Source organism: Syngnathus typhle, linkage group LG10 (genome assembly GCF_033458585.1).
Source record: "Syngnathus typhle isolate RoL2023-S1 ecotype Sweden linkage group LG10, RoL_Styp_1.0, whole genome shotgun sequence".
NCBI lineage: Eukaryota > Metazoa > Chordata > Actinopteri > Syngnathiformes > Syngnathidae > Syngnathus > Syngnathus typhle.
Window position 1 is genome coordinate 14,866,816 of NC_083747.1, and position 70,280 is coordinate 14,937,095.

The 70,280-nt window shown below is 45.7% G+C and overlaps 4 protein-coding genes across 9 annotated transcripts; 3 read left to right on the top strand and 1 right to left on the bottom strand.

Moving 5' to 3' along the window:
• Positions 1–16,242: 16,242 nt before the first annotated feature.
• LOC133161246 (rho guanine nucleotide exchange factor 2-like) lies at positions 16,243–39,756 on the top strand. Of its 3 annotated transcripts, XM_061289596.1 has the most exons (22): positions 16,246–16,545; positions 18,392–18,539; positions 18,647–18,714; positions 19,062–19,125; positions 19,315–19,447; positions 19,534–19,637; positions 19,707–19,850; positions 26,750–27,000; positions 27,093–27,218; positions 27,668–27,785; positions 33,153–33,401; positions 33,481–33,557; positions 33,636–33,808; positions 35,917–35,984; positions 36,047–36,268; positions 36,336–36,413; positions 36,490–36,539; positions 36,827–36,868; positions 36,934–36,984; positions 37,054–37,329; positions 37,793–37,952; positions 38,777–39,756. In XM_061289596.1, the coding sequence occupies exons 1-22, from the start codon at positions 16,489–16,491 to the stop codon at positions 38,824–38,826; spliced, it is 2,709 nt and encodes a 902-aa protein (XP_061145580.1). In that variant the 5' UTR covers positions 16,246–16,488; the 3' UTR covers positions 38,827–39,756. The 3 variants fall into 3 exon arrangements, with proteins under 3 accessions (XP_061145581.1, XP_061145580.1, XP_061145582.1); XM_061289597.1 differs by lacking the exon at positions 37,793–37,952 and having other exon boundaries at positions 16,243–16,545; XM_061289598.1 differs by lacking the exons at positions 26,750–27,000; positions 27,093–27,218; positions 27,668–27,785.
• Positions 39,503–45,987, top strand: LOC133161248 (tropomyosin alpha-4 chain-like). Of its 2 annotated transcripts, none has more exons than XM_061289603.1 (9): positions 39,503–39,644; positions 40,197–40,337; positions 40,404–40,537; positions 40,606–40,723; positions 44,850–44,920; positions 45,127–45,202; positions 45,268–45,330; positions 45,428–45,497; positions 45,573–45,987. In XM_061289603.1, exons 2-9 carry the CDS (start codon positions 40,206–40,208, stop codon positions 45,653–45,655), a joined length of 747 nt encoding a protein of 248 aa, XP_061145587.1. In that variant the 5' UTR covers positions 39,503–39,644; positions 40,197–40,205; the 3' UTR covers positions 45,656–45,987. The 2 variants fall into 2 exon arrangements, with proteins under 2 accessions (XP_061145587.1, XP_061145586.1); XM_061289602.1 differs by having other exon boundaries at positions 39,550–39,756.
• Positions 45,983–49,091, bottom strand: LOC133161250 (phosphomevalonate kinase-like). Its single transcript, XM_061289604.1, has 5 exons — positions 48,956–49,091; positions 48,799–48,862; positions 47,200–47,352; positions 46,999–47,128; positions 45,983–46,923 (listed from the first exon to the last, which is right to left on the bottom strand). The coding sequence occupies exons 1-5, from the start codon at positions 49,048–49,050 to the stop codon at positions 46,781–46,783; spliced, it is 585 nt and encodes a 194-aa protein (XP_061145588.1). The 5' UTR covers positions 49,051–49,091; the 3' UTR covers positions 45,983–46,780.
• LOC133161247 (2,4-dienoyl-CoA reductase [(3E)-enoyl-CoA-producing], mitochondrial-like) lies at positions 48,831–54,282 on the top strand. Of its 3 annotated transcripts, XM_061289599.1 has the most exons (11): positions 49,112–49,236; positions 49,326–49,423; positions 52,247–52,449; positions 52,613–52,670; positions 52,757–52,843; positions 53,123–53,270; positions 53,345–53,444; positions 53,648–53,720; positions 53,802–53,948; positions 54,014–54,076; positions 54,147–54,282. In XM_061289599.1, the coding sequence occupies exons 2-11, from the start codon at positions 49,376–49,378 to the stop codon at positions 54,204–54,206; spliced, it is 987 nt and encodes a 328-aa protein (XP_061145583.1). In that variant the 5' UTR covers positions 49,112–49,236; positions 49,326–49,375; the 3' UTR covers positions 54,207–54,282. The 3 variants fall into 3 exon arrangements, with proteins under 3 accessions (XP_061145584.1, XP_061145585.1, XP_061145583.1); XM_061289600.1 differs by lacking the exons at positions 49,112–49,236; positions 49,326–49,423 and adding an exon at positions 48,831–48,944; XM_061289601.1 differs by lacking the exon at positions 52,247–52,449 and having other exon boundaries at positions 49,106–49,236.
• The last annotated feature ends 15,998 nt before the right edge of the window (positions 54,283–70,280 follow it).

Genomic DNA, 70,280 nt, shown 5'->3' on the forward strand with positions numbered 1-70,280 from the left:
GATATGCGCAAATCGAGAAAGAGTTACTTGCCATAGTGTTTGCTGCTAAAAGGTTTCACCAGTATGTTTACGGAAGAACAGTAACAGTGCAGTCTGATCACAAACCTTTGGAGGTCATTGTGCGCAAACCACTGAGCAAAGCGCCAGCACGGCTGCAAGGGATGCTTCTACAACTACAGAGGTATGATTTGAATGTGACATATACACCAGGCAAACACATGTACATCGCGGACACGCTCTCACGCGCCACAGCGTGCAATGACAGTGGCAATCTCAATGAGAACCCTTGTGATGAGAGAGTTGTGTATGCCTTGGAAGCCACAGACGCGTTGAGTAACGAAACACTTAGCCAGCTGAAATCAGCAACGGCAGCAGATGGCGTGTTACAAGCTGTATGTGAGAGACACTTGAAGGGTTGGCCCATGAAAAAGAAAAGTCTGGACAGTAAACTACACAGTTACTGGCCAATGAGGGACAATATCAGCATCGTGAATGACATTGTGATGGTCGGAGACAAAATCATAATACCCGAGTGCTTCAAGAGAGTGATTTTGGAGAAGCTGCACCTTGCACACCAAGGCGTGCAGCGTACTAAAGCTAAAGCGAGAAAAGTCCTTTACTGGCCTGGCATGACACGAGACATAGAGACAATGGTGGAAAAATGTGTGCAGTGCCAGCAGCTACAGCCCAGACACCAGGCTGAGCCACTCATTCCACACCAGGTTCCTGAACTGCCATGGATGAAAGTTGGAGCTGACATCTTCGAGCTGCATGGTCAGTCATACCTGCTGTTGGTGGATTACCTGACAAAATATCCAGAAGTGCTCAACCTGACTGATAAAACAGCTCGCACGGTGATTCAGAAGATGAAGTCTGTCTTTGCCAGACATGGGATACCTAAGGAGGTAGTGAGTGATCATGTCCCATTCGCCAGCTATGAGATGCAGTCATTTGCAGCTTCATGGGAGTTCAAGCTCACACACTCCAGCCCAGGTTTTCCCTCTTCAAATGGAATGGCGGAGCGGGCCATAAAGACGGTAAAACACGCGCTGAAGAAAGCAGTGCAGACTGGCACTGACCCACATCTAGTGTTGCTGTCGCTGAGAAACACACCGGTGACAGGACTAAACCTGACACCTGCACAAATGTTGATGGGTAGAGTCCTGCGCAGCACACTTCCATGTTCCAGTGCTGTGCTGAAACAGTCATCCCCACAGCATATTCTCGAAAGAATACAGGACTTGCAGTCCCGGCAAAAGCAACACTACGACCAGCGTGCAAAGCAACTGCCAGTGCTGACCCCAGGAGACACGGTGCACATGCAGACGCGACGCGGCTGGGAGCCAGCGGTTGTCATCAGGCAGCGAGATGAACCACGCTCCTACACTGTACAGACACCGGCAGGGAGGACACGCAGGAGGAACAGGCGACATCTGAGAAAGATACACCCAAGCCTGTTCAAAGACTCTCACCCTGATGAACATTTGGACTCTGAGTTTCAACATACTCAGGCTACTGCAACAGTGGACTCACCACCACTGGAACCGGTACCACGCAACCCTTGTCCTGTGCCTGTGGACAGTATGCCCACATGCTATACCAGGAGTGGCAGAGCAGTTAGGCGCCCTGCCAGGTACACTGAATGACAAAGTGATGTTGTTACTCAATGTTAAGAAAGAAAGTGATGGAGAAATTAAAGTGTGGATGTTTTGTGTTTATCGTGAAGTGTTATAAAATGTTATAGGTTCGGAAGGAAAAAAAAAAAAAGATTGTTGAAAGCCATTAGGGTTGTTGAAACATGATTTTTTGTAATTGATATATGCATGTCGAAATTGTGATCAATGTTGATACCAAAGAGTTAAGGTAACCAATACTAGATAAGCTACTTCTCAGTTGGAAAAGAGGGATGTGGTAGATTGGAATCGAGCACTCGGTGCTCGACTGTGTGGTCTGTCTGTATTGAGAGTCGGGGAGATGTTGACTGAGCGGGCAGTAAAAGATCGACTTGTACTGCATCCTTGCCTCCGTGTATTATTGGTGAAACAACCAGTAAGCAACCCACGGTTAGTGACAACACTACAACAGTGTATCAGGGCATAAAGCCACAACACAGGTGATCGAGCAAGCGTCTGATACGAGAGCATTGCGGTCGCATGGAGCGTGTTTGAAGTGAACAGCAGAGAAGAAAGGCAAAGTGTTGTGAAATAAAATGCACAGAACGGATGCGCAAGACACGTCAGCTATATAAAGAGCGAGAGTTGTTTTCTTCCTATTAGTTTCAATTCACAGTTTAATTAGCAGTTTCAATCAGCAAATAACAAAATGCGTATTACAGGTAATATTTTATTTCACAACACTTTGCCTTGTTCCTTTGGTCTCTGCTGTTCATCCTAAAACACAAAGGCGCTCTTTAAGCAATGCGACAGTGAGCGCCCGGCGCGCTGCGGTTGCGCGACCGCACCAAATTAAGCTCCCTGCGCAGTGCGCACTGAGGTCCACTTAAATTTTAGAAAGTACATCAGGACTTTAAAAATATCTTCTAAATTTCAGCGACGGCTCTGTCACAATAATCGAACAGCCCGGTGCAGTTGGGCGGTCGGCGGCGCGCTACGGTTGAGCGTTCTCTCGCACGCTCTATCTCTCGCTCTCTCTCGCACACACGCAAACCGGATATCATACGGAGGCCGCCATTACAGATGCGCAGAACGGATGAGGAAGACACGTCAGCTATATAAAGAGCGAGAGTTCAGTTCTCTACCTAAATCCGTATTACAGGTAATATTTTATTTCACAACACTTTGCCTTGTTCCTTTCTTCTCTGCTGTTCACTTGAAACACGCTCCATGCGCACGGAGCGCGGTGGTGCGTTTACGGGCAGTCGGAGAAATCAACGCCAACAAAAAAAATTACATCCAGCCCAGTTAAGACCATACCAAAGACTATAAAAATGGGACCCATTGCCTCCCTGCGTGTGTGACGATCATTGGGACTTAAAAAAAAAAAAAAAAAAAAATAATAATTAAAAAATTTTTTTAAAAAAATTCATAAAAATTGGGTGCGTATTATACATGGGTACAAGCTTTTTTCCAGCATCAGCATGCCATTTTTAGGGGTGCGTACTATACATGGGGGCGCACTATACACAGAAAAAAACGGTATATATATAAAACGGTATATGTATATATATATATATATATACCGTTTTTTCCGTGTATAGTGCGCCCCCATGTATAGTACGCACCCTAAGAATGGCATGCTGATGCTGGAAAAAAGCTTGTACCCATGTATAATACGCACCCAATTTTTATGAATTTTTTTAAAAAATATTTTTTAATTTTTTTTTTTTTTTTTTTTTAAGTCCCAATGATCGTCACACACGCAGGGAGGCAATGGGTCCCATTTTTATAGTCTTTGGTATGGTCTTAACTAGGCTGGATGTAATTTTTTTTGTTGGCGTTGATTTCTCCGACTGCCCCTAAACGCACCACCGCGCTCCGTGCGCGCATGGGCTGCGGACGTGAAAAAGGCGGATCTGTATGGGAGAGACGTTGAAGAGGAATAAAAACACCCTTGGAAACCAAAACTTGCCCCTCGTCGTGACTCGGAGCCGCAACAAATGTTTCGGATTTGTGTAGGGTACATTGTGACAGACAGCAAACTAGCAGGTGATCGAGCGAGCGTCTGATACGAGAGCATTGCGGTCGTATGGAGCGTGTTTGAAGTGAACAGCAGAGACGAAAGGAACAAGGCAAAGTGTTGTGAAATAAAATATTACCTGTAATACGCATTTTGTTATTTGCTGATTGTAACTGCTAATTAAACTGTGAATTGAAACTAATAGGAAGAAAACATATCTTGCTCTTAATATAGCTGACGTGTCTTGCGCATACGTTCTGCGCATCTGTAATGGCGGCCTCCGTATGACGTCCGGTCCGCAATGGAGATTAAAAACAAACAATATTTGACAATAACACACCATCGAGGATTGCACCATCGCATCAAACGATGTGTCGTCAATTATGGATTTTTTTGACTAAGTGTGTTGGGCAGGATGGCTGAATGCGATGCGCGATTGACAACAAACAAGAAGAAAGGTGAGTTTTATTTCGGGGGAGATTTGTCATGTCTCGTCCCCAGTTTTGCTGTGTCTAGGTTGCCATAGTTTCTGTTCGCGTCGCCCCTCTCTTCCTGTGTCACCTCAATCGATGTAACGTGTTTTGTATTTAAGTCCTGTCTGCCCCTCGCTCACCGTTGGATCATTGCATGTGTTACTGTCATTCTGTTCCTGTCTTTGGTAATGTCACCCTGTCTTTTTGTTCCACGACTTTGTCGGTCAGTCCTGTTGTTGGTTTTGTTGTACCATGACTTTCTTTAAAAAAAAAAAAAAAAATTAAAAAAAAATTTTTTTTGTACCCATGTATAATACGCACCCCAGATTTTAGGACAATAAATTAGTTAAATTTTGCGCACTATACACGGAAAAAAACGGTATGTGTATATATAAAAAAAAATATATATATATATATACACACACATATACGTATATATATCAGGGCTGTGGACTCGGTTCGGACTCGGTCAGTTTTGCCGGACTCGGACTCGGACTCAGTGCTGTTTTTGACCGAGTCCACCGAGTCCGACAATAAAAAAAAAAGAGGCAAGACGCAGCCAGAGAGTGTCACGTTACAGTCAGCGCGGTAGGAGTTGTAAGAAGCAGTAAAAACTCCACCAAACTCGCCGTAATGACCCGTGATGTATGTTATATCCTTACTATTTTCCAGGTTCTTAGATAGCAAGAATAGGTCGGACAACGACGTGAATGATAACTGCTTTATTCCTTACTCACAGTGCGTTCACAGGGCGTACCACAACAACACAGAATGCGGCCATCCCACTTCCGGGGTTTTTCTACTACGGAATTTGAGTTAGCCCCAAATACACAACACCTCTTTCTCTCTTACAATGATCGTACTATATGCACCTATAACTTGACATCTTCAAGATCTATCAATAACTACCATTAAACAAATATCATATATTGTCCAGACAATTATGACTATAATATTCCCATGAAACCTTAACTTTGGGTGCGTTTGGACTACGTCAAATTATACCGAATTATAGCGAAAAACCGATGTCGTACGGCGTCGTACGGCGTCAGCACTATGTTGTTTTCAAAAAAAAACATGAAGAACTCACGTTTGCGTCAGTCAATTTAAATTTTTATAAAGGATTATTCTCATTTGATGTCTTTAAATTCATCCGCGTTCTGTCATTGAAGCGGGGTGCATTCAAAAACCAGTCGTACAGACGGAAACGTTTTGTGATCAAATCTTTCATAACGAGAATGATTTGAGTGAATTGATTTGAATGAATAATTGAGACAAAATTTCAGTTCTGAAGGCTCCTTTTGTCCCAAGCAAAGTGACAGATGGTGGGGAGGGGGGATAAAAATTGTAAAATCAATTCACTCAAATCATTCTCGTTATGAAAGATTTGATCACAAAACGTGTGTGGCTTTTTCTTAAATGAACACGTTTGACATTGCTATCGTGTCAGCTTTTAATTATATTGCGCTGTCATGTTAAAGCAAATTAATAAATGCAACAATATTAATTTGCTTTGAAAATACCTGAGTAATAAAATGAAATGGATGGATGGATGAATGATGATCACAATTAAGTAGAAAATCTCCTTTGTAATATATACTCCTTGTAGCCTGTAGCCAAAAAGAGGAGTTTCTTTGCATCGATGTTTATGCAAAGAGCTCACGTAATTATATTGTTGCGTTTTGGTGAAGTGAATGAGTGTTCCGTCTGTACGACTGGTCTTTGAATGCACCCCGCTTCAATGGCAGAACGCGGATGGCATCAAATGAGAATAATCCTTATAAAAATTAAAATTGACTGACGCAAACGTGAGTTCATGTTTTTATTGAAAACAACATAGTGCTGACGCCGTACGACATGGGTTTTTCGCTTTCCAAATAAGGGGTCGTCACTAATTATTTGTGTTTAGATAAATGTCTGAGCTATAATGGTGTAATTAATGATTAAAACTTGAAAGTATCTGTTTATTGTATTCGTTTATATGTTTAATAAAGACAAAGCCATCACAAAACTGTTGTAATTATTTAGATTTTGATCTAGATTAGCCTTGAATAAAGACTAAGCAGTCACATGAATTAACAGAAAAAATGGACAGCCAGACTCGGACTCGGACTCATGGCCAAGAGGCCGGACTCGGACTCGGTGCAAAATTCCGACCGAGTCCACAGCCCTGATATATATATATATATATATATATATTAGAGATGCACCGATCCGATATCTGGATCGGATATCGGCCCCGATATCAACAAAATAGATGGATCGGGTATCGGAAAATACAGCCGATCTGTGAGCCGATACTTTCCTTAATCTATTGGGACGCGGGCTACGTCATACGTCAGCAGCACGTGTGCCGCATGCCACGAGAGTTTTCTAAACAAACGCAAACATGGAGCGAACGTTCGCTTCTCTTCCTCGGGTTGCCAAGCGGACGTCAAACCGTGCGCGTTCGCTTCTCTTCGGGTTGCTAATGGGACGTCAAAGGCTGCGTGTTCGCTTCTCTCCCGAATGGGGGGGCGGAGGCTAATCGGATGTCAAACGGTGCGTGTTCGCTTCTCTTCCGGGGGGGTGTTAATGGGACGTCAAACGCTTTGTGTGGCGGGCTCCATCTAGTGTGGAAACTGAGAAGCTGAGCTCAAGCTTCTTGTGCGGGCCATATTCAATTATGTTTTCAGAATTTGCTGCGGGCCAATAAAAACTGGACCGTTAGTTTGGACACCCCTAATTTAGAGCAAAGAACTGTGTAGTCTGCCTGATGCCATTGGCTTTGGTCTTTTCTGTTCCACATGTAGAGTTATGTAGCTTGTTAAGTCAACCATAATATCGGATCGGTATCGGGTATCGACCGATACGCAAAGCCACGGCATCGGTATCGGTATCGGAACTGAAAAAGTCGGATCGGTGCATCTCTAATATATATATATATATATATATATATATATATATAACATCGATTAATCGATATAATGCTCTACGATTTATTGGCATCGATGCTAAACGTAAACATCGATTTATATCGCCGTGTTTGACCTCGGACATTAGACGCAACTTTATTTTGAAACCCAGTTCATTGTTGCTTGCTTCCTCTTTCCGGGAGCAGTGCGCGCGGCGTTGTTGTGTTGTGAGCAGAGCAGGCACGTGAAAGGGGAGTCGACAACTAGTACGCGGCTCCTGGGCTGGTGCTATGGCTAGTGTCCAAAAAGACGAGGAAATTTGCTCCCCTTTAGGCTTCAAGTCATTCATTTGGAAGCACTTTGGATTCCAAAGAAAAGATGGCTCAACGGACAAGACACGTGCAGTTTGTAAATCCTGCCATGCGGTGATCAAATATTCAGGGACCACAAATCTCGCCGCACATTTAAAGAAAAAACACGACATCAGAGTTCAGTGTTAAAATAAGCACTTTGTATACTACAATACTCTTGTAATTTCCTAAATAAAGAGTTTGCAGTACCTTGTTGATTTTGCGTATGAATTGTTATAAATCAGGATATTGTTCTATATTTTTTATTAAAAAAAAAAAAATCGATCGTAGAGCACTATATCGTGATATATCGTGAATGAATCGCAGCAGGCTTTAAGATATCGGCAAATATCGTATCGTAGTTCTTTGTATCGATATGATATCGTATCGTGACAAAACCCGCGATTTACACCCCTAATATATATATTTCTTTTTATATATATAGGTATATATATATTTTTTTTTTTATGGTGTACAGTGTGTATCAGGGACGTGCAGTCAGAGGAGGCAAGCTACGCCTCCCCAGCCATCATGAAGAGGGGAAAAACAAATTAAATTGTTTTTATCTTAAAGTCATTTTCCTTATAATTTCGTATCATTTTTAACAAAAATCGTTAAATAGTTATTTTAAAACCGAAGACGATTCGCTCGGAGGAGCCAACGTCCAGTCTAGCCTCCTCTGAGGATTGCGTAATCACACGGCTGCCTATGATGACAGGCTATGCAGTTAGACCAGTGGTTCCCAAACTTTTGCAGGCTGGCGCCCCCTTTGGCTCCCCAGTGAATTCCTAGCGCCCCCCTCCTAAGCCCCCCACCCCCCCCCCCCCCGGCACATATGTAAAGAACACCTTTTTCTTGATATTTGGTTTGCTGCAATTTGAAAAGACAAAAGGTTAAAAACAAATGTGTATTTCACAAATAAAACCCAATTTAGTATTTAGTAAACAAATTTCATTTTTTAGCAGTTTTAACGGTTTCAGCAACATAGAACTGTAAATAAACATTCAACCAGTAACCTTCATTGTCTCACACGTAATATTAATGGGATGGATGTGCTTGGTGCAGGGACATAAGCTTCTCAACATCAGGCTGGAACTCACTGAGAAGAAGTCGTAGATCCCCGCGGTCAGTAATTTTCAGTCGGTTTCTTTGCTTGGAAAGAAGCAAGGTGACTGCACTGAAGCCCCGTTCTACTAAATATGATGTTGGGAAGGCAATGAAGTAGATCTTGACCTTGTTCCACAGCACTTGATAGCAGTCAGAGATTTTTTTTTGTAACCAAAAATCTTGATATGACTTTTTGAACTTTGGCCTTAGCTCAATGTCATTTTGAATTGAAATCAGTTCTTCCTCTGCCACTCCAGTTTCTTCACCGTCGACATTTAGGAATGGATTGATCACCCAGTCTGGTATTTCAAGCAATAAAATGTCCTCAAATCTCTCAGACATGTCTCTGTGCAGTTCATCCAGGTGTGTACAATACACTTCAAGGTCATCGTCTGGTATGCCTTTTTCCTTATCCAATTCAGAGAGGCTTGGGAACTGGTAGAGTGCATGGCGAGCGATGTTTCGTTTGAATAACTGTAACTTGGCCAGGAAGGTGGAGATAGCTGATTTGACTGTAATTAGGTTAGCCTCATTTCCCTGCAGCTGCAAATTAACTTCATTGAACTTTGCGAATATATCTGCCAAATAAGCAATGTCATGCTTCATGTTTCTTAGTTCATCACACAGAACAGAATTGGAGTCTTGGAAGAATTCAACAACTGTATCAAACAGTGAATAGAAACGTCTCAGGCAGTTTCCCTTTGACAGCCATCTAACTTCTGTGTGCAACACTAAACGTTCAAACTCTTCATCATTATCAGTGCACAGCTGTCGAAACAGTCGGGAATTGAGGGCATGTGCCTTGATTTTATTTATTGCTGTGATAACAGTACTCATTGATTTGTGTAGTCTACCACTCAGGTTTTTTGCGACCAGATGCTGCCTGTGGATTACACAGTGCACTGTAAGTACTCCAGGTACAGCTTTTTTCAAGAAACTAATGAAGCCACGATGACGACCTACCATTGATGGTGCCCCATCTGTTGCACAAGCAAGAATGTTAGAAAGTGGGATGTCTTTCTCTTTGAAAAAATCATCAACGACACGAAATACTGACTCCCCTTTTGTGTCTGTTTCAAGCTGTCTTGCAAATAACAGCTCTTGAACCAAGCTTTCATCTTTGACGAAACGAACATAAGCAAGAAGCAAAGATTCATTGCCTGGCAGAGTGGACTCATCTAACTGTAAACTAAATTCTGTTGTCCTAAGCATGTTGCACAATGTTTCTTCAATATTTTCAGCCATTTCATCTATTCTTCTCTGAACAGAGTTATCACTGAGAGGAATAGCTTTTATAATTTGGTCAGGTGACTTGTGTAGAACTGTGTGTAGAACCTCTCTTACTGCTGGTAGAATAAGCTCTTCTCCAATTGTATGAGGCTTACCAGATCTAGCAATCAGCAAAGAGATGTTGTATGACGCTCGCAAACCGTCAGTAGATTGTTGTGAAATGCTGTCAAACATATTTCCGATGGTTTTCCGTTTCTGAACATTGTCTCGGAGTGACTGAAAATATGCCAAGTTTTTGTCTGCTTTATCAGAGTGCATTTTCTTCAAATGTTCCAAAAGCCTCGAAGGTTTCATAGCTTCATTTGAAAACACTCTATCACACAGTAGACACATTGGTTGCTGTTGGTTGTGTGGTGCTGCGACAAATCCATATTTCAGATATTCCACACTATATTGCCGACACTTCTTTTTTGTTTGCTGTACCAAGGCCATACTTTATTCTGGAACAAAAAAATAAAACCATGTAAAATACAGCATTTTATCGCATTTCATAAATAGGCCTACTTAAAGACAAAAATGACAACATTGAAGGTATGAAAAGCAAGTTTACCCTCTCATGTATTCATTTTCTTCCATTTATTCACAGAAAATGGTGGCGGACGTGATCTAAGGCAGTGGTCCCCAACCTTTTTTGCGCCACGGACCGGTTACATGTCAGAAATATTTTCGCGGACCGGCATTTATATAAATAAACAATACATTTATATAAATAAATAAATAATACATTTATAATATCATTACCATTACGTTGAATTAGTGGGAGCACTGAGTTTGTTTCTCAGAAACGAGCCGGTCCCATCTAGACGTAATCGGAGACAATGACACCCGAAGTGATTTAAGGTTTGTCTTTTATTGCAGGATGCTTGGTCTCCATGTGTTGAAGCAGTTTTGAATGCTTCACTGCCTGGTTAGTTAGCCTGTCGCCACATATTAGCTTTGCGGGCTCGACTGGGGAAACATGTCACGTGACCGGGACGAGCGTCTTGACCTGAATTAATTGATCGTCGATAAAAAAAAAATTCTGTGCGGCTTGGCGGCCCGGTACCAAGTGACCCACGGACCGGTACCGGGCCGCCGCCCGGTGGTTGGGGACCATTGCCCTAACCAGCTCAACACAACACAACACGGCGCGTTCTGGCGAGTCCCCAATTTCATGTTGACTTGAACTCAAGATGATGTTGACCGCCAGAATGCGGTTTTTATTATAAGATAAAATTCTGAACATTACAAGCTTGAAATTACAAACCTGAGCTTTTGCTTTTGTAGCTATGCTGTCGTATCTGACTGGGCCAGAGCGGCGTGCGTGTTGTGTACAAATCGACTGCCGCCCCCCTACCGCCCCCCTACCGCCCCCCTACCGCCCCTTTCTTCCTCACCGCCCCCCCAGAGCTTTCCACCGCCCCCAGGGGGGCGGTACCGCCCACTTTGGGAACCACTGCTGTACACTATGCCAGCCACTTGGTTATGACGTTCCATGTATGCTTTCCCTGCTAGCATATTACACCCTGCTGTTATGTGCTGGACTGTCTCAGGGGCCTCTTTGCACAGCCTACACCTTGGGTCTTGTCTGGTGTGGTAGATCTTGGCCTCTATTGCTCTGGTGTTCAGAGCCTGTTCCTGTGCAGCCATGATGAGTGCCTCTGTGCTGTCCTTCAGTCCAGCTTTTTCCAGCCATTGGTAGGATTTCTTGATGTCAGCCACTTCACTTATCTGCCGATGGTACATCCCATGCAGGGGTTTGTCCTCCCATGATGGTGTCTCTAGCCACTCTTCCTCTGTTTGCCATTGTCTGAGACATTCACTGAGCACGTCATCCGTTCGGGCCTTTTCCTTGATGTACTCATGGATCTTGGCTGTTTCATCCCGAACAGTGGCTCTCACACTCAGTAGTCCTCGGCCTCCTTCTTTACGGCTAGTGTACAGTCTCAGGGTGCTGGACTTAGGGTGGAACCCTCCGTGCATGGTTAGGAGCTTCCGTGTCTTGACATCTGTGGTCTGCGTCTCTTCCTTTGGCCAGCTTATTATTCCTGCAGGGTATCTGATGACTGGCAGGGCGTAGCTGTTTATTGCCCGGATCTTGTTCTTGCCATTTAGCTGACTTCTGAGGACTTGCCTTACTCGTTGTAGGTATTTGGCTGTGGCTCCTCTCCTTGTGGCTTCATCGAGGTTGCCATTTGCTTGTTGGATACCAAGGTACTTGTAGCTGTCCTCAATGTCTGTTATTGTTCCTTCTGGGAGTGAGACCCCATCTGTATGGACTACCTTCCCTCTCTTTGTCACCATGCGACCGCATTTCTCTAGTCCGAATGACATTCCAATGTCTGTGCTGTAGATCCTGGTTGTGTGGATCAGTGAATCGATGTCTCGTTCGCTCTTGGCATACAACTTTGTCATCCATGTATAGGAGGTGACTGATGGTGGCCCCATTTTTGAGTCGGTATCCGTAGCCAGTCTTGTTGATTATTTGGCTGAGGAATTTGGAGTCTTCAATCGGCCTACCAAGCATGTTTTTGGGATGTGGGAGGAAACCGAAGTGCTCGGAGAAAACCCACGCGGGCCCGGGGAGAACATGCAAACTCCACACAGGGAGCGCCGGAGGTGGAATCGAACCCGCACCTTCCTAACTGTGAGGCGGACGTGCTACCCAGTGCGTCACCGAGCCGCCATGTATATATACAGATATACATATATATATATATATATATATATATATATATATATATATATATATATATATTAGGGGTGTAAATCGCGGGTTTTGTCACGATACGATATAATATCGATACAAAGAACTACGATACGATATTTGCCGATATCTTAAAGCCTGCTGCGATTCATTCACGATATATCGCGATATAGTGCTCTACGATCGATTTTTTTTTTTTAATAAAAAATATAGAACAATATCCTGATTTATAACAATTCATACCCAAAATCAACAAGGTACTGCAAACTCTTTATTTAGGAAATTACATACAAGAGTATTGCAGTATAGAAAGTGCTTATTTTAACACTGAACTTTGCTGTCGTGTTTTTTCTTTAAATGTGCGGCGAGATTTGTGCTCCCTTAATATTTGTTTACCGCATGGCAGGATTTACAAACTGCACGTGTCTTGTCCGTTGAGCCATCTTTTCTTTGGAATCCAAAGTGCTTCCAAACGAATGACTTGAAGCCTAAAGGGGAGCAAATTTCCTCGTCTTTTTGGACACTAGCCATAGCACCAGCCCAGGAGCAGCGTACTAGTTGTCGACTCCCCTTTCACGTGCCTGCTCTGCTCACAACACAACAACGCCGGGCGCACTGCTCTCGGAAAGAGGAAGCGAGCAACAATGAACTGGATTTCAAAATAAAGTCGCGTCTCATGTCCGAGGTCAAACACGGCGATATAAATCGATGTTTAAGTTTAGCATCGATGCCAATAAATCGTAGAGCATTATATCGATTAATCGATGTGTATAGATGTATAGATGTATCGTTACACCCCTAATATATATATATATAGATAGATAGATATAGATATAGATATATAGATATATAGATACCGTTTTTTTCCGTGTATAGTGCGCCCCCATGTATAGTACGCACCCCTAAAAATGGCATGCTGATGCTGGAAAAAAGCTTGTACCCATGTATAATACGCACCCAATTTTTATGAATTTAAAAAAAAAATTTATTTTTATTTATTTATTTTTTTTAAGTCCCAATGATCGTCACACACGCAGGGAGGCAATGGGTCCCATTTTTATAGTCTTTGGTATGGTCTTAACTAGGCTGGATGTAATTTTTTTTGTTGGCGATGATTTCTCCGACTGCCCGTAAACGCACCACCGCGCACGGGAAAGAGGCGGCTCTGTATGGGAGAGACGTTGAAGAGGAATAAAAACACCCTTGGAAACCAAAACTTGCCCCTCGTCGTGACTCGGAGCCGCAACAAATGTTTCGGATTTGTGTAGGGTACATTGTGAGACAGCAAACGAGCAGGTGATCGAGCAAGCCTTGTCTGATACGAGAGCATTGCGGTCGCATGGAGCGTGTTTGAAGTGAACAGCAGAGAAGAAAGGAACAAGGCAAAGTGTTGTGAAATAAAATGCACAGAACGGATGCGCAAGACACGTCAGCTATATAAAGAGCGAGAGTTGTTTTCTTCCTATTAGTTTCAATTCACAGTTTAATTAGCAGTTTCAATCAGCAAATAACAAAATGCGTATTACAGGTAATATTTTATTTCACAACACTTTGCCTTGTTCCTTTGGTGTTAAGACTAAAACACAAAGGCGCTCTTTAAGCAATGCGACAGTGAGCGCCCGGCGCGCTGCGGTTGCGCGACCGCACCAAATTAAGCTCCCTGCGCAGTGCGCACTGAGGTCCACTTAAATTTTAGAAAGTACATCAGGACTTTAAAAATATCTTCTAAATTTCAGCGACGGCTCTGTCACACTAATCGACCAGCGCGGTGCAGTTGGGCGGTCGGCGGCGCGCTACGGTTGAGCGTTCTCTCTCGCGCTCTCTCCCTCGCTCTCTCTCGCTCTCGCACACACGCAAACCGGATATCATACGGAGGCCGCCATTACAGATGCGCAGAACGGATGCGCAAGACACGTCAGCTATATAAAGAGCGAGAGTTCAGTTTTCTACCTAAATCCGTATTACAGGTAATATTTTATTTCACAACACTTTGCCTTGTTCCTTTCTTCTCTGCTGTTCACTTCAAACACGCTCCATGCGACCGCAATGCTCTCGTATCAGACAAGGCTTGCTCGATCACCTGCTCGTTTGCTGTCTCACAATGTACCCTACAAAAATCCGAAACATTTGTTGCGGCTCCGAGTCACGACGAGGGCCGTTTTGGTTTCCAAGGGTGTTTTTATTCCTCTTCAACGTCTCTCCCATACAGAGCCGCCTCTTTCCCGTGCGCGGTGGTGCGTTTACGGGCAGTCGGAGAAATCAACGCCAACAAAAAAAATTACATCCAGCCTAGTTAAGACCATACCAAAGACTATAAAAATGGGACCCATTACCTCCCTGCGTGTGTGACGATCATTGGGACTTAAAAAAAAATATATATATATATATATTATTATTTTTGTTTTTGTACCCATGTATAATGCGCACCCCCGATTTTAGGACAATAAATTAGTTAAATTTTGCGCACTATACACGGAAAAAAACGGTATATAGATAGATATAGATAGATGATAGATATATATATAGATAGATATATATATATATATAGATGATATATATATATAGATAGATGATATATATATATATAGATAGATGATAGATATATATAGATAGATGATAGATATAGATAGATAGATGATAGATGATAGATATAGATAGATAGATGATTGATAGATGATAGATATAGATAGATGATAGATATAGATAGATAGATGATTGATAGATGATAGATGATAGATGATAGATAGATGATAGATAGATGATAGATAGATGATAGATAGATGATAGATGATAGATAGAGATAGAGATAGAGATAGAGATAGAGATAGAGATAGAGATAGAGAGAGAGAGAGATAGAGAGAGAGAGAGAGAGAGAGAGAGAGAGAGAGAGAGAGAGAGAGAGAGAGAGAGAGAGAGAGAGAGAGAGAGAGAGAGAGAGAGAGAGAGAGAGAGAGAGAGAGAGAGAGAGAGAGAGAGAGAGAGAGAGAGAGAGAGAGAGAGAGAGAGAGAGAGAGAGAGAGAGAGAGATAGAGATCTATATATATATCTATATATATATCTGTATATATATATCTGTATATATCTGTATATATATATGGCGGCTCGGTGACGCACTGGGTAGCACGTCTGCCTCACAGTTAGGAAGGTGCGGGTTCGATTCCACCTCCGGCGCTCCCTGTGTGGAGTTTGCATGTTCTCCCCGGGCCCGCGTGGGTTTTCTCCGAGCACTTCGGTTTCCTCCCACATCCCAAAAACATGCTTGGTAGGCCGATTGAAGACTCCAAATTGTCCCTAGGTGTGAGTGCGAGTGCAAATGGTTGTTTGTCTCTGTGTGCTCTGCGATTGGCTGGCAACCGATTCAGGGTGTCCCCCGCCTACTGCCCGATGACAGCTGGGATAGGCTCCAGCACTCCCGCGACCCCTGTGGGGACTAAGCGGTCCGGAAAATGGATGGATGGATATATATATACTTTTTTTTTTCTTGGTCTTCTTGTTTGTTTTTTTTTCTTGGTCTTCTTGGTTTTCTTGGTATATATATATATATATATATATATATATTTTTTTTTTTTTTTTAATTGTCCCATCATGTCACCGCCGTACCCCAATCGGCGGGGCTACTATAGCGGCCACGTCATCAGAAGAATGTGGAGCCAGCCATTTCACTTCCGACAGGATTCTGAATGGCTCTGAAGCGCCATGTGATCAGTCGACACGTTGTGATAGTGATAGACTCCGCCCACACGACTCCGCCCCGCCCTCCGCAGCGTACAAAGCGAACCCCTCCAGAGTGGACTGGCGGGGCTTCGCGTAGGATCGTCTCAGGTATTGGTCAAAGGCTCCTACTGCTGCCTGAGCTGCTATTGGACAGCACCGCTAATGCTGCTTGTCACTCCAGGGCAAGCCCCGCCCTTGCGCCCAGACTGCAGCCTGTTCGTGGACCTGGACCCGAACCTCAGCCCAATCCGACGGATATCAATCGGTGACCGATCAAATGACTAATTGATTTAGTATTGACTGACTGTTGGCTCCACGTGAACACTTGGGCGGGCAGAATGTCCCGGCTGTTGGAGGGAAGGAACAAGGACAAGATGAAAGAAATGAACGCAAAGGTGAGCCCTCTTGAAAGCAAAAAGAACGAATGCCGTCATTGATAACTGATTATTAGCCGTCCAAAGATTTAGTTAAAAGCAAGTCTCTTTGAGCCTCTTCTTTGGTTCCGTTTTTTTTTTTTTTGCACCCCCCCCCCCCCCCCCCCCCACGTTTCATCTGCCTAAAGTCCGTAAAGCCGATATTGACCCGTGATCGGGTGATTGGTCGCGCGAGCACTTTGCGTTTGCAACAGTGGGGAGAGTTTGCGCGCGTGATCAGAAGCAACTTGGTGGAAACTGAAGCGTTTTTTTCCTTTTGAGATTTGAAAAACAAAATAATAATATAGGACGTTTTAACTCCCGGTAGTGCCGTGCGCGCGCGGTGGCATGTTATGATTGTGGTCTTGCGTATCGTGTTAGCGCTTCTTTTGAGCTTCGCGTGTGTCTTAAATCCGTTACTCTCAGCGTGGCCGCTTTGTCCTACAGAGGAAACGGGCGGACGGGGGGAGGGGAGGCCCGAAGTGCGCGTGTCCAAACAGGAAGTGAAAATGTACAACTACAAATTGTTAAGCGCACTTCATCAAATACTTTCATATGAATTATTATTGCAGAGTTGTAATGGTTACAACTGTATAGGTCTTTATAAAAAAAAGTTTAGTAACGGTTATTCAAATACTATTTAAATAGTTAGGGTTAGGGATGGATTGAAATGACGATTTAACAGTTCATGAGACATTACACGTGCTTGCGTGCCTGTTACATTGCACGTTGACCCCAAAGCTGCAATTTGACAAATGAAATAGAGAGTGGGTTGTCTCAAGGGTCTGTCAACTTGAGGCCCAATTCTTTTTCAAATTGACCTGCTTCCCTACATCAGCTTTCATGTTGACACAGATAAAGCATAGCATGTCTCAATCTGGGATCTGGGTGTCATGTCTGTCTCTGGTACCAAGGGTGGGCTTATGTATGTTTTTCTTTCACCATTTGAAATGTCTGTGGTGTGTTTTGAATGTATGAAAGCGGTTCTGGAAAATCTGGAAAATGGATTTGATTTGTGACCGACTAGCGACCAGTCCAAGCTCTAGGCCAAGTCTCGGCCAACGTACCGTATTGGCCCGAATATAAAACGACCCTGATTATAAGACGACCCCCTCTTTTTCAAGACTCGAGTTTGAAAAAAGACTTTTTGAACACCAATTTTAATTTTTATACAGAAAATAATTACAGTACATCTGAAACTAATGGCTTTGGCCTGGAGAGTTAAGTTCAGCATTCGCTTTAAAAATATCTGGCGCCATCTAGCGTTGTGAATGGGTATAACGTCCAGACCCCAAATGTAAGACGACCCCCACTTTTCCAGTCTTATTACAATGCAAAAAACACCGTCTTATATTCGGGCCAATACGGTATATGATATTTCTTTGCACTGGCATGCTTACATCTTTCCTTCGAGGTGCTATGAGGGTGTACTTTTTGCTGGTGGTCAAGCAGTGTGACTGGTGTCTCATGATACCTGCACACTCGCATGCAGATTGAGAGTCTTGAGTCTTGTCAGCTGATTTCTGAACAGTTTGAAAGGCAAAAGAGACACCGGTCTTCTTTTTATTGTTATTTTATATCCGTGCATGACTTTTAATTGGTAACATTTGAAGGCAAAGCTGCAAGCGGAAATTATAAATCGGCTTGTTGTGTGAAGACATGTAAACAAACTACTATACGCACGCACACTTCCTGTCCTGGGTGTGTGGCACAGAAACTAAGTGAAAAAAGAAAAGTCATCTTCATTATTTACATTGCATTTCAAACAGGAGCCTCATGTAAACATTTCATCTCCTGGGGTCACCCTGTGTGTGTGTGTTGTCGTCAGAACAAGGAAAAGGAGCGAGTTAAGGAGCGCGAGAAGGAGGCTCGCTCCAACAAAGGTCACCTGTTCACGTCCCTCACGGTCTCATCCACCACGTTGTGCTCGGCGTGCAACCGAAGCATCACCGCCAAGGAGGCCCTCAGCTGCCCTGGTAACACGCACACATGCACGCAGGCAATCGCGGCAATTGACAGCACCGACAGTGACGATGGGTGAACGATTGACCACCTGTCTGTCTCTAATTGGTCCGTCTGTCAGGTTGTAACGTGACCATTCACAACCGTTGCCGAGACAGTTTGGCGAGCTGTGCCAAGATGAAGCAGAAGGTAATTGACAACACAAGACCTGGTCCACGAGGGACTTTAGTCTGCTTCCAAAGAACTAAATCTCATTCACAAATGGGAATGGGCAAAATTGGAAAATTGTTAATGTTCTTTGTGAGTGCCATTTAAAAAAAGAAGAAGAGGTAAATCACAAGTAACCAAGGGATCTTAAAAACATGCAGATAAGAAGAGGTCTCCACAAAAAAAATGTGCAACAGAATATGAGAATTTGTGACAGGCAAAGCACAAATACGCTGGAGTCCGTTGTGCTTCTAGTAGTACTGAATGGCAGCGGACTTGTCTCGCTCTTATGTGTCTACCTCTCTGTCTCTTGCCTGTCTGGTTAACAGCAACAGAAGCTGGCGATGGCCAGAAACAGTTCAGCTCTTCAGAACGTTGCTCTGCGGGCAAAAAGTGAGTTAACTTAATTCTGACAGTTTGCAGTGTGTGTGTGTGTGTGCGCACGTGTGTGCGTGCACGAGTGTGTGTGTATGCGTGTGCGTGCGTGTGGCGATGTGTGTGTGTGTGTGTGTGTGCACGAGTGTGTGTATTGTTCATGGATGGGTGGTAGTGATGTGACGAGTTCGTCACTTGGCTGTTCAGCACCGGCAATGAAGCAGCGTCCGAGTTCGGCCATCTACCCGTCAGACAGCCTCCGCCAGTCTCTGCTGGGTTCCCGACGGGTCCGCTCGGGCCTCTCGCTTGCCAAGAGCGTCTCCACCAATAATATCGCAGGGTGAGTGGTGAGCACTGGCCGACTTCTCCTCCGCCCAGTGTCACATTGTAGCCTACCTGTTAGAAGAAATCCATCTGTGTGTCCAGCGTGAGCGAGGACCCGGTCGGCCTCAGGAGGATTCTGTCTCAGTCCACCGAGTCTCTCAACTTTCGAAGCAGGACTTTGTCCATGGAGTCACTCACTGATGACGGTGCGTATTTTTCCACCACTGCTTATTGTTTGTCGGGGTGGGATGAAAGTGAAGGCTGCCGTGTCTTAGGAGACTGGTGGTGGAGCCCCCTACTGGAGGAGCTGCAGACGGATGGCCGGAGCGTACAAGCCGACAGTTGGAGTCTGGTGGTGGAGCCCAAATTCCTGCAGACGCTCCATAAAGACCTGATTAAACAACAAGACGTCATCTACGGTACGCCGCATCCCACATGGGATGCTAACCGACAGCTTTGAGTGTCCTTGTTGTCACGACGATGGCCACGGCCCTCTGTTAGAGTGGTGCTCACTCTAACTTATTTTGCAAGAACCACTCGGAGACAAGTTAGTCTAAGGTTTTCCCTCAATACTCCAGTTCAAACTTATTGTGTGATCTAAAAACCTGCTGGCCGATGTTAAATCGCAGGAAAAGTCTCACACGGTCCCTCTGCCTTAGGCGACCAGAATGCTATCAATAAGAAAATGAAAATAAAGCCATGATCCGTTCTGAATGAAGCAGGTCCCGTCCAATGGTGCAGCCATGTTGGCAGGAGAGCCCTTACGCCTTGAAGTGGCTCTCCCATTCTGGCACACAGCGGTGATGTCCAAAGCTCCCATCCAGTTTCCTCCTGGAGAGCAGTAGTTGTTAATGCGTTCGTGGGTCATGTTTTCTTGGATGAAACACGTGTAGTCCATTCCAGGTAGCGTTCTGGTTTAGGCCACTTGTGGCATCTGTCGTCCTCCAACAGTTACATTGGGATTAATCCAAAAGAGTTTGATCACAGATTCATTCCTGCGAGTCCAGGGCGGTAGGGGTAGCGTCACTGACTGTGACAGCACAGTGTTGATATCCAACTCCTCCCATGGATGCCATACATTTTGCTTCAGTGACATTCATTGCTTTGGCCTCCAAGTGAACTTGTGTGGAGCAAGGGGAGTTTTTGAACACACACATAACATCCCACCTGTGTGTGCGCTCTCACAGTGACCTTCACATACCGGTACCAAGCGTTGGTTTCGTATGGGTTTCTGGGGTCTCATGACCAGTCCTCAAAGTTCTCATCGTGTGACCATCGTTTCCCACGGTCAACATTATCACTTGGTATGTTCAGATGTGTCCATAGACCATAGCATGCTCCAACCACAACGCAGCAGAGGATCCACCTGGCATGTGGAGCCCCGTTGCTACTAAGATGACAGGAACACCGAGACAAACCCCCGCCTAGCGGAGTTGGGATCGTTGCTTGCAGACTTCGCCACCGTCCCGAAATGAGGGGTCCAGCACTCCTTGTAGCTTGCATTGGCTAAGGTGAATCCAGCTGGGTTGTTCAGCGATCTTCACTGCGGAGGGGGAAGTCAGCAAGACTTGGAATGGTCCCTCCCACCATGGCTGGCCCAGTTCTTTCTTTTGATGACCTTGATGTAGACCCAGTCTCCTGGATTGATGGGGTTGTCGACCTGTGAGGAGGAAAGATCAGGCGGTAGTAGATTTGCATTTGACACATCCTTCAGCCTGAGGGCCCTGATCATGCTACCTATGTTCTTCATCTGCTTTTTGCAACTCTTGTAGTCAATTGTAATGCCCTTTTTAACGAGGCAGATAGGAGTGTTTGAAAGAAGAGTTTGAGCACTTCCTAATGATTCCTCCTAACCAAAGACCGTTCATGACAGGGGCTTTCCCATTTATTGCCTCCTGTCTTAAAGGAGATTCCCTTATCCATGCCGTCTTCTTCCTAACACGTACGCACACACACCGAGCGCGCACCCAAGGCTCAGACAAACGACAACAGCCTGACACAACTTTACAGAGATTACGCACGAACACAAAACACAGACAAAGGGATTCTACACATCTCTCATGTAGCTTCTTTTGATAGAACCTCCTATTGGTAACTGTATAGCGGACTGTTCTGCATATAATCCCTTACTCAACTCCCTTGCTTCTACTTTTCCATGTCGGTGCAGTCGTAAGTGATCCCTATTGCAGTCATTGTCTTGTTAACTGTCGCCTTGTGCGACTCCTATGCATGATTGTGTGAAAGTCAAAAATTGAACGTATCCAACTTTCTGACCACCCAAACTCCACTGTGGTGCAACGAACTTACTATTTTATTGAGTAGGTACATTGACCAACCTAGCTTCCTCTTGACTGAATTCACTTTAGTCCAAGTGTCCTATTCTAAAATTTATCTAACTCAATTTCTACTTTTTATGCCTGATGGGCCAAAACATCAGATCTCGCTCTTGTTTCCTACCGTTTTAGCCTATTTGTCCTATCCAAATCTGTTCAGTCTCCGATTATGATGCTTTTCTCTGTGGCTTTACGCATTATTTAATTGTTATTACCGTTTTTTTCCGTGTATAGTGCGCCCCCATGTATAGTACGCACCCTAAAAATGGCATGCTGATGCTGGAAGAAAGCTTGTACCCATGTATAATACGCACCCGATTTTTATGAATTTTTCTAATTTTTTTTTTAATTTTTATTTTATTTTTTTTTTTTTTTAAGTCCCAATGATCGTCACACACGCAGGGAGGCAATGGGTCCCATTTTTATAGTCTTTGGTATGGTCTTAACTAGGCTGGATGTCATTTTTTTTGTTGGCGTTGATTTCTCCGACTGCCCCTAAACGCACCACCGCGCTCCGTGCGCGCACGGGAAAGAGGCGGCTCTGTATGGGAGAGACGTTGAAGAGGAATAAAAACACCCTTGGAAACCAAAACTTGCCCCTCGTCGTGACTCGGAGCCGCAACAAATGTTTCGGATTTGTGTAGGGTACATTGTGACAGACGGCAAACTAGCAGGTGATCGAGCGAGCGTCTGATACAAGAGCATTGCGGTCGTTTGGAGCGTGTTTGAAATAAACAGCAGAGACGAAAGGAACAAGGCAAAGTGTTGTGAAATAAAATATTACCTGTAATACGCATTTTGTTATTTGCTGATTGAAACTGCTAATTAAACTGTGAATTGAAACTAATAGGTGGAGAACTGAACTCTCGCTCTTTATATAGCTGACGTGTCTTGCGCAACCGTTCTGCGCATCTGTAATGGCGGCCTCCGTATGACGTCCGGTCCGCGATGGAGATTAAAAAACAAACAATATTTGACAATAACACACCATCGAGGATTGCACCATCGCATCAAACGATGTGTCGTCAATTATGAATTTTACTAAGTGTGTTGGGCAGGATGGCTGAATGCGATGCGCGATTGACAACAAACAAGAAGAAAGGTGAGTTTTATTTCGGGGGAGATTTGTCATGTCTCGTCCCCAGTTTTGCTATGTGTCTAGGTTGCCATAGTTTCTGTTCGCGTCACCCCTCTCTTCCTGTGTCACCTCAATCGATGTAACGTGTTTTGTATTTAAGTCCTGTCTGCCCCTCGCTCACCGTTGGATCATTGCATGTGTTACTGTCATTCTGTTCCTGTCTTTGGTAATGTCACCCTGTCTTTTTGTTCCATGACTTTGTCGGTCAGTCCTGTTGTTGGTTTTGTTGTACCATGACTTTCTTTAAAAAAATATATATAATAATAATAATAATTAAAAAAATAATAATTAAAAATTTCTTTTTTTGTACCCATGTATAATACGCACCCCAGATTTTAGGACAATAAATTAGTTAAATATTGCGCACTATACACGGAAAAAAACGGTATTATTATTATTATTATTATTTTTTTTAACAAATCTCTTCATTATTTATGAGTTAGCCTCCCTTTCCTCACTCGGGTGCATATCTTGTCAGTTGTTAATGGAAACCAGATGTCTCGTGCCAATGAGATCATGGACCAAGGCCCAAACAATCCCGCACGAACCTGACCCGAAACATGACCTGGTCACACTTAGGCTTACTAGTGAGATATACATTGCATGATACCAGAATAAATTTTACCACAGTATGACACTAAATGTATTAGAAAATCCATATGTCGTAAAGGTTTGTATTATTACTATCTTCCACTATCTGTCCTATTCACTCCCTCCTTCTGAGGCTTGGCAACGCCCATGCCTCACACCTTGACAAACTTTTTGGGAGAATGTGTTCTTTACTACATATGATTCCATCATTTAATTCGACTTTCTTTCCAAAACGCTTCTCAATTTCCCAGTTCACACATCTTCTGCATGTGTTACTGGTTCTCCGGTTTTTTTCTCTAGTTAATTATTAATCCAAAAGCTATGTTTTTCATTTTAGCATTCAACTTACTCAAAACCACTCTTTCAGCAAAGTCGCTCTACTAATTTTCCATAGTAGTCGCCAACAGCTTCAACCATTCAACCTGTATTTTCCTATCATTCAAGGCAATCATTCATCAATGCTCATTTGCATCTCACACACAGTCTCCAAAAAGGAGTCTTTCCATCACATTGGTCTCAATTCATCCAAGCTCACCACACAACATTCATATACCATTTTCAACTCAAGGTTCCTGATAGAACAATCCACCAATCCAAAAAAACCTCAACTCATAAAAACTACTGGCAAATTAATCTGAATTTTTCTTTGCTTTTAGATTTAACGAACTCAATTTCTCAGATTTAGCTCGCATATAGCAGTTTGTATAATTTTATAACACCATCAATCAATTATTCCTATTAAATGTAGCATTGCAATGTCTTAAATTCACAATTTTGCTTCTTCCAATTCCTGAAAGCATGTTCTGTCGTTTTTTTTTTCAAATTTCTCATGAGGGCTCGACACTTAACATGCACTAGTGTGGATCAATTTCTGCTCGCAAACACATTTCTCTCTTTTCCTCTCATTTTTATCTTTCCAAGTCGTTTCTGTTCTGCGGTGCAAATTGAATAGACCACAGTCTAGCAAATTTCTTTACACTAAAAGTTTAGCCAATCTTCATCATTTTAACACACATGCACAGCTCTCGCGCGCGTAGGGCAGGTCCCAGCACCAATGATTCGTCACAGGCTGGCCATTTCCTGTGGTCGATCATGAGCTAGTCCCTCCCACGCACACAAGGACAGTACATTCTAATTTTTTTTATTTATCTTCAAGTTGCATTCATTTACCACTTGATTTGCAAATTCTAACTTTAGTGTACACACACAATTTGATCCCTGGTAATTTGTCGTTGGGCATACAAACAACATTGTCATACTTCTTGCATGGACAGGAGCTCTAATAATCCAAAAAATGTTCCAATAATCTGACAATGACATGTTTTGCTGTCATATGGGCATCTATTCTTTCTTTCTCTGTATTAGCATGAGGGGTCAAAGGAGAGGAAGCTTGTCATGCTGTAAATGTGACTTTTCCTCTGCCTCTTCCTCTGCCCCTTGACTGGCACCGTTTTTTTTTTTTTTTTTTTTTTTTTTTTTTTTAAACACTCTCTTGACCAGTGTCCACGTTTCCCACAGTTCCAACAGTTGTCAGAATCTGATGGGTGTTTTGAATTATATGGTGGCCTTCGGCCTAGTTGGTCTCTAACTCTTCCTCTCCCCTTTGGGAACTTTGGAAGAAGATCGTTGTATCTTCATTTAGACCATTATCATCATCTAGATGAAATACATCAGAACTTTTGCCTTTTTGGATCACTTTTTCAGCATGCCTGTCCCACTGCATAGTTGTTGTATACAAGTTTTGCACACAAGCGGAATGCCTCTCTTGCCCTTCTGCTTGAGCTGCAGCTGGAGCCGTGGCCGGGACGGTGCGCCTGCGCACTGTGGCCTCATTGTCTTCCGGCCTGACAAACATAGTCGCAGCACTTTTCAACTTTCTGTCTTTTGTCTTTTGGATTTATTCTCTTCTCTCTTGTGAAGCTTTCAACCACAGTCTAGCACAATTCAACTCTCTCTCTTTTCTTTTTCCACTTCAGCATGTATTACATACAATCGAGAAATCTACTCGCCATGAACTCATCTCCTTCAAGAGCTAGAGATTTATCGTTCCTTTTTCTCATCTTAATTTTAGTTTTTCCAGTGTTTTTTTTTTTTTCAATCTCTTTTTATTTTCTTTGAGGATCCTCAATGCAGGTTTAAATTGACCTTTTAACAAATTACTAGCCTGTGTTATTGCCGTCGATCAATGCTAGAACTGCTATTTTGCCAATTTATCCTACCAGTCACTCTCAATCACACAAACTCCAGCGCTTTTTATTTTTAGGCCTATCCAGGATGGGTGTAAAACCCTTCCTAACAGCTTGGAAAAACGGACAAAAAAAATAATAATCTACGCCCTTCTTCAATTGAGAAAAAAAAAAAAAGTTTTTTTCTTAGCCCGTTCTTTCCACTGGGACGAGAATCCCAGCTGTTTCTTAGCTTGGAAAAACCAAAGCCGTATCTCGTGCACCTTTAATTTTTTACGCGTTTCATAGCTCGAACAAATCAAAGCCGTATCTCATAGCTCGGACAAACCAAAGCCGTACCTCATAGCTCGGACAAACCAAAGCCGTATCTCATAGCTCGGACAAACCAAAGCCGTATCAGCCGTATTATTATTATTATTATTATTATTATTTTTTTTTAACTTACGTGTCTCCTGGTTCGTTGCATTGCCGGGTCCCGTCAAACCACCTCTGTCAGACGAAGGCAGACCTAAGATGCTGGCCCAGCGAAGAAGTTCTCTTCCCAGGACTTTCTTTTCCAGGTCCTCCTAATGGACGCTGGCTTGTCGACAATGCAGCACGTCTTCCTCCGTCAGTCAGATGGCGGGTATGAGGGTCCCGGGTTTCGGCACCAAAATGTTAGAGTGGTGCTCACTCTAACTTATTTTGCAAGAACCACTCGGAGACAAGTTAGTCGTTTTAGACATCTGCAGGCGGAGAGTTCACTCGTCGCTGTGCTTACAGCGATGGTCAAATGAAGTCTGACTCTCCCTTTCCACAAGAGCATCTTTATTAAGAAGAAAAGGGTGGGGGTGACAGTAGACTGAATAAACAAGTTAAAGCTCTTGACCTCTAGGTAAACAGAGCAGGGGATGTTTTACGACATTGTTTAGGATGGGACAGAGCTAGGTGGTTTATTACCGGATACATACCAACGTAAGCATAAAACTAATCCACCTAAGTTATTTATTACCGGTTATATACATTCCAACATAATCATAGATCAAGATAGTTTGGAAAACCCTGACACCCTCTGTTTGCTTGTTGTGCAGAGTTGATTCAGACGGAATTCAACCACGTCCGCACGCTACGCATCATGGAGGGCGTGTATAGGCGGGGCATGCTGGAGGAGGTGATGTTAGAGGCAGGCGTGGTCCATACCATCTTCCCGTGCCTGGACCAGCTACTGGAGCTCCACACCGCCTTCTTGGCCCAGCTCGTGGCCCGCAGGAAGCAGGGCATGGCCGAGGGCAGTGACGCCAACTTCATCATCCCCAACATTGGAGAGCTGCTCCTTGCGCAGGTGGTAATGCCACGCTGAAGGCTGGCGATGTCGGGATCGGGAAAGGTGATAATCAGCCGGCTGTCTCTGTACGTGTGTGTTTGCGCGTCTAGTTTTCAGGTCAGAGCGCAGACGACTTGAAGAAAGTTTACTCGGAATTTTGCAGTCGTCACCCGAAAGCTGTGAAACTCTACAAGGATGTTTTGACTCGTGACAGAAGACTGCAGTATTTCATCAGGGTGAGAAAGCACCTACACCTGAATTTCAGTTGAAGCAGTAGGAGGAAATCACCTACACCTGAATTTCACTTGAAGCAGTAGGAGGACATGAGATCTGTATCGGGTCCCCTAGCCTCGGTCCTCAGACATGACTCCAATGCAAGGAAGGCATTTTGCCAGATCTTGGACCTACCCGCAACAGTCAAGCATAATGGTCTACCCCAAAGTAGTTGGCCTAGTCTGTGTCCCAACACAGACACGTCTGGCCTATGGAGACTGACACTCGTTGGGGTTTTGGTGATCTGCAAAAGGTTGAAATAGACAGGCCGGCTTCGACTAGTGAGATTATCCGTTAGCATATGCATTCGTTGGACTGAGGGACATATCTCTGTTGTCTGTGCTCCACTGGTTGCTGTTGAAGCTTGTCCACTAAGAGTGGTGTGCTTGTGCTTGTTTCCCATCCTGCTCAGCGCGCCTGCCGCGGTCCTCTGCTGCGTCGTCACGGCGTTCCGGAATGCATCCTGCTGGTAACCCAGAGGATCACAAAATACCCTGTTCTCATTCAGAGAATCCTAGACAACACCAAAGGTACGCACGCCACTGCCCGCCCATCCATTTGGGACCCCACATACCACAGTTAGAAGTTAAAGTTAAAGTCCCAATGATCATCACACACACATCTGGGTGTGGTGCAATTTGTCCTCTGCATTTAACCCATCCCCGTGTGATTTTGATCCATCCCCTGGGCGAGAGGGGAGCAGTGAGCAGCAGCGGCGCCGCGCTCGGGAATCATTTGGTGATCTAACCCCCCAATTCCAACCCTTAATGCTGAGTGCCAAGCAGGGAGGAAATGGGTCCCATTTTTATAGTCTTTGGTATGACCCGACCGGGGTTTGAACACACAACCTTCCAGTCTCAGGGCGGACACTCTACCACTAGGCCACTAAGCTGCTGGAGTGCAGGTGTGCTGGAGTCCTTCCAGCCCACTTTGGGCAGAGGCAGAAATTCAACGACAACATTATCACTCAAGTTGTAAAGGTCGTTTTGTTTTGTCTTCCAGGTTAGAGCAACGCTGGTGTCTGGATTGTTGACTGCCGCTTCTGTCCCGAACTGTGTCCGCTACTTGTTTGTCCGCTATTTGTTTTGTGTTTCCCGTTTTAAGTGTACCTGTTTCTTCTTTTACTTTTCTTGTTTTGTCCCCTGTCCACCGCGTATCTCTGCAGCTCTGCCCGCTACCTCGGACTCCGAGCTACGTTAGCCAGCTAGCCAACCACCACGGGACTCTCCTGCCTCCCGGCTCTGAGTCTGTGGTTGCTCGCTCTTGGCTCGGCAAACAGCTTTGACCCAACTGTCTGGCCACTTGGCAGGCGTCCTCGGGGGGAGCACCCGCTCGCTGCGAGCTCGCCGGTCGTGGCTCAGCTGTGTGCCGCCATGACTCACTGGGGCTTGCCGTTTGTGTGGGTACAGTCGGGATCGACCAACACCGCCACTAAGTGCACCAACATCACTACTTGGTCCACTGCTGCTTCCATGCATTTCACTGCCTACCAACTTCTAGCTAACCAGCTACTAGCCACTTCTAGCATTTTATCTGGATTATTCCCAACTGCTGTCACTTCTCATCTCTTCCATGAACTATCACTTGTGCTACTCTGGGCACCTATTCCACCAACTTCTCGCCCATTTGTCTACAGTGCTGCTGATCTTCATCGTCTCAATAATCAACATCTCCCTGCTGCTGCTGCCTCAGCTGCCAGCAAGGCTGGGATCCTTTGCCGTCGCTGCTACATCCACCGTAGTGCTGGACTATCTTTGAACCGACATTTCCTTGATAGCTCACCCATCCCCTCTTTCTGGACTACCTCTCATTACACCCCATCTCCCGTACTGCCAACCTCAACAACCTCCGCTCCCCCTCCCCCCACGCTCCTCCATCCATCTCCTTCGCGCTGCTGAACTGTCATTCCCTCTCCAACAAATCACCAGTTATTTTTAAACTACTATTGGACAATAACTTGGATCTGCTCCTTCTCTGTGAAACATGGCAACAGCCCCTGGATTTGTTTGCTCTCAACCAAGCCACTCCGTCCAACTACAGCTACATCGTCTCAAACCCCGCCTCTCTAGGCGAGGGGGTGGCATTGCTGTCGTCAATGAGCAGTCCCTACCATCACTGAATTGAACCTCAACCTCCCATCTATTTCTTCCTTTGAATATCTCGCTTTTTCCCCCACACCAAAGGTCACACCCTGGATATAGTATGCTCCTCCTTTCCACTCACATCCAACCCCCGTCCTCTTGCCTTCCCACTGTCAGATCATCTCTGCATCCTCTTCTCCGCCCCTCTACCCTCGCCTCATAATTCCACAAAACGCACCATCTCCTACTGCGACATCAAGACTGTAAACCCAATCACGCTTTGCCAGCTCTTATCCTCTGCCCTTCCCTCCGACCTCACCCCTTCCTCCGCTGATGACTTCGCCACCATGCTGTTACAGTCACTAACGCTGCCCCTTGGTACACCCCGGAACTCCGCTCCATGAAACAAACTGGCTGTCAACTTGAACGCCTCTACAAAAGAACCTCACTGTCCATGCTGAAACCTTCAAACAATACATCTCCTCCTACCGTGATGCTCTTCTTGCTCCCAAATCTGCTTACTTCTCATCTCTCATTAATGACACCAACTGGAACCCCCGCATACTGTTCTTCACCATCAACAAATTGCTCTAGCCACCGGCCATCAACCCATCCTCCTCACCCGCCCTCTGTAACTCCTTCCTTGTCAACTTTAACAACAAAATTGCCCAAATCAACAGTTCTCTGACTGCCACCATCAATAACTCCTCCCCCACCTCCTCTGCTCTCCTGCCCCCCTTCCTGACCCCCCGCCCTTCCCCTCTCTCACTTCCTTCTCCCTTGTCGACTCCTCCACCATCCTAGACATCATCAGCGCATCTAAGACAACCACCTGCTCTCTCGACCCCCTTCCAACAACCTTAACTAAGGCCTGCCTCTTTGTCCTCCTCCCTCACCTCACCACCCTTTTTAATCAGTCTCTATCCCTTGGCCACTTTCCCACTGTCTATAAGCTTGCAGCCATCACCCCCATCCTCAAAAAGTCCACCTTGGACCCAATCAACCTCTCCAACTACCGTCCCATCTCCAACCTTTCATTTCTTTCCAAACCTTCGAACGCATTGTCCCCGCCCAACTCCACACTTATCTCCAGTCCAACAACCTCTATCAACCCTTCCAGTCCGGATTCCGCCCACTTCACAGGACCAAAACAGTCACCAACAATCTCCTCATTTCTGCAGACTCTAGTGCCCTCAACATCCTGTTACTACTCGACCTTAGCGCAGCCTTTGACACTGTGAACCACTTCATTCTCCTTCAAAGGCTGCGCCAACTACCGTTTTTTTCCATGTATATTGCGCAAAATGTAACTAATTTAGTGTCCTAAAATCTGGGGTGCGCATTATACATGGGTACAAAAAAAAAAAGTTTTATTATTATTATTTTTTAATCCGGATATGATACGGAGGCCGCCATTACAGATGCGCTTTCTTCTCTGCTGTTCACTTCAAACGCGCTCCATACGAACACAATGCTCTCGTATCAGACGCTTGCTCGATCACCTGCTCGTTTGCTGTCACAATGTACCCTACACAAACCCAAAGCATTTCTTCGCTATTGAGTTTGCTAGCGCATGCGCAGTGATACTGACCGGCAGAATAACATCCGGTTGTTCCCAAAGATGATCTTTTTTCTGAAATAATTTTACGTTTACGGACTTAAGTAGGAGTCAAAATTTGGGTGCGTATTATACATGGGTACAGGCGTTTTTCCAGCATCAACATGCCATTTTTAGGGTGCGTATTATACATGGGGGCGCATTATACATGGAAAAAAACGGTAGGTGTTGAGGGCACTGCACTCGACTGGCTCACCTCCTATCTCGCCAACAGAAACCAGTTCATCTCTCTCTCCGGCCACACATCCATCCTCTCCCCAGTTACACAGGGGGTCCCCCAAGGCTCACTTCTTGGCCCCCTGCTATTCATCTGTTATCTCTTTCCCCTTGGTAATGTCATCCGCAAACTCAATCTGGACTTCCACTGCTACGCTGATGACACCCAGATCTATAGACGCACGACACCAACCCAATTCCCTCCCCTCGCCCACCTTGAAACCTGCATCTCTACAATAAAAACATGGCTGACCCACAACTTTCTCAAACTCAACAGTGACAAAACAGAGCTCCTCCTCATGGACACTAAATCCTCCCTCAATAAAACTGGATCAATCACACTCACACCATCTTCAGGTTCAAACCCCGGCTGGGTCATACCAAAGACTATAAAAATGGGACCCATTGCCTCCCTGCTTGGCACTCAGCATTAAGGGTTGGAATTGGGGGGTTAGAGCACCAAATGATTCCCGAGCGCGGCACCGCTGCTGCTCACTGCTCCCCTCTCCGCCAGGGGATGGATCAAAATCACACGGGGATGGGTTAAATCAGTGCTTCTCAAATAGTGGGGCGCGCCCCCCTTGGGGGGCGCGGTGCTATTCCTGGTGGGGCGCGTGTGACCCTGGGGAACAGGCTTTTTTTTTTTGGCAGCACTAGAATAAAGTGTAATTGCGTGTTTACTACAGCAGGGGGCAGTGGCGCTCTCATTGTTACTTCTGTCACGTTTGCGACAGTGCAACATTTTACGACTTACAAGACAAGTTAGGATAGTCACGGTGGGCAGGGGGGGGGCGCAAATAGTTTTCTTCTTGCTAGGGGGGGGCGTAACAGAAAATAATTGAGAAGCACTGGGTTAAATGCAGAGGACAAATTTCACCACACCCAGATGTGTGTGTGTGACGATCATTGGGACTTTAACTTAAGTTTAACTTAACTCACCATTGACTCCTCAACCATCACTCCCGCCCCTCTGGCACGCAACCTTGGTGTTATTTTTGACCCTACACTGTCCTTCCACCCTCATGTTAGCTCAGTTGTTAAGACCTCCTACTTCCACCTCCGATGCATGGCCAAAATCCGACACTGCCTCTTTCTCCCTGCCGCGGAATCCCTCATCCACGCCTTCATCTCATCCCGGCTTGACTACTGCAACTCCTTTCTCAGTGCTCACTCACTCTATAGACTTCAACTAGTCCAAAACGCCTCCTTACCCACACCCGGTCCTGCAAACACATCACCCCTGTTCTCCACTCTCTTCACTGGTTCCCCATCAAGGAGCGTATCATCTTCAAGATACTCCTCTTCACCTTCAAAGCCCTTCACCACCTGGTTCCCACTTACCTATCCGACCTCCTTATCCCCTACCGCCCCCAACCGTCCCCTCCGATCCTCCAATACTTCACGTCTGACAGTCCCCAAATCTAAACTCAAATCCTTCGGTGACAGAGGCTTCTCCTGCACAGCACCCCGACTCTGAACTCTCCCCCTCAGTCTGTCTGTGACTCACCCACACTCCCCATATTTAAGTCCCCTCTAAAAACCTACCACTTTTCTCAAGCCTTTGACCTCCCCTACCCATAACTGGTCCCCCTCCTCCTCTGTATGTCTTTGCCTTGTTCCCTGTAAGCGTCTTTGGGTTTTTGAAAAGCGCTATACAAATTTAATGAATTATTATTATTTACTATTATTATTATTAAATAGCTGGACACAGTATATGGCAAGACTTGGAAAGGCACAGCCTGGGAAGCGAAGGCTCCATCATCAGGCTTGTGAAAGGCCTTTGCGCTATCCATTGAAAAGAAAGAGTATGTATGTACCATTAATTGGAGCACCAAAGCAGTCAGTTCGCCAGTCCCCCAAAGATAATGTTAACGTGTGAATCTTCAAGGTTAAAATGGCAAAGGGGGAGTCCCCGGTTGCGGGTTGCTCATCAAGGTCGCCGCTGTCGACCGCTCACCATATCCTGACCTCCCTCCCGCTAGGCAACGAGGAGGAGGCGCAAGCTCTCGACCGAGCCTTGGTCCTCCTCAAGGACCTGATCGTCTCGGTGAATAAGGAGGTTCTGGAGCTGGACCGTAGCAGAAGGCTGCAGGAAGTACAAGCTCGTCTAGACCCCCGGGCTCAAGCGGAGGTGCGTGGCGGAGGTGTGTTCCGAGGAGGGGAGCTTCTGCGAAGAAAGCTCCTTCATGAAGGAATGCTCCTTTGGAGAGTCCAAGGCTCCAGGATGAAAGGTACCAGGCGGGAGATGCGAACTGGCCGGCCAGCCGGCGCTTAGGCAATAGGATGACTTCATCTTATTTGTATTTCCAGATGTGCACGTCCTGTTGATGTCGGACATCTTGGTTTTTCTCCAGGAAAAGGACCAGAAGTTCACCTTTGCGTCCTTTGTAAGTTCTTGCTGGTGACCCTTAGGGATTCATCGCCTGCCCGCTGCGGCTACAATGTGCGTGTTGTGTGCGTGACAGGACAAGTCTCCGGTGGTTTCTCTGACCAAGCTCATTGTCAGAGACATAGCCAATCAGGAGCGAGGGATGTACCTAATCAGTGACTCCACACCCCCGGAGATGTATGAGCTACATGCCTCTTCCAAAGATGACCGACGCACTTGGATGAACCTAATACAGCAGGCCTCGCTCAGGTGAGCTGCCATTGCCTGGCTCGGGTAGCGCAGCTGCGTAACTTAGTACCGCCGCATGCGCATGTTGGTAATTTATGGCGGGGAACGCTAAGTGGTGTTGGGGTATGCTCGCCCTACGCCGGCAGTGAGGAATTGATTTCCGTTCAGTGGTGTCATGTGTGCGGCTGTGGCTGGTTGTTCATCTCAATATGTGCCCAGCGACCGACCGGCGACCAGTTTGGGGTGGAGTCTGCCTTTGGTCCAATGTCTGCCGGTATAGGCTCCGGCACCCGCCGCAACCCTGAACAGGATAAGCGGTGTTGAAAATGGATGGGCGGGATTTGGAATGCAACCGTCAACACCCTTTATTTAGCGGTGCTTCGATCGCTCCATTTCTGTGGATAAGTCGGCCTATGTTGGTCAATGCTGTTCATTGCCTACCACAAAAAACTGCCGCAGCCTGTGTGCAATGTAGCGTCCACTCATCCCTTTGCTGAACACTGCACGACCACGCCACAAAGCAAACAAACCTGCGGTCGTGCGGAGCTGTTGTGCAATTTGAGAATGTGTGGCTCATGCACATGATCAGAATCGGTATCGTCCAATCTCCCCCTTGGATAGTTGGCACGGGAAATCAGTAGCGTCAAATCCTGATCAAAGCGACCTTAGATTTATGAAGGGGTATTTAGTAGTTTTTTATTTTACGACACTCTCATTAACCGTACCCGTACTCTTACAAACTAACTTGTCGGGCTGGGTCCATGGAATATTTTTAGAATCCAAGCCACCATCTCATGAATTGTACAAATGAGTGCATAGAAATTTATTTTTTCCACAAACCCGTCCAATTCATCAATGGTGAGGCAAAGGTATTCTTTCTGTCCATTTGGGATTGCCATTCTCATGTTGTAATCTGTCGCATCTGGGTCCTTGAATAGGCATGCCTTTAAAAGGCAGGGCTTGGCCTGGCAAGTGACGTGGCAGGCAGTCGGTGAACGTTGATAGCTCAGGTTTGCCCAAGTGCGCGTTTTATGGCCAAGGCGACTTGTGTATGAAGGGACTGTGTGTTTGATTTTGTCACCGTTTGAACAATAAAGCGATGGGTGGGTATCCATGACCACCTGTGGAGGGATTACCATCGCATCTAATTTGCGGTAGTACGATGCATGAAAGTAAGTATCTAGCCATCTTGAACATTTACAGTTGACACTGTCTGTCGTTAGGTGTAAAATGATGCCAAATGTGTCTGTCTCGGGCACACCTTTTTGGCACTCATTACTGTGTGAGTCTGCAGTAACGTAATCCTGCCATGTAGCAAGAAATCTGCCATAGAAATTTATATGAAGTATATGAAAATGAATGAAACATTTGGGATTCATTGAGAGCATGAAAAGTAAGCCGGGATTTGACGAGGGACGACTGTTCCTATTCCATGTGCGACGACAGTTAATACCATCAAAGTTTAAGTCAATTTTCTCACATTTCAAGACATACAAAGAGATTGAAATTGCCTTTCCTCTATCCCACGGTGGAGACAAGCCATATTACACCCAATTGGTCCACAGACAAACAAAACATTCAAATAAAAAATACAAAAAGTAAAAATAAGAAGGCACATACAATGAATAAATAAGAGCAACTTGGTTGAAACGGTGCAATTGTGCATACAGCAGACAGTCAGTATAATAGCGCAAAAGTACAAGTGGAGTAGTGCAAGTGGAGTAGTGCAAGGCAACCATCGTGGCTCAAAAGGCAGGACGTTGTGCAGCCGAGGGGGGAGAGAGTTCAGGATCCTAAGTCTGGAACATGAAGCTGTTGGTGGTGCAGGAGCGCAGGCTTCTGTACCTCTTCCCAGAGGGCAGTAGATCAAACAAAGTGTGAGCGGGGTGACTCGCATCACTCACAATTGTGGTCGCCTTGCGGGTGAGGTGGGAGGTGTAAATGTCCTTCAGGGAGGGGAGTGAAGCACCAATGATCCTAACAGCTGTGTTCACTATGCGCTGCAGGGCCTTCCTGTTGTATTCAGTCCACACATGCACACTGCACCACTGCACTGATGACGTACGTACATTCACGTTGTCTGTCCACATCTTCTGCCTGTGCGTGTGTGTCTTTGTGTGCATGCGCAGTTGCCCTTCCAGGGAAGAATTGCCTCTAATTGAAACGGAAGACAAAGCTCTACTGCGACGACTTAAAGGTAGCGGCGCCTTACTTGCACTCGCTCATTATCATTGTCTTGACGGTGCGCTTGTTGGTCAGCGGACATCTTGCAGAAGGATCGTGAGGTTTTGGAGCTACTCCAGGAGCGTGTGACTTTGTTTTCGGAGCTGGCCGAGGCGACGGGAAAAAGCGGAGCAGGGGAAGGAGCGCCAGATGTTGGCTGCGCACCTTCCAGGTTGTCCAACAACAGGAAGCTGTTCCGAGCGGACGTTGCTCACGTGCCTCTCGCCGGCCCGCTGCTCGCAGGCGCCATCTGTGAAGGTGAAGACCAAAGTCGTTTGTCGCTGGTCTGCTGGAAAGGATGATGGACTGTAACCCCTTTTTACAGTGGACAAACTGAGCCATCTGCTGGCAGGATGCAGCATCATCAAAGCGTCGCTCGCCAACTGCAACCAGGAATTGAGCAGTGAGGGGCCGCTGTCCTCAACACTTCCAGAGTAAGAATAATACTTCATCTTCACCTGTTGTTGTGTTTGCATCAGACGGTGAACCTGCGACACTCAACACTTCTCTCGAGCTCAACGCTTCAAAAGTAAGTTGACCGGCTGTCAAGCAGGCACCATTCAAATGGATGAAACCGGGCGCTTTGGTGGGCAAAGGTTATATATGATGTCATTATTTTGCCATATTTGTCAATCGTGACTTTCGAAGCTTGATTTTGGGTGGGGGGGAGGTTGGTGAATAGAATCCAAATTGCATGATCAGTCAGAAAATCGCAATTCAATTGTTTCCTGAAATACTCTAATGCTTGCTATGGAGCTTTTTACACATTGGCCAAGACTACGTACAGTCTTCGTCACCTGCTCGTTCTTGCTGCAGGACACAAATGGGAACCAGCTGCAGGAAGCTGTGTTGAAGGAGGTGAGCCTCCCGTCACGCGTGTGCCGAGCGCGTCTGCGTCCGCGCTAATCGTATACTTTCTGCAGGAAGTGCGTGAGCGTCTGGTCAGCGTGAGCGCACAGCTTCACGCTCTTCAGGTCAGGGGTCGTTACCGTGGTCTGGCCCGCCTGGCTTCCTCTTGGTTCACTCTTTGACTCCGCCCCCAGGCTGCTGTCATTCGCCAGGACTCGGCGGTGGAGCTGTTTGTCCGGACTGACGCCACCCCCAAGCCCGCCTCAGGACCTCTCCTCAGCCGCTCGATGTCGTGGGACTTGTGTCTGGACGGCGGCAAGGCGGCGCTGCTGAGACGGCAAGTGGAGCTTCTGCAGGACGAAGTGAAACGGCTGCGGTCTCGAGAGGAGGGGCTAAGCAAGCAGGAGGCGCAGTCGGCTGGCAGGAGGAGGAGCAACGGAGACCTGACCGACATTGTCAAGGCAGAGTCGGTAAGGAACGAGCGACGCCACTCGAGTGTGATGCGGGCCGCTGCCTCATGTTTTAATTAGCAAGCGCTATTTGAGTCGCAACATGGCTGATGTAATGGCCAATCAAACATGACTTTTCGCAGCAGAAAATGTCTTTTCCACCTACCAGGCGACATCCAACAGTATCAAAACAGTAGATACAGTGTATGTAATTTTGTTTGGGATGAATGAAGTGAGTTTAATTACTTGAGAAAATAGAGAAAATTGGAAATCAATGAAATTATCCTGGACTCGGGACCAAAGAGGTTCAAAACAATGCTGAAAAGGCAAGTGCAGATGGCAGTATGCATGGCGAGCAGTGAGCCAAAATAGGTGGGGCCTCTTTTTTTCAATCGTGTTCCTAATGAAGTGGCCTTGGGTTGATACATTGATGTGTCCTACGCCTTTCCTCCCACGACTAATTTCTGCTTTGCACTTTGACCAGGCGAGGAAGAGGCGGGGGAGTCGAGAGTTGGAACTCCACCCCCTCGCTCCTTTGGCCACTCACGACCCGCTTGACCAATTAGACGGCCTTCAGGAAGCCAGTGAGGATAAGCAAGACCAACAGGTCGTGAAGATTTCTCCTCGATCTGACAGCCCCAGAGGTCAGTCGCCGGTATAGAGCGCGAAGGGCACATACGGGACTACGGAAAGCACGTTGGCCCGGTCCTCTGAATGTATGTGTGTTGTTGTACAAATTGTCCCTCGCGGCTGAAGTCGGAGTGAGGCCCTCTTAGATTGCTACTATTGCTGACAAGCTCTGTTCGTAGTGCGTGTTGTATACTAGAATCCATGTTTGGAGTCAGGATGGCCTCTCAAAGGGCTCGGGGGGGTAGTGCATCTTGAACCAGTGGCCCCGGTGGCAGGTGACGCTATTAACCACTTGGCCAAGGCTGGCCGTGGTTCACGTTTGTGGCTTTTCCATGGGTAGTCTCTGCCCTTCTTCCGCATTCCAAAAACATGTTTGCGTGAGAGCATCATTGAAGACATGTGCTACAGCGCTGGACAAATCTTGGCCGACCCAAACTTTACTGGCCGCCCGCTGAACGCAAAAAGTCTGCATGCGTGGTCCACTGAGCTGGAGTAGCAGGTTTCGTGTGCTTCTAATGCTATGACGTTTTTATCAAAGAGGAGCTGCTGTGCATGCATAACTTGTAATACGAAGTGCATGGGGAAGGATGACTGGAAATACGTCAGGGGTAGGCTTCACATAATCGGACAACACGGATGAACAAAACAACTTTACATTATTTACTCTTCAAGCTGCTCATCACAAAATACAGTAAATGCACAAATTCTACAGCATTTTAAGTTTACAATTTCATTTTGATGTCATCCTTTCATATCCTCTTGGTGAGTGGTGATGTGCTGGATGTTGTAGTTTATGGCTAATACATGTTATGGCTAACAATGACCTCTGACCTTTCAGACTTACAGGACATCCCAGAGGAGAGCGAGTGTGGAGCTGAACCCAGTTAATGTCCTACTGTGATCTCACTGGCAAATATAATAGAGTCAGCACACAAAGACGTCATTGTCTGCTCCAGATGGACTTTTCCCAACAATGCTGTCTAATAACTTGAAACAGGAAGCACATAGGAGTGGGTAGGGCTGGTGATGTGCGTAAAGCTCACTCAGAGACTTGTCTACTACACTAGCCACAATGCCTTTGGCCAAAATCCTCAAGACTATTTATTTGCCTAGAATAGAAAAGACTGAAACCTTGCATCTGATTTTTAATGGCTGACGAAAGCAAAGTAGGAAACTCTTAGCATGCGAGCGAGAAGGTGATTTCAAAATAGAGGGCAGACATTCGTCTTGGAGACATTTTGAAGCACTTCCATTTCAAGGGAAATCCGGGCTGCTCTTAATTTGTTATGGTCCAATTTTTTCTTTGTAATCCTCAGGATAACTCTTTGTTGTTGTGTTTTTTTTATTTTAGAAAAACGTTTAAAGAACATGTACATTACTTGTGCTGTAAATCAAATAAGCTTGTCATTACTGCTGCATGCTCTCATTCTTGAATATTTGGGGCAGTGTTTACGAAATACAAACTACGACAATAAAGGACTATACAATAGTCTATACATATAACTACACAAGTCATTCATCTATTTTATTATATTTTATTGACCAAAGTTGGCGAGGGTCGTCTTCCTGCGTCACTTCCTGTTCGCAAAAACGCGGAAAAAGGCGGAGTTCCAGGTTGGGAGTTGGTTGAATACGGGAGTCGAGTCGAGCTGAGCGCAACCTAAAGCAACACCCAAACCGCAATCTACGCCAAAATCGAGACACAGGTGATCTGCACACCTTCTAGCTGGAGACTGAGAGGAAGTTGTGCTTCCGTCATTCGCATTTCGCCTGCTATCAGCTAGTCTGTTAGCTACTATCGTTTGACGACTCGTCCAGGTAACATGTCGTGTGAAGCACGCGCATACGCACACACACTACTACACATGCGTGTACGTTTGATGCTAACAGGCCAATGAGACCGTGAGGGCCGGTGGTCCTCTTTTTGGTTCAGGAGCGAGCTAGCATGGTGCCATCCAGTAACTCGGCAGCTATCGTTTGTCGCCAAGTTTGCGACTTTTTTACCTACTACTAATGAGAGAACGAGGACAGTGAACGCGTCATGACACGTTCGTCTTGTGACGTCACAAGAACACGACACGCCTGGATCCGCCCGAACCTGCTCCACTACACTTAAGCGTCAGTGGGAATGTTTGTGATCCTTTTTCATGAAGCCATATAATTGATTTTGCCGCCTTAAGAAATTAATTAACTACATGTGTTGTTCCCTTCTCATTGTCATTCACACAAAAAGTAACTTATTGCTATTTCCTTGATAGAACAAGAACATGAGTGGAGTAAGCAGCATTGAGGCAGTGAAGAAGAAGATCAAAGTTCTTCAGGGGCAAGCGGAAGAAGCTGAAGAACGAGCAGAAGTGCTGCAAAGACAACTGGAGGAGGAGAAGAGGGCTCGCGATGAGGTTAAAGCATGCACAACTGTGACCTTGACCATTGCGTGTGCTGATTGGCTGTCATTTGACGTGCAGGCAGAGGCGGAAGTGGCATCGCTCAGTCGGCGTCTTCAGATGACAGAGGACAACCTGGATCAGACACATGAGCAGCTCACTTCTGCCATTGAAAAGCTGGACAAGCTGGAGAAGGTGGCCGACGAGAGTGAGAGGTCAGCGCCCATTCGAGTGATGGCGATGTTGATGGCGATCACGATGATGATGATGACGGTGTTCCCAGAGGGATTCGCGTAATTGAGACTCGAGCCATGAAGGATGAGGAGAAGATGGAACGTTTGGCCGTTGAACTCAAGCAAGCTCAAATTATTGCTGAGGAGGCTGACCGCAAATATGAGGAAGTATGTACGCAATATATAGACACATACACACGTGCGCACACACACAGTAGGACTAGACCAGTGGTGGCCAACCCGCGGCTTCATGGGGGGGTGCTAATGGGACGTCAAACGCTGCGTGTTCGCTTCGGGGGGGGTGGGGGGGGGTTGTTAATGGGACTCAAACGCTGCGTGTTCGCTTCGGGGGGGTTAATGGGACGTTAAACGCTGCGTGTTCGCTTCGGGGGGGGGCTCTTTGCGGTACAAAGTAAAAATGTGGCTCTTAGTCTCTGACTGGTTGGCCACCCCTGGACTAGACAATTACAGTAAATGATCATCACGACTATTTTAGAATAGAATGCCCTTTGTCATTTTACATCTTAGTTGTACAATGAAATTCGGATAGCTGCTCCCTTTCTAGTGCAAACATAGAAATTTTAAAAAAGTATAAAAATAAGTCTGAGAATAAAAAAGAAAGATCTTATTTACAGTATAGCTATTAGTTTAAGAATGAAGGTTAAAAAATCTTATTTACAGTATGTTCGATGTATTAACATGAATGAGGTTTGTACAAAAAGTAAATAATAAATAGTAAATAGTTATTGCATGTAGTTTTTAAAGGAGTGTTTTCTCTGAGTTCAGAGCGGTGATGGCTCTTGGGTAGAAACTGTTTTTCAGTCTGGTAGTCCTTGTTTGAATGCCTCTGTAGCGCCTCCCAGAAGGAAGCAGTTCAAACAGCTGGGATACGGGATGTGTGTTGTCTTTGATGATGTTGTGAGCTCTGCTGACGCACCGGGTGTTGTATATGTCCGTCAGGGAGGGGAGAGGGCAGCCGATGATCCTTTGCGCTGCTTTGACTGTCCTCTGTAGCCTCCCTCTATTTGCAGCAGTGCAGCTCCCATACCAGGTGGTGAGGCAGTACGTCAGCAGGCTCTCAATGGAGGAATGGTAGAAGGCGAGCAGAAGCTTCCGATCCATGCTGCTCTTCCTGAGGACTCTTAAGAAGTGTAGATGCTGCTGAGCCTTCTTGATGACAGCTAGGTGTTGTGTGTCCAGTAGAGGTCATCAGAGATCTGGACTCCCAGGACTCTGATGTCGTGGACCCTCTCCACAATCTCGCTGTTGATGCATAGGGGGGGGGGGGGGGGGGGGGGGGATCTCATTTTCTCCTTCTGAAGTCCACAATGATCTCCTTTGTTTTCTTGGTGTTCAGAGCCAGGTTATTTCCAGAGCACCAGTTGGTGAGCTTCTGGACCTCCTCCCTAGGCTATCTCGTCACCATTCAAGATCAGCCCGACCACTGTGGTGTCATCAGCAAATTGTACAATCATGTTGTTGCCGTGGGCCGGACTACAGTCATGGGTATAAAGACAGTAGAGAGGGTTCAGCATGCAGCCTTGTGGTTAACCAGTGGTCAGTGTGCGTGTAGAGCAGTGCTTCTCAATTATTTTCTGTTACGCCCCCCCCTAGCAAGAAGAAAACTATTCGCGCCCCCCCTTCCCCACCGTGACTATCCTAACTTGTCTTGTAAGTCGTAAAATGTTGCACTGTCGCAAACGTCACAGAAGTAACAATGAGAGCGCCACTGCCCCCTGCTGTGAAGATTCGCAATTACACTTTATTCTAGTACTGCCAAAAAAAAAGCCTGTTCCCCAGGGTCACACGCGCCCCCCCAGGAATAGCACCGCGCCCCCTATTTGAGAAGCACTGGTGTAGAGGAAAGGTGGGGGCCAAGTCTCACCGTCTGGGGCAGGGGTGGGCAAACTTTTTGACTTGCGAGCCGAACTGGGTTCTAAATTTGGACCGGAGGGGCGAACCAGGAGCGGATGGATGTAGTGTTTGTGTGAAGTAATATAAACGACCTGTAAAGGTCATTGCATAAAAGGTGTTGGCCTTTAGTAGGGAGTAAAGCATGGATATCCAAAAAAACGTTTTTTGAAAACAAATGCATTTATTAACAGCATTTAAAAAATTTTTAAAAAATCACTAAAAAACTGCTATTATTGATTCTCATAAAATACGACACTCTTATTTTGAATAACAGTCTCCGTCACTTCAGTGCCTGCAGGTCAGATTAATGAAAGATGTTTATCTTATGAGAACACATCAAACGGCAAACATTCTGACCAAATATATCATCTTGAAGAATCGGTGAAAGCATACATCCAAATAAAGTAATCAAAACGGCAACACTGTGACGGGTATTTGAAAATCAGAGCAGAGTTTTAACTCACAAACACCTGGTAACAGAGGTGAGGAAAAGGGAAGCACTTCCTTAAAGTAAGCCTTAAGAACTTTACAGGTTAAGATTAGTCGCAAACAGGTGGTGCATCAATGTCCTTGAGCATCCTGCATTGTTTGAAAATGAGAACGGTCGCTAGTTTCAATCACTGCTATTTGTACAAGTCATGTTCAAAATGCATTTTTTTTTTTACAACAAACTTGAGAGCCTCCCCTTCATTTTCAGTGGGAGCAGTGTTGTTGGTGTCCCTTTTTTGCTAGTGCGTCATAGTCTGGAGTAAATTTGTTGTGGCCATTCTTAGGAGAGATCCGAGGTGTTGGTCCGTTTACCTAGAGCTGTGACTGGTTGATGTTGATGTTCATGTGGCTGAACGTCGCGTACGCCGAGCCAAATTGGCCACTCGGCACTCAGTGTCCACCTTCCTTTTCCTTGGGCGACTCATTTTAATGGAAGGATTCCAGGGGAAGGTTTGTGGGTGGCTTTAGCGTAAAACTGTATCTGAAAGCTCAGCGCGCGAATTACAGGAATGCTGTCGTCGCAGCCGACACTCTAAATTCGGCACTGATACAAATAGAGCCTGAGTGCGCCATGTCCGTACTACTGAGTACACGCACTTGTGAGTGTGCACCGTGCTTTCTGACACGGCTTCCGGTAGTAAAGGCGCAGACGAGCGGTAGGCAGACATTTTGATCAATATTGTAATCGGAATTATCAAGTAACAATTATTCAGGTATTCATGTAAAACAATTTGTGATGGTGGTGAATACATGTATATTTTAATTGCAATGTTTACCAGATGGGTGCCTCGCACTACACCTGCCGGTGAGGGTTCAATGTCAACTTGCAATGGTTAGGGTTAGGGCCATTCAATTTATGTGGCTTGTACCAAATAACCTTCTATTGTTCCAATTGTTTGATTTCTTTGCCGCTGCGGAGAGAATCCTGTCATTTTCTTTTGTGTGCTTTGTAATACTTTAATGTTAGCTGACCATTATTGATTCTGTTGCTTTGCCCTACTAGTATTAGGCAGCGACCAACGCCTCAGTAAGCGAGCTTCCAGACCTAACTATGCCGTGTCGGAAACACTATCAAGCATCGGCCGCAAGGTGCTCGAGCATCCCGCTGTGCTGCTGTGAAAGTCAGTTTTGCATCGCGTAGTGTTTTGGCTAAATTGGGCCCTGACCTTTGGACTCTGCCTCTAGCGCCGCTTAGGAACTGCTTCAGCGTGGTGTTTGGTTTTTTTATCGACATCATGGATGACGCCAATTACAATGACCGCACGCGTGGGCGTCACGGACATGCAAATGGCAAGTGACGAAGCACTTTTAAGAGGAAAAGCAAAGGGTCAGACAAACTAACAAGATGACTTGTCGACCTGAAGAATAGCCCGATCACCAATTTGCGGGATCAATGACGACAGCATGTGTCACCAATGCACCGCAGTCACTTGAGGGGATGCGACAAGTCGTTTTCCTTATACCGCCACCAAAGAAATTGGTGGTAGATTGGGAAAAAGATATCAAGAGGATGGATCTTGTTATTGGGATATGAAATGTCCATATGGAAAAAGGTCTCCATTGCTTACAATGTCATCGTCGCCAAACATGCTTTTAGCTCAAATGAGCAGGGCAAGCCCAGAAAATACAGCAATACTTTAATTTCTGGGAGTGAAGAATGGAGCACTGCCATTTGCATCACTGGACGAGGAAACGCTTTGGCGTCAATAATACGCAATAACAGCCATTTTGGACGGTGTCGTGTCGTGCAATGCCATCTAGTGGCTTCTGCGGGATACGCTGGATGACAGCGCACTGCATCAATACATTGAGCTTTTTGAGTTGCTTGTTCCAGGTATACACATTTATTGTATCGTGTGGCTTGTTTGCTGAGCTGATGTTTGATTGACAGGTGGCTCGCAAACTGGTGATGGGGGAGCAGGAGCTGGAGCGTGCCGAAGCCCGAGCTGAGCTAGCTGAGAGGTTACCGCACGCACGCACAGACACACACACACAATCACACAGTGTGCACCCTGTATTTCCCCTCGTGGTTAGCGGTAATGCTATCAGCCGAGGCGTTTGGGCCAATTGGTAAAGGTCACCTGAACCAACCGGTAGTCGACCGCCTCGTCCAACTCAAACCTCGGCCTGTGCTTTTCCCCACTGTGTTTGTGACCTCGGCCCCACAGCAAAACTCGCGCCTTGGAGGAGGAGCTGAAGAGTCTGGTAGCCAGTTCCAAGAGTTTTGAGTCTCAGGCCGAGAAGGTGAGAGATGGGCCGTGAGACCTGCTCTGGCTCAGCGTGTTTCATCTCGCTGTTTGTTCTTGTAGTTCTCTATGCAGGAGGAGCGCAGCGAGCTGGAGATCAGCAGCCTCAGGAGTAAACTGATGGAGGTGAGACATGCTCTTGAGCTGTCCCTGGTTTGGGTTAGGCTGAGGGCATCGACGCTCACGCAGCACTCACGCTGCTTCCTCTTCACGGCACGTTCAGGCGGACAACAGGGCCGATTCTGCCGAGCGCATGGTGGCCAAGCTGGAGAGAACAGTGGACGATCTGGAAGGTGCGGCGCGCCCCCGGTGGGCTGACGACCCCAAAGCCGCGCAACGCTGACCGATCCGTCCTTGCGTGTTTGCAGAATCGCTGGTGGTGGCAAAGACGGCCAACCTAGAGCTGCACGCCACGCTCAACCGGACCATGGAGGAGCTCAATGCCTGCTGAACGTTCCTCATCCTTTCACCTTCGTCAGTGGGATCAATAACAGAACACGCGCTTTATTTCTTGGTCGCTTTGTGGACATGTGCTTGGAAGGGAGCAGCCAATCAGGCTTTTCTGCCAATTCTATGGGGCCAATTATAGGTCAGTCACACCACTGCGTTCCGCAGCGGCTGTCGCTCATTTAGGCTGTGATGTCAATGTGTGACATCATCACAGCATAAAGTCAAGAGGCCAATCAGAGGTCAAAGATGCCTACCTGATCAGTTGTCACATGGTTTTATGCTGTGATGATGTCAAGACAGCCTTTTTCTCTGAAATAAAAGCACTATGTCATTTGTTCGCCATCTTTATTGAGAGGTTAAGTATCGGCACCAAATAGAACAGACATGATTTGGCCAGTTTGTACCTACAAACACAAACAGTTGACGTCCGTGTCGGTTACCACCAGCACGGGGGATTTGCCAACAGGAATCAAACACAAGCAAGCTTGTGACCTTGCAAATACACATCTAGAGCTTTAAGTATTGATCGCGAGCAGGAGGAGGGTGGGACTTTAGGTATTAATCATGAGTAGGAGGGGGACTGTGGGGCTTTAGGTATTGATCGTAGAACACGGGTTAGAGTCTAATATGTTGAACAAACAGATGACTCAAGTGTTTGCTACGGCATAACCAACAAAATTGTGAACGGGGATTAGTCGCGAAGAGGCACATCAATGATTTTGAAAGATTCAAGAGTTTTTTACTCGCCATGTTTGAGCGTGCCAAACAAGGAATTTGACTTTGGTAAATCACAGCCTCTGTTCAACATTTAGGTGACTAACAACACTCAGGACGTGAAAAATGGCAAATATTAACCAATTAATTTTGTTTCAAAACTGGTATTGTTTTCAAACAATAGGCCTTTGATGGCCTTGGCCAAAATAGCGAGTTCTAGCAATTACATCTCAGATGTAAACATTGGTTTCGTTCTGTGGAAAACATTCCTTCCAGGCGGTCTAATTTGTCAAGTGTGTCGTCGAGAGAGATAAAGATAGATAGATACTGTATTGATCCCTGGTGGGTAATTCAGTTATGATCAGCCGAGTCATAAGGCTTTGTTGAATGCGGCTTGGCTGGTTTTGATCGATCAGTGACGGGTCGCCTCCGCCGCCAGTGCGAGGATTGGCCGCAACTGGTCATCTAATGAGTGGGCGTCGGCCTCATTTGTGATGGTCCAATGGAAGTCCACCCCACTGTCCAACCCGCACTCAGACTCTGCGTCATCCACGCCTGTCGAGCGCACGCACACACCAAATTAAGATGGAAAAGAGGGCAGGCACCTAAACGGGGCCTGGACCGTCGTACCTGGGGTGAAGATCCACCCCCTACGCCTGCGCGTTTCTTCTCGACTTTCCACACGCACACAGCGAGTCTGTTGAGGGAATTTGGCCCAAAACCAGCAAAGGTCCGACATCCGCCGTGCGTCACTCACCACCTGAGCAATCACAGAGTAGGGCAGCGCTCGCCGGTTGCCACGGCTACATCCGAGGTCGCGGAGGAACGTACCCAAACGGGCTGGTGCGCTCCTCTTGTCGCCAGCCGGCAGAAAAATCCGGGATCTCGCCGTCTCTGAGCTTCGCCCCAGCTGATCATGTCTACCCGATAGAGCTCCTTGTAAGGGCCGGAACTCGATAGTTGCTTGGCGTCCAGTCCGTGTTCCTGCACATGCGCGTTCGACACCGTGACAATGACGAGCACACATTCACACGAGCGTGTGCTGAACAGGCCTTTCCGTTGGGAGACCAAGATGTTGGGTCACAGTACGCAAGTTGAGCCAACTTGAAGGGGAACGCTCAAGACGTGCGACGTGTACGCATGTGTGGATGACTGTTATGACGTGTCAAATGAGATCTTCAGCTTTTGACACGTCATTGATTGTTTGATTGTAGCCTATTTCTTGTGTCTCTTTAGTTGATTAATATATCGTTTTGACTGTCTTTGATTTTAAGCCAGTTTTTACTCCAAGTACAGCACTTTCTTTGCAGCTCTGTTTTTTCTCTCAGCGCTCCATCAATAAGTTACATTACCGCCCCGAATATTTACGTCAAAGATCCGTATAGTTTTTTCGAAAAGTGGACTTGGATTATTGTTAAATTTGGGGTTTATTATTCCATTGCGTCGTTTTTATAAGAGAAATCCTGTTTGCGATTTACCGGTTTTTTTCATGTATAATGCGCCCCCATGTATAATACGCACCCTAAAAATGGCATGTCGATGCTGGAAAAAAGCCTGTACCCATGTATAATACGCACCCAAATTTTGACTCCTACTTAAGTCCGTAAACGTAAAATGATTTCAGAAAAAACATCATCTTTGGGAACAACCGGATGTTATTCTGCCGGTCAGTATCACTGCGCATGCGGTAGCAAACTCGATAGCGAAGAAATGTTTCGGATTTGTGTAGGGTACATTGTGACAGCAAACGAGCAGGTGATCGAGCAAGCGTCTGATATGAGAGCATTGTGTTTGTAGGAAAGAAAGGAACAAGGCAAAGTGTTGTGAAATAAGATATTACCTGTAATACGCATTTAGGTAGAGAATTGAACTCTCGCTGTTTATACAGCTGACGTGTCTTGCTATATAAAAAAAAAAAAAAAAAGAAGAAAAAAAATAAATTGTACCCATGTATAATGCGCACCCCAGATTTTAGGACAGGGATGTCCAAACTTTTTGCAAGGAGGGCCAGATTTAGTAACGTGAAGGGGCCCGGGGGCCAATATTATTTTTCGCTTCACTTCCTTGGGGGTTGCTAATGGGACGTCAAACGTTCGCTCCTCTTCCCTGGTCTGCTGATGGGACGTCAAACGCTTTGTGTGGTGGGCTCCATCTAGTGTGGAAACTGATAAGTGCGAAGAGTTGAGCTCAAGCTTGTTGTGCAGGCCATATTCAATTATGTTTGCAGAATTTTCTGCGGGCCAATAAAAACTGGACTGCGGGCCGCAGTTGGCCCGCGGGCCGTAGTTTGGACACCGGTATTTTAGGACAATAAATTAGTTACATTTTGCGCATTATACATGGAAAAAAACGGTAAGTGTCGTCGTTGAATGTTCGCTGGCATTTGCTTCTTCCCCCAAGAAATTCGTGGGTGCGTGTGACGTCACTGACCTGAGCATATGCTTCTTTGAGGGGCGCAGAAAGACGAACGACGCCACAGACGTCCTCTCCTAAACTGCAGCACAACAGACGATTAATGAGCGTATCAAAACGTGATCAACGGAGGAAGCGAGGTGGACTTTCTTTTTTTAAGCGAGGTGGGCTTTACCGATCGAGGATGACATTCGTGACGTAATCTTTCCCTGACTTCCGTTTACCGCTGAAAATCAAAATGAGTTTTGGTTCTGAGTGTGAACCTTCCATAGCAGAAGAGGTGCCTATCACACAAGATGAAGGTTCATTAGTCGATCAAATTATCTTTCACGTCTCACGCTCCGAGAGATACCGGAAGTGACGGACCTGACTGGTGTCACGCCAAAACAAGAGTCGTAGCGCGGCGTTCACGTCGCGTTTCAGTCCTTCACGCAACGAGACTGCGACAATACGATGGCATGTCGGCTTTCTTTGCTGTTGACTTTATTTATTCCTTTACTTTTTAGTATTACTTTATTTTTTTCTCAACACTTTCTTTTGAAAAGGTGCGCGTTTACGTCCTGAACAAAGTTCAGATTCGGAAGATTTTGGCAACATGGCGGCGTTGGTTCTTGGACGGAAAACTTTTCAAACTTTCATGGCGGTGAGCCTGACTTTCAGTGGAACTGCACGCAAAAGTTGTTTGATATTTTCTGTCTTTTGTGAATATCAATGTCATGTTTAGTCTAGACCAGGGGTGGGCAAACCGTTTGACTCGCGGGCCTAACTGGGTTCTAAATTTGGAGGGCCGAACCAGGAGCAGATGGACGTAGTGTTTGTGTCAAGTAATATAAGCGACTTGTAAAGGTCATTGCATAAAAGATTTTGGCCTTTAGTAGGTAGTAAAGCATGGATATTCCAAACAAGTTTTTTGAAAACAAATGCATTTATTAACAGCATTAAAAAAAAAAAAAATCACTAAAAAACTGCTATCAGTGATTCTCATAAAATACGACACTGTTATTATGAATAACAGTCTCCATCACTTCAGTGCCTGCAGGTCAGACTAATGAAAGATGTTTATCTTATGAGATTACATCAAACGGCAAACATTCTGACCAAATATATCATCTTGAAGAATCGGTGAAAGCATACATCCAAATAAAGTAATCAAAACGGCAACACGGTGAGGGGTATTTGAAAATCAGAGCAGAGTTTTAACTCGCAAACACCTGGTAACAGAGGTGAGGAAACGGGAAACACTTTCTTAAAGTAAGCCTTAAGAACTTTACAGGTTAAGATTAGTCGCAAACAGGTGGTGCATCAATGTCCTTGAGCATCCTGCATTGTTTTAAAATGAGAATGGTCGCTAGTTTCAATGTGTACAAATCATATTCAAAATGCATTTTTTTTACAACAAACTTGAGAGCCTCCCCTTCATTTTCAGTGGGAACAGTGTTGTTGGTCTCCCTTTTTTGCTAGTGCGTCATAGTCTGGAGTAAAATTTGTTGTGCCAATTCTTAGGAGAGATCCGAGGTGTCTGTCCGTTTACCTTGATCTGTGACGGGTTGATGTTGATGTGGCTGAACGTCACGTCGCGTACGTCGAGCCAAATTGGCCACTCTTTTCTAAACACTCGGCACTGTGTCCACCTTACTTTTCCTTGGACGACTCATAATAGAAGGATTCCAGGGGAAGGTTTGTGGGTGGCTTTAGCGTAAAACTGTAATTACAAGAATGCTGTCGTCACAGCTCACGCTCTAAATTCGGGACTGATACAAATAGAGCGCGAGTGCGCCATGTCCGTACTACTGAGTACGTACACGCACTTGTGAGTGTGCACCGAGCTTCTTGACACGGCTTCCGGTAGTAAATGCGCAGGCAAAATGACCAAAAAAAAAGTTTAATAATCCAATTTATTCAGGGTTGGCGGGCCGGATTAAACGGTCCCGTCGGCCGGATGTGGCCCGCGGGCCGTAGTTGGCCCATCCCTGGTCTAGACGGTTGGGCTCGTTTAAAACATTAGTCAAGACAATTTTTGAGATGACCAATCGATAGGAAAAAACTGCACTCTTTGCGTTCTAAAAATTTTGTTATACTACTTTGCCAGGTACATTTGAATTTCGGGCATTTATTTTACACCGTCTTCTTAGTTCAAATGTGGGACAAACTAGAAATTTAACAGTCTAACGCAGAAAGCTCGAAGTCCCGAGTTGACCATGCTAGTGTTTAGATCAGGGGTGGCCAACCAGTCAGAGACTAAGAGCCACATTTTTTACTTTGTCATCGCAAAGAGCCACATCATACACATGAGCACACATGAACACCCCCCCCACACGCACGCACACACGCATGCATGCACGCACGCACACACACAGACCCCTCTGCTCAGCCAAATTTATTGTGTGACATTATTATGTCACGCACCAACATGATAATGACAAATTGACTCCTACAGTACTAAAACCACAGACCAAAGACCACATTTTCAACAATGAACATTGTTGTGCATTGTCTCACACAGACAAACCCTCAGTTCAACAAATTCCACAAACAAAAATATAAGTTTTTTCACTTACTATGTGTGGCGGGACAGACCATTCGTTTTAGTTTGTCGTTTTCAGGAGACAAGATTTCAATAACGTCACTGAGGCATATTTTAACGAACTCCACTTCATTGTATGGCTTTTTAGCCCGTGCAATGTTCCAAGCCAGTTGAAACAATGCAAGTGTGACAATCTCTGAGTGCTTCGTAATTTTTATGAAAAACTGTACCTATTTTTCTGCCTGACTTTTCAAAGTCTCCAAACTTGTGCTTGCGAAATTCAGTCCCTTTTGCAAAGTCCTTATCGATATTGGCATGAAGTGAGCTGAAGTGGCGCTGACCATATGAAGCTTTTAAATGCGCCAATGCCGTCAGGCAGAATGGCTTGCCATAGCGTTCAACAAAAAACAACTTTAACCCTGTTAAAAACGTCCTGTGTTCATCGTCATATATTCGTTTAGCTGTGCATTTCCTTGCCATTGTGGCAAGCGTCTTGTCAGCTTTTCTGGACCTAATGGGCCCCCCGTAGTCACAGTCGCCATTCATTAAAAAGCCAGCAAAACCAATTGCTCTGTTTGTCCCTCCTCCTTTGCGGGATTTCACCTCACGCGCATGCGCGTTTGACCAAATACCATGTTGAACTCAAGCGAAACAAATACGCACGAAAAATAAACACAAATGTTGATATGAACGTAAAAGAGCCGCATGAAACCAGCCAAAGAGCCGCAAATCTGACACATTTATTCCAAACATTTGGGTTGCATAAATTCAACCTTGAAAATGCCAGTGGAATGCACTTTAATAAAAGTAAATACAAAAAAATTCATTAAAGGATCCTGAGAAATTACCCGAAGGTTATAAAAGGCTAAAATGTGAAGCACTTTGCATCCGTCTCATCAAGCGTTGGTCCACACATGACGTGACCGCGTGGTGCCTTGCCAGTCGTGTTTCCACAGCTCGCCGGCCGTTGCTCAGCAGCCGCCGCTTCCTCAGTCGCACTTCTTCCCACCGCTGGAGGCGGCCATGCTGCCGCCTGGAACCTTTCAGGACCGAGTGGCCTTCATCACGGGGGGCGGGACCGGACTGGGGCGCGCCATGACCACCACGCTTTCTCACCTGGGGGCGCAGTGCATCATCGCTAGCAGGTCATACCCCAGCGTAGTTCCTAAGTAGGAATTCGATCTAGGGTGTCATGGTCAGATATGGGGTGGGAGTTCATGCTTGAGTTTGGAGACAGCGTCTATCTTCAAGTTTTGGTGTCTGGCCATATGTGCGAGCTGAGGCTAATGTGAAATGTTTATGGTACAGGAAGTTGGAGGTTCTGCAGCAGACGGCGGATGAGATCAGCAGTCGGACTGGAAACAAGGTGGAAGATCAAAGAAAAGGCACAATATGCTGGTCTTGGTCTCAGCCCGCCTGATTCACCGGTGTGGTCTTGCCTTGATCTTTCAGGTCCATGTGGTCCAGCTTGATGTCAGAGATCCTCAGGCTGTCACGTGTTGTATGGAACATGTGGAAAGTCTGACAGGCTTGCCTGATGTAAGAGTGCAACCGCACACACCTAGCGTGCAGATCCGACATGTTTCCTATGCGATGAAGTTAAGCTGAGATGCATCCGCCATTTGTGGATAAAGCGATATCAGTTTTCCTGGCGATGAAATGAACCAATCAGACAACTCGTCAGCCACGCTTCTCGCCTGGCGCCTTGTATCGTGCGATGGCCTTTGTTGTCACCATCATCAGTGGATGCAGACTGACAGGCGTGTCATGGCAAAGGGGAAGTCAGCTTGTCGGATGACATCACAGTTGTGCGCGCAGGTGATCATCAACAACGCGGCGGGAAACTTTGTGTGTCCGTCGGAAAATCTGTCGGCCAACGCTTGGAAGAGCATCAGTGACATCGTCCTGAATGGCACTGCGTTCGTCACGCTGGAGCTGGGGAAGAGACTGGTCCGCAGCCAGAAAGGTCATAGGGTGCCAAAGTGCCGGGGCAGCTAAGATCAGGCGTCACTGGCTCACTTGCAGTCATGTGTCTGTCAGGTGCTGCCTTCCTGGCCGTCACCACCATCTACGCTGAGTCGGGTTCCGGCTTTGTGGTTCCCAGCGCTGCCGCTAAGGCCGGGGTCGAGGCGCTCTACAAGTGAGTCACGCATCCGCGACAAGCACTGATGTCCGGAACCTCATCCATGGGGTCCCTGCTATGATCGCCGCCTCGGCGAGCTGGCCACTAGGATCACCGGCGTCTTGACAATGGGGTCGCCACGCCGACCGGCACCTTGTCAATCTGCCATAGTGCTGGGCCCCTTGTCAAGGTGGTCACCACAGTGACGGGTGTCCCATCAGGTCTTTGGCAGGAGAGTGGGGACGCTACGGGCTCCGCTTCAACATCATCCAACCTGGACCCATCCGAACCAAGGTAGTGTATGCATTCTTTGTTTTTTTTACACATGTCGAGCTGCTGTGGTGATGTTTGTAATAAGGCTCATAATACTTCAAGGGCGCCTTCAGCCGCTTGGACCCTACGGGGAAATTTGAAGCCGGAATGCTGAGTCGTATTCCGACGGGTCGACTGGGCCGAGCTGCTGAAATGGCCAACTTGGCATCGTACGTGTGCAGCGACTACGCCAGCTGGATGTCCGGAGCGGTGAGTTGCACCATCGCTTTTTCCCATAAGACGGCCAAGAGTTTAACCCAATTGTTTGCCTTCAGGTGATTCGCTTTGATGGTGGCGAGTATGTGATGATGGCGGGAGAATTCAACGAGCTGCGCACGGTTGGAGCTTTTCCGCCTTTTCTCTTCTCGCTCTTCTTCGCTTTAGCTTTGCTTTTTCTGCCCTGCTCAGGTCACGGCCGATCAATGGAAGGTGATGGAAACGATGATCAGGAGCACCAAAGGAGCCTAAAGAGCTTCCCGCTCTGTGATGTCATAGTCAAACTGAGCTTTCCCGTTTTTGTCAACAATAAACAAATGCAAGCATACTCCAAAGTACAAGTACGTTTTTTTGTACACTAGAAAACGTTTTTTGTACGTTGGTATTTCCAGTGTGTAGTGACGTGCTCACACGGAAGTCATTTTGGAACAAGGGCTGTTCTTGCACACTCGCTGTAAACTGGCGCTGTTCGTTGAACTTGCTGTCCATTTGCCGAAAAACAATTTCGTGTCGAAGTCCAATATAAATATATCAAATCAATCTTTATTTGCCAAGTTTGAGCATGCCAAAGAAGGAATTTGACTCCGGTACATCTCTGCCTCTGTACAACATTTAGGTAGCTAACAACATTCAGGACAACGTGCAAAAATTGACAATTATTTTCAAACATCCCCTGATCTTAAACTCCCAAGCGGGCAAGGAAAAACTCAAAACTCCTACTAGGAGAAATGAGAAAACTTGAAGAGACCACAGATGGGAGGATCCCTCTTCCAGGGTGACCATGCTGCAATGGATGCAGTGAGGACAGATAGTACACATAATATGGACAATCCAAAGCATCGAGAGCAGGATGTTCTTGCACAGTAATGACTCTGAAGAGTTTGAAGGATTTAAGGATTTGGAGTGACACAGAAGGTTTGAAAAACTATTATGGCTTTTACGCACACCCGGTCCTATTCTATGGAGCTCTCTTCCACCTCCGTGGCTGGAAGTCCTCACGCCTGGAAGTTTGTTTTGTTAAATAAAGAGCCGTTTATCAAACCGACGTCTTTCCTTGTACTTTGTTAACGCTACAATATAGTTATATACTAGGTCTGTGGAATAACGACGAGGTTGACGTCAGGGCGCACGCGTGGCGTTGTTGACAAAGTACGAGTAATTTGATCGATGGATTTAATGATTTAGAGTGACACAGATGGTTTGATAATATTATTGTTTATATAATAGTTATTTGGGGCGGCTCGGTGGCGTTCTAGGTAGCACGTCTGCCTCACAGTTAGGAGGGTGCGGGTTCGATTCCACCTCCGGCCCTCCCTGTGTGGAGTTTGCATGTTCTCCCCGGGTCCGCGTGGGTTTTCTCCGGGCACTCCGGTTTCCTCTCACATCCCAAAAACATGCTTGGTAGCCCGATTGAAGACTCCAAATTGTACCTAGGTGTGAGTGCGAGGGCAAATGCTTGTTTGTCTCTGTGTGCCCTGCAACCGGTTCAGGGTGTCCCCCCGCCTACTGGCATAGTAAAAAAAAGCTTTGGGGTACTTCAAAGTGCCGAGTTGACCAAGACACATGAAGAAATGACCACCTGCAATGTTTGGTTTAGGTGTTACCCCAACATTTACTTGTATTGCTCCAATCGCATTTTCAGGCTGAGCTGAGCAGGTTTTCTAATCGTCCACCTGTGGTTTGGTTGGCATAGTAAAAAATGCTCTTGAGGACTTCACAGTGCCGAGTTGACCAAGGCACATGAAGAAATGACCACCAGCAACGCTTGGTTTAGGTCAGGGCCAACCAGTCAGAGATTAAGACATTTTTTTTTACTGCGTTACCGCAAAGAGCCACATCATACATGAGCACACATGAACATCACCCCATCCCTTCCTCTTACACACACACATACTCACACCAACATACACAGGCTGCCACCATCATACCTGTGCCGAAGAAACCTGCTCTGTCCTGCTTTAATGACTACCGCCCCGTGGCACTGATGCCCATCATCATGAAGTGCTTTGAGCGGCTTGTCATGGAGCACATCAGATCCATTCTCCCCCCCACCATAGACTCCTTCCAGTTTGTGTATCAAGCCAAACATCTGCTCTACCCTCCACTCAGCCTTCACTCCTCCTGGAGAGGAGGGACTCGTATGTGAGATTGCTGTTTGTGGACTTCAGTTCTGCATTCAACACCATTGTGCCACAACGACTCATCTGCAAACTCGACAAGCTGGGCCTCAGTACCTACCTCTGCAACTGGCTACTGGACTTCCTCTGTCAGAGGCCTCAGGTGGTACGTGTTGGCGACAAAATCTCCGCCAGCATCACGCTGAGCACGGCTGCATGCTCAGTCCGCTGCTCTTCACCCTGCTGACGCATGACTGCACTGCAACTTCCAGTAGCAACCGCGTGCTGAAATATGCCGACGACACAACTCTGGTGGGTCTCATCACCGGGGGCGATGAGACTCAGTACAAGTCGGAGGTCAACCTTCTGGCCACGTGGTGCAGGGACAACAACCTCCTGCTGAGCGTCAATAAGACCAAGGTGATTGTTGTTGACTTCCGGAAGGGTCACACCCAACACCTGCCACTGACCATCGACCAGCACCAGATTCCTGGGGGTGCACATCAGTGACGACCTCTCCTGGTCCACCAACACCGCATCACTGGCGAAGAAAGCTCAGCGCCACCTGTACTTCCTGCGGAAACTCAGGCGAGCAAGTGCTCCTCCGGCCGTCATGACTACATTCTACCGTGGCACCATTGAGAGCGTCCTCTCCATTTGTATCGCTGTTTGAGGTGGTAGCTGTACTGAATACAACATGAAGGCCCTGCAGCGCATAGTGAACATGGCTGTTAAGATTATTGGTGCTTCACTCCCCTCCCTGAAGGACATTTAACCCTCTGGCAAGAGTCAAAGTCAAAGTCAAAGTCAGCTTTATTGTCAATCTCTCCACATGTCACAACACACAAAGAGACCGAAATTACGTTTTTCTCTATCCCACGGTGACGAGACACATAACACGATAGACATACAAGTACGCGACACAATATAAAAACAAGAAGGCAAAAATTCAAACAATCAATAGTAAGAGTGATGAATAAATAATAAATAAACAGATAACACAATAAATAAGAGGAGCAAAACGGACCCAGCAAGCATAGCGCAAAAGTAAAAAAACATAAACAAAAAGGCACAAACAATAAACAAGAGTAATAATAAATAATAAACAGATAACACAACAAATAAGAGCCAGTGTGCATACAGACAGTACAGACAGTAAAAGTACAGGACGCTACGCAGAACGGGGGAGCGAGTTCAGGATCCTAACAGCCTGGAGTATGAAGCTGTTTGAGAGTCTGGTGGTGCGGGAGCGCAGGCTTCTGTACCTCTTCCCAGAGGGCAGAAGCTCGAACAAAGAGTGAGCGGGATGACTCGCATCACTCACAATCGTGGTCGCCTTGCGGGTGAGATGGGAGGTGTAAATGTCCTTCAAGGAGGGGAGCGAAGCACCAGCAATCTTACCAGCAGTGTTCACTATGCGCTGCAGGGCCTTCAAGTTGTAGTCAGTGCAGCCGCCACCCCAAACAGCAATACAGCTGGAGAGGACGCTCTCAATGGTGCCGCGGTAAAATGCAGTCATGACGGCCGGAGGAGCGCTCGCTCGCCTGAGTTTCCGCAGGAAGTACAGGCGGCGCTGGGCTTTCTTTGCCAGTGATGCGGTGTTGGTGGACCAGGAGAGATCCTCACTGATGTGCACCCCCAGGAACTTGGCGCTGCTCACTCTCTCCACCACAGCACCGTCGATGGTCAGCGGCAGGTGTTGGGTGTGACCCTTCCGGAAGTCCACAACAATCTCCTTGGTCTTGTCGACGTTCAGCAGGAGGTTGTTGTCCCTGCACCACGTGGTCAGAAGGTCAACCTCCAGCCTGTATTGAGTCTCGTCTCCATTGGTGATGAGACCCACCAGAGTCGTGTCGTCAGCAAACTTCACGATACGGTTGTCGCTGTAGGTTGCAGTGCAGTCATGCGTCAGGAGGGTGAAGAGCAGCGGACTGAGCACGCAGCCTTGGGGGGCCCCCGTGCTCAGCGTGATGCTGGCGGAGATTTTGTCGCCAACACGTACTACCTGTGGCCTCTGACAGAGGAAGTCCAGTAGCCAGTTGCAGAGGTAGGTACTGAGGCCCAGCGCATCAAGTTTGCTGATGAGGCGTTGTGGTACAATGGTGTTGAAGGCAGAACTGAAGTCCACAAACAGCAATCTCACATACGAGTAGGTAAAGAGGTAAAGGAGCCTGCGCTCCCGCACCACGAGACTCACCAACAGCTTCATACTCCAGGCAGTTAGGATCCTGAATTCTCCCCCCCCTTCTGCGTAGCGTCCTGTACTTTTGCGCTATATTCTGACTGTCTGCTGTATGCACATTTGCTACATTTTTGCTCCTCTTATTTATTGTTATTTGTTTATTTATTATTTATTCATTACTCTTATTTATTCATTGTTTGTGCCTTCTTGTTTTTAGTTTTTATGTTGTTTACTTGTATGTATATTGTGTACTATGTCTTGTCACCATGGGATAGTGAGAACGTAATTTTGATCTCTTTGTGTGTCTTGGCATGTAAAGAAATTGACAATAAAGCAGACTTTGACTTTGAAACCAGGTAAAGCCGCATGAGGCTCGCGAGCCGTGGGTTGGCCACCCCTGGTTTAGGTGTTACACTAAGTTTTACTTTTATTGCTCCAATCGCATTGTCATGCTCCGCTGAGCACGTTTTCTAATTGGAGCGCTAAGAGCCGCTGCACCCGTGCGCGCTACCATCTCAGATTTATGTGGTAAATAATCACGTGTTCTCAGAGTTGCATTGTCAACTGCTGGAACTTAATTTAGATCTTGGATGGTCCTAAAGCTAATGATCTCCTGAATTACCGTGTAATGTTTGCATGGTGTGATTGTGAGCATGCTGGCCTCTGAATCTAGTAATATAAGTTCAAGTCTAGGTGTAAGTTCCAATTTGTAGTCATTTACCTGGAACAAACATTTTGAAATTAAATTCAGTACTTTGTGTACAGCCATGTAAGCCCCGCCGCCACTAATTTCGTCAATTTAGTAAAACCTTAGTACATTTTGCTCAGAAAAATTCTCTTCCTCTTCCTTGGATCACTGTCAGGGTTCCATGGTGTAATGGTGAGCAATCAGAGTTCAAGTCTTGGTGGGACCACAAATATTTAGTCCTTTAGCTGGGAAAAATTTGCAAAATGGTAGCTTGTGTGCTGTTCCATGAAACCATTTGCCTCCCAAAACCGGAGGGTTCTATGGTGTAATAGTTACACAGGCTAGTAATTTGTTGAAAAGTCAATTTGAACCTGCATTGAGGATCCTCAAAAAAAAAAAAATTGAAAAAAAATTGGAAAAACTAAAACTATTAAAATTAAGATGGGAAAAAGGAACGATAAATCTCTAGCTCTTGAAGGAGATGAGAAGTTCATGGCGAGTAGATTGTATGCAATACATGCCGAAGTGGAAGAAAAAGTATGGATTACAAGGAAAGTATAAAAAAAAAAGGCGAAAGTTCTGTTGTATTTCATCTAGATGATGATGGTAATGATCTAGATGAAGATACAACGGTCTTCTTCCAAAGTTCCCAAAGGGGCAGAGGAAGAGTTAGAGACCAACAAGGCCGCCATTCAATTCAAGCTCCACATCAAATTTGGACTGTTGGAACTGTGGGAAACGGGGACACTTGGCAAGAGTGTGTTGTCTTGTAAAACGGTACCAATCAAAGGGCGGAGGAAGAGGCAGAGGAAAAGCCACATTTTCTGCATGACAAGCTTCCTCCCCTTTGACCGCTCATGCTAATACAGAGAAAGAAAGAATAGATGCCCATATGACAGCAAAACAAGTCATTGTCAGATTATTGGAACGTTTTTTAGATTATTAGAGCTCCTGTCCATACAAGAAGTATGACAATGCTGTTTGTATGCCCAATGACAAATGACCAGAGATCAAATTGTGTGTGTACACAAAAGTTAAAATTTGCAAATCAAGTGGTAAATAAATGCAACTTGCTTCTAGAAGATAAATAAAAAGTTAGAATGTGCTGTCCTCGTGTGCGTGGGAGGGACCAGCTCATGATCGACCGGAGGAAATGGCCAGACTGTGACGAATCATTGGTGCTGGGATCTACCTTTCGCGCACGAGAGCTGTGCATGTGTTAAAATTATGAAGATTGGCTAAACTTTTAATGTGAAGAAATTTGCTAGACTGTGGTCCATCCAATTTGTACTGCAGAACAGAAACGATTTGGAAAGATAAAAGTGAGAGGAAAAGAGAGAAATCTGTTTGCGAGCAGAAATTGATCCACACTAGTGCATGTTAAGTGTCGAGCCCTTATGAGAAATTCGAAAAAAAAAAACCTGCAAAACATGCTTTCAGGATTTGGAAGAAGCAAAATTGTGAATTTAAGAAATCGCAATGCTACATTTAATAGGAATAATTGATTGATGATGTTATAAAATTATACAAACCTCTATATGCGAGCTAAATCTGAGAGATTGAATTCTTTAAATTTAAAAACATCGAAAAAATTCTGATTAATTTGCCAGTAGTTTTTTTGTGTTGAGTTTTTTTTGGATTGATAATTAACTCGAGAAAAAACTGGAGAACCAGTAACACATGCAGAAGATGTGTAAACTGAGAAATTGAGAAGCGTTTTGGAAAGAAAGTCAAATTAAATGATGATGGAATCATATGTAGTAAAGAACACATTCTCCCAAAAAGTTTGTCAAGGTGTGAGGCATGGGCGTTGCCAAGCCTCAGAAGGAAGGAGTGAGTAGGACAGATAGTGGAAGATAGTAATAATACAACACTTTACGACATATGGATTTTCTAATACATTTGGTGTCATACTGTGGTAATTTTTTATTCTGGTATTATGCAATGTATATCTCACTAGTAAGCCTAAGTGTGACCGGGTCATGTTTCAGGTCAGGTTCGTCCGGGATTGTTTGGACCTTGGTCCATGAACGTAGACTCATTGGCACGAGACACATCTGGTTTCCATTAACAACTGACAAGATATGCACCCGAGTGAGGAAAGGGGGGGGCTAACTCATAAATAATGAGGAGATATTGGGAGTAATCTGTTGGTCCTTTCTTTAAGACCCTTTAAATGGTTTCCTGGTGTGGATAGGTTAGCAACACGAGAGATTTAGACCTGCGTGAAGCTGGCCCCCCACCCCACGCAAAATGTAAGCAAAATAGTCAGTTTCGTTTGTGCTTTGTTTGTGCTGGTTTGTGCAGCAAAAATTTTCGTTTGTGCTGCTATGTTTTTTTTAGTTATGAACGATTCTTTTATAGGTCATCCAGAGTTCACCCAGCCCCCCATCTGCTCAAAATGAACCCAAAATGGTACCGTTCGTTTGTGCTTCGTTAGTGCTGGATTGTGCAGCAAAAATTTTCATTTGTGCCGCTTCCATTTCGGAGATATTACACATTTATTTTATAGCGATGACGTCACCCAGCCACCCATTTCGCTCCATATGGACCCAAAATGGTACCGTTCGTTTGTGCTTTGTTTGTGCAGGTTTGTGCAGCAAAAATTTTCGTTTGTGATGCTTCCGTTTCGGAGATATTACACATTTGTTTTATAGCGATGACGTCACCCAGCCCCCCATTTCGCTCCAAATGGACCCAAAATGGTAACGTTCGTTTGTGCTTCGTTTGTGCAGGTTTGTGCAGCAAAAAAATTTGTTTGTGCTGCTATGTTTTTTTTAGTTATGAACGATTCTTTTATAGGTCATCCAGAGTTCACCCAGCCCCTGATCTGCTCAAAATTGACCCAAAATGGTACCGTTCGTTTGTGCTTCGTAAGTGCTGTTTTGTGCAGCAAAAATTTTCATTTGTGCGGCTTCCGTTTCGGAGATACTACACATTTATTTTATAGCGATGACGTCACCCAGCCCCCCATTTCGCTCCAAATGGACCCAAAATGGTACCGTTCGTTTGTGCTTCGTTTGTGCAGGTTTGTCCAGCAAAAATTCTCATTTGTGCTGCTTCCATTTCGGAGATATTATACATTTATTTTATAGCTATGACGTCACGTAGCCCTGCCCCCCTGTTTACTTCCAAATGGACCCAAAATAGTGCCGTTCGTTTGTGTTTCGTTTGTGCTGGTTTGTGCTGCAAAAATGGTACCGATTGTGCCGCAAAAAAAATTGTTGCCGTTCAGTGAATCATTCAATTTGTCATTCATTTAATACTAATTTATTTTCTTGAGATGTCAAATCCTTGCTCCATTAGTTAACCATTTGTTTGTGCCATTGCAATTTTTCATTATTAAAATCATGCATCTTCATTAACCCCCTGTCATGTATTTTATTATTTTTCACTTGACATCATGATAACGCCTCAATTCTTATACATGTATTATCCAACTAATTTCCATGCAAAGTGACCTCTGCAGGCCGGTAAGACATATCGCAACAGGGTGGCGAAAAACAAAGACGTGCAACTTTTTCAAGCGACAAATGCACAACTATCTCTGAAGATTTAATAACAGTGAGTGACAGAAAGCGTCTTTTTCTGGGAAGTGACCATCGACCAATGTCAGTAAAATGTGTAAAAAAAAAATGATTTTGCATTAGGTGACAAAAATCCAATTTTATCATTGCAGATGTTGAAATACAGTGCACTTCACAGTGACAGCATCAAAGACATTGGACTTGACAAGTTTTTCTGTCACTATTGGAGTCAAACACAAATGCATGTGTACAAGAGCTTAAATAAATCTCACCCAATATTATGTGCTGATGCAACTGGCTCAATAGTTAAAAAAAACTGATGAGGCCGAATGGCATGTCTGGCCATATCTTCCTGTATCAGGGCTTTATGACAGGGCATACCAGCTCCAGTGTCCCAGTCGTGCAGATGCTGTCAGAGAAGCATGATGTTAATGCTATCACACAGTGGCTGAAGGAATGGATCCATGCAGGTGCATCTGTTCCTAAAGAAGCAGTGAATGACTTTTCTCTGGCAATTCTTGGAGCTGTAGTCAAAGCTTTTACCCCTCATCCTGATCTGAAGAGCTACATCAATGAGTGCTTTAACATTTCACGTGGGAATCAACCTGGACATCTACCCCCATGTTTTGTCAGGGTAGATGTAGAACACTGTATTAAGATGATCTGCCGATGGGACTGCCTGAAAAACAAAAGACCTTGTGTTAAGGATTTCTTTGTTAGGTCAATAGCACAGCTTCTTAAGTCACAATGTTTGCAACATGCAAAAGAACTTCTTCGTGCTATCACCATTGTGGCACTGAGTGAGACAGAGGGTAATGACAATTCTGGAGCCCCTATCCCATCAGAAAAGTGCAAGAAATACTTGAGAGCGAAAATCGCAGAGGAATTTCTCCCCATTTCAGATGAAGAAGTTGAGGGACAAGAACCAGGTGATGCATTAAATCAGCACATCCAGACTAATGTCCGACAGTGGGTGACAGAAATATGTGAGGAGAGCAGGTTACTTGCCATGGCTGATGGGGATAGAGACAATATCCACTTCCTCCCTGAGATTATTCCCCAAATAACAAGACTTGGAAGTTACTTGCCACTCTGGACAGCAATAATGGTCCCTCTCTTCAAAAGCACCAGCATCACTGCAAGTTTTGCAGCTGTTGAAGCAGAGTTCAAAAACATAAAAAAAGGCCTTTTCAAGCATGAAAGCCTACCCATTCGTGTTTGTTGCTCGTCATCTTTCCTTCATTGAGGGAATCATGCGGATTTGCTCTGCAAAAGTGAAAAGGATGTGTGTGATGTGATGATGACTGTCAAAGAGCCTGACAATGTCTGCAGTACTTCTCAAACTGAAGTAGTAAACAAAAGGGAAAAAAAATCTCATCCTGGAGCGGAGCCAGATGCATCTACTGACAGTGCAGTTGAAAACTGGAGAGGTTTAGCGGTCCCACCGAAAAAAAGAAAGATAACTTCATATCTCTCTCCTTGTCCTGAATGGCTGCATATTGATACACAAGTGGGCTGGAAAAAGGTCAAGGTACCATTGTTGAAAAACAGGAACCATCAACAGCACATCAAAAGTGTTTGTGCTCAATACTTGTGCATTTGATTCTGTCTTTCAATGCTTATGCTGTTCTTTCTGTGAAAGTTTTTCATTTGAAAAGACTGTTCTGAACTATGAACGTGGGAACCATTTCCTCCACCTGGTGAAAACCATCACAACACAGGGTGTGAAGTTCACACTGTGAACCCACAGGTATACTCACAGAGGGCAGAACTGCTGGGGGAAATATTCAAACCTGTCCTCCTGACCTCTGGTGCTCTCCAAATTGATGCACAATGCCACATCTCCACTGTAATTGAGAGCGCAATGAGGAATATCCCAAGTGTTTATTTGATAAAACAATGCTCCTCACAGTACTGCAGTTTAAGACAACAAGTAACAAGACAAGTTTCACTTGTTTGTCCAAAATGTTGCTGTCCTGCAGACCTGTCGCATGGCTTCTCTTCAGACTGCTGCTGAAGAGGGACTCAGCCTTCCTGACTCTCTCTGCCTCAGGCCAATTGAAAATCCTTCCAGTGTCCATCTTCATTCTAAACACAGGACAACAATATAGGCAAGGCTCTGTGTTCAGGTAATGTTACTCACAGCTACGATCTGGGAGAGTTTGTGTGGATTGACACTGACCTTGGTAGCAGTTTCAAGGAAGTTGCCTTGCTTGAATTTTCCTCCAGTCTGGAGCTAAAAGAGAAGACATTTACTTTGAGAGCAGTCATTGGCTTTGAACCGGGACTGACCCAGGATTTTCTTGGGCATTATGTGGCATACTGCAGGAGGACTGCATATGCCTGGGAGATCTATAATGACCTGGGAAGTGGAGTGAAAGCAGCATCAGTAAATACTAAGATCTTCCCACATGCTGTGTTCTACACAGTGCAGTGATGCATTGTTTGAATTGTTGGAACAAAAATGTTGACAAAGAAAGTTATTTTTTCACGTTTTCAAGTTTCTTTTGCTGGCTGTCATCAACTTCACATACATGTATTAGTTGTTGCATTAATTAATGTTTTGGAGCAGACATAGACTCATCAGGTATTTAGGTTGCGGTGAACCTTTTGCATGTCAGATGTAATTGAAAAAAAAAATCACATAGGCTTATTAAAAACAAGGAAATTAATCAATGAGCACGATACAAACATAATTACCGAAATATCCTTGTACTAAAAGCCATTCCCCGCAGTGAAAGTTTTCTGTAAGCTAAAAAGAAAAGAAAAAAAAGGCTAAGAACATATTTACCTTGTATTCGTCCTGCATCAGGAGCATTCCAGGAGCTTGAAATTCGCAACAAAATACAGTGACGTGGGCTGGGTGACGTCATCGCTATGAATTAAATGTGTAATATCTGCAAAACCGTAGCAGCATAAACTAAACCTTTTGCAACACAAACCAGCACAAACGAAACACAAACGGCACTATTTTGGGTCCATTTGGAAGTAAACAGGGGGGCAGGGCTACGTGACGTCATCGCTATAAAATAAATGTATAATATCTCCGAAACGGAAGCAGCACAAATGAGAATTTTTGCTGCACAAACCTGCACAAACGAAGCACAAACGAACGATGCCATTTTGGGTCCATTTGGAGCGAAATGGGGGGCTGGGTGACATCATCGCTATAAAATAAATGTGTAATATCTCCGAAACGGAAGCGGCACAAACAAAACTTTTTGCTGCACAAACCAGCACTAACGAAGCACAAACGAACGGTACCATTTTGGGTCAATTTTGAGCAGATGGGGGGCTGGGTGAACTCTGGATGACCTATAAAAGAATCGTTCATAACTAAAAAACCATAGCAGCACAAACGACAATTTTTGCTGCACAAACCAGCACAAACGAAGCACAAACGAAACAGACTATTTTACTTAAATTCTGCGTGGGGTGGGGGGCCAGCTTCACGCAGGTGAGATTTAGAGGTTCAAAAGAAAGACGCTGTTACTAGAAGAATTTGAAGTTTGGTAAACAAACGTTACTAGCGAATTGATGGCAGCAGCTACATTTGGTTACAAGTTTGATGTCCCAGTCTGTCACTCTCAGTGCCAGGATCCCTGAAACTCGATCCCGAGACTCCGCCTGCAGCCGTGGACGTCTACAAAACGGTGCCTGGCTTTGAGGCACCTTTGACCTTTGGCAAGGACAAGGAAAGACTGTTGTTGTGCTTGGAGGGGGCAAGTACACCCCGGAGGAAAGACGACATCCTCGGGGACGAGAAAGGAGAGCGAGAAGCGGAGGAACTCACAATGTTGAAAATGGACTCATTTGAGCAATGGAGTCATTCGAGAGTGATGGATGGGTTGGCTCTGAAGCAACAACAAAAGAACACCAACTTGAGAGTGTGAGGTGCTGCAAAAGAAGTGTCCAACGGCCAAATCGCACTCCTTGCTGTGGCGTTACCAAACTTGGTGGAGCTTGGGTCAAAGTGGAAGGGAGCTTCATTGTGCACTGGGTTTGACAGAACTGAGGAGATTTGATAAAAATTGAATAATGCGTAGAGCTACAGAGAAAAGCATCATAATCGGAGACTGAACAGATTTGAATAGAACAAATAGGCTAAAACGGTAGGAAACAAGAGCAATATCTGATATTTTGGCTCGCCAGGCTTAAGAAGTAGAGGTCGAGTTATATAAATTTTAGAATAGGACATTTGGACTAAAGTGAATTCAGTTAAGAGGAAGCTCGGTTGCTCAATGTACCTACTCACTAAAATAGTAAGTTTGTTGCACCACAGTGGAGGTTGGGTGGTCAGAAAGTTGGATACGTTCAATTTTTGACTTTCACACAATCATGCATAGGAGTCGCACAAGGCGACAGTTAACAAGACAATGACTGCAATAGGGGTCACTTACGACTGCACCGAAATGGAAAAGTAGAAACAAGGGAGTTGAGTTAGCGATTATATGCTAAACAGTCCGCTATACAGGTTCTATCAAAAGAAGCTACATGAGAGATGTATAGATTACCTTTGTCTGCGTGTTCTGTGTTCGTGCGTAATCTCTGTAAAGTTGTGTCAGGCTGTTGTTGTTTGTCTGAGCTTTGTGTGCGGGCTCGGTTTGTATGCGTTTATGTGCACAACCTGTGTGGGTGCGAACGTGTTAGGAAGAAGACGGCATGCATAAGGGAATCTCCTTTAAGACAGAAGGCAATAAATGGGAAAGCCCCTGTCATGAACTGTCCTTGGTTAGGAGGAATCATTAGGAAGTGCTCAAACTCTTCCCGCAAATACTCCTATCTGCCTCGTTCAAAAGGGCATTACAATTGACTACAAGAGTTGCAATGGGCAGATGAAGAACAGTCCTTTGCAGATTATATGATCAGGACCCTCAAACTGAAAGATGTGTCCAATGCAAATTTACTGCCGCCTGATCTTTCCTCCTCACAGGTCGACAACCCCACAAATCCAGGAGACTGGGTCTATATCAAGGTCATCAAAAAAAAGAACTGGGCCAGTCTTGGTGGGAGGGACCATTCCAAGTCTTGCTGACTTCCCCCACCGCAGTGAAAATCGCTGAACGGCCCAGCTGGATTCACCTCAGCCACTGCAAGCTACAGGAAGTGGTGGACTCCTCATTTCGGGGTAGTGGCAAAGTCTGAGAACAACGATCCCCACTCCGCTAGGCGGGGGTATGTCTGGGTGTTCCTGTCATCTTAGTAGCAACGGGGCTCCACATGCCAGGTGGATCCTCTGCTGCATTGTGGTTGGAGCGTGCTATGGTCTATGGACACATCTGAACAGACCAAGTGACAATGTTGACCGTGGAAAACGATGGTCACACAATGAGAACTTTGAGGACTGGTCATGGGACCCCAGAAACCCATACGAAACCAACACTTGTAAAGGTCACTGTGAGAGCACACACACAGGAGGGATGTTAGATGTGTGTTCAAAAACTCCCCTTACTCCACACAAGTTCATTTGGAGGGCAGAGCAATGAATGTCACTGAAACGAAATGTATGGCATCCATAGGAGGAGTTGGATATCAACACCGTGCTGTCACAGTCAGTGATGCTAACCCTACCGCCCTGGACTTGCAGAAATGAATCTGTGATCGAACTCTTTTGGATTAATTCCAATGTGACTGTTGGAGGACGACAGATGCCACAAGTGGCCTAAACCAGAACGCTACCTGGAATGGACTACACGTGTTTCATCCAAGAAAACATGACCCACGAATGCATTAACAACTACTGCTCTCCAGGAGGAAACTGGATGGGAGCTTTGGACATCACCGCTAAGAGCCTGGGTCGGAGTTGGAAAACATTCACTCTTCATCAAGACACTGAACTATCGTTTTCAATCCTTTGTGAATCTCTCACAGCAAGTCAACGATGGATAAAAAAAGAGATTCGGGCTATTAGACTGATGGTTTTGCAAAACAGGATGGTTCTGGACTTGTTGACGACAGCACAAGGTGGTGTGTGCCACATCATTGGGATTTCCTGTGTTATCCCGTGTTTGGAGTCTGCCGTGACGAAGGTTGTGTCTTCTACCGGAGTACTAGTACATATACAACTTCTTGGACGTGACGGATGTGATAACTATAAGGAAACGTGGATTGCGTAGGTGCTGTTCTGCTGAGCATGTTTTACAGAAACGTGATGGTTTGACCATCGAAAATGCTTTGCATGTGATGTACTGTTTCTGTGTTTTTCTTTTTCTTTTTTATTGATAGCATTCTGGTCGCCTAAGGCAGAGGGACCGTGTGAGATTGTTCCTGCACTTAAACATCTGCTGCAGGTTTTTAAATCACACACTAAGTTTGAACTGGAGTATTGAGGAAAAACCTCATCTTCACTGGAAATTATTGCTGTCATTGTTTGTTGTTTTTGTCATGTTTCACCCTACACGATCCTCAACCCGTCCGCTGTCATCTCTGTTTTTTATCGATCTTTTTTTATTAGTGTTTTTATAATTTTTACTATTCTTCTTTATATTTTCTTTCTTGTGTTTGTTGATTGGGGTGGCATAATCATATGATAAAACAGGAGGGATATGTCAGGGTTTTCCAAACTATCTTGATCGTATGATTATGTTGGAATGTAACCAGTAATAAATAACCTAGCTTGTCCCATCCTACACAAAGTCGTAAAACGCCCCCTGCTATGCTTTGACTAGAGGTCAAGGGCTTTCTCTTCTCTATCCAGTCCACTGTCACCCCCACCCTGTTAATAAAAATGCTCTTGTAGGAGGCCAGAGTCCTCTCTGTTAGAATAAGTATACTTATTGTCCCCCGGCTGGGTGCCTGCACATTGGGGTTCACCGCGGTGAACGAGAGGGTATCCTCCCTCCACCTTCGGGTGGAGGGACGGGTCCTGACTGTTGTTTGTGTCTATGCACCAAACGGCAGCTCAGAGTACCCACCCTTTTTGGAGTCCCTGGAGGAGGTGCTGGAGAGCGCTCCTTCTGGGGACTCCATCGTTCTACTGGGTGATTTCAATGCTCACGTGGGCAATGACAGTGAGACCTGGAAGGGCGTGATTGGGAGGAACGGCCCCCCCGATCTGAACCCGACCGGTGTTCTAATATTGGACTTCTGTGCTCGACACGGATTTCCTATAATGAACACCATGTTCAAACATAAGGGTGTCCATGTGTGCACTTGGCACCAAGACACCCTAGGCCGCAGTTCGATGATCGACTTTGTAGTCGTGTCATCGGATTTGCGGCCGCATGTTTTGGACACTCGGGCGAAGAGAGGGGCGGAGCTGTCAACTGATCACCACCTGGTGGTGGGTTGGCTCCGATGGTGGGGGAAGATGCCGGTCCGACCTGGCAGACCCAAACGTTATGTGAGGGTCTGCTGGGAACGTCTGGCGGAATGCCCTGTCAGGAAGAGCTTCAACTCCCACCTCCGGCAGAACTTTTCCCATGTCCCGGGGGAGGCGGGGGACATTGAGTCCGAGTGGACCTTGTTCCGCGCCTCCATTGTTGAGGCGGCCGACCGGAGCTGTGGCCGTAAGGTCATTGGTGCCTGTCGTGGCGGCAATCCCCAAACCCGCTGGTGGACACCAGCGGTAAGGGATGCCGTCAAGCTGAAGGAGTCCTATCGGGCCGTTTTGGCCTGCGGGACTCCCGAGGCAGCTGACAGGTACCGGATGGCCAAGCGGAACGCGGCTTCGGCGGTTGCTGAGGCAAAAACCCGGGCTGGAGGAGTTTGGCGAGGCCATGGAGAATGACTTCCGGACGGCTTCGAGGAAATTCTGGTCCAGCATCCGGCGTCTCAGGAGGGGGAAGCAGTGCAACGTGAACACTGTTTACA

Coding starts and splice junctions, on each gene's coding strand:
- LOC133161246 (XM_061289596.1), top strand. CDS start 16,489: ATGTCCCGGCTGTTGGAGGGAAGGAACAAGGACAAGATGAAAGAAATG. Junction 27,786..33,152: donor AATCCTAGACAACACCAAAG/GTACGCACGCCA, acceptor CCCTCCCGCTAG/GCAACGAGGAGGAGGCGCAA. Junction 36,269..36,335: donor CGCAGGCGCCATCTGTGAAG/GTGAAGACCAAA, acceptor CCCTTTTTACAG/TGGACAAACTGAGCCATCTG.
- LOC133161248 (XM_061289603.1), top strand. CDS start 40,206: ATGAGTGGAGTAAGCAGCATTGAGGCAGTGAAGAAGAAGATCAAAGTT. Junction 45,331..45,427: donor TCAGGAGTAAACTGATGGAG/GTGAGACATGCT, acceptor CGGCACGTTCAG/GCGGACAACAGGGCCGATTC. Junction 45,498..45,572: donor AACAGTGGACGATCTGGAAG/GTGCGGCGCGCC, acceptor GCGTGTTTGCAG/AATCGCTGGTGGTGGCAAAG.
- LOC133161250 (XM_061289604.1), bottom strand. CDS start 49,050: ATGGAAGGTTCACACTCAGAACCAAAACTCATTTTGATTTTCAGCGGT. Junction 47,129..47,199: donor GAGCGCACCAGCCCGTTTGG/GTACGTTCCTCC, acceptor GTGATTGCTCAG/GTGGTGAGTGACGCACGGCG. Junction 46,924..46,998: donor GGGGTGGATCTTCACCCCAG/GTACGACGGTCC, acceptor TGCGCTCGACAG/GCGTGGATGACGCAGAGTCT.
- LOC133161247 (XM_061289599.1), top strand. CDS start 49,376: ATGGCGGCGTTGGTTCTTGGACGGAAAACTTTTCAAACTTTCATGGCG. Junction 52,844..53,122: donor GTCTGACAGGCTTGCCTGAT/GTAAGAGTGCAA, acceptor TTGTGCGCGCAG/GTGATCATCAACAACGCGGC. Junction 53,949..54,013: donor CCAGCTGGATGTCCGGAGCG/GTGAGTTGCACC, acceptor GTTTGCCTTCAG/GTGATTCGCTTTGATGGTGG.